This window comes from Cannabis sativa, chromosome 2 (genome assembly GCF_029168945.1).
Source record: "Cannabis sativa cultivar Pink pepper isolate KNU-18-1 chromosome 2, ASM2916894v1, whole genome shotgun sequence".
In the NCBI taxonomy this organism is placed as follows: Eukaryota; Viridiplantae; Streptophyta; class Magnoliopsida; order Rosales; family Cannabaceae; genus Cannabis; species Cannabis sativa.
In genome coordinates, this window is record NC_083602.1 from 90,092,303 (window position 1) to 90,164,391 (window position 72,089).

The 72,089-nt window shown below is 34.3% G+C and overlaps 4 protein-coding genes and 1 non-coding gene across 7 annotated transcripts; all 5 read right to left on the reverse strand.

The window, feature by feature from the left end:
• Positions 1-2,530: 2,530 nt before the first annotated feature.
• On the reverse strand, positions 2,531-6,119 carry LOC115719255 (auxin response factor 10). 2 transcript variants are annotated; one of them, XM_030648218.2, is made up of 5 exons: positions 5,765-6,119; positions 4,139-5,330; positions 3,025-3,911; positions 2,863-2,934; positions 2,531-2,776 (listed from the first exon to the last, which is right to left on the reverse strand). In XM_030648218.2, the coding sequence occupies exons 2-5, from the start codon at positions 5,255-5,257 to the stop codon at positions 2,695-2,697; spliced, it is 2,160 nt and encodes a 719-aa protein (XP_030504078.2). In that variant the 5' UTR covers positions 5,258-5,330; positions 5,765-6,119; the 3' UTR covers positions 2,531-2,694. The 2 variants fall into 2 exon arrangements, with proteins under 2 accessions (XP_030504078.2, XP_030504079.2); XM_030648219.2 differs by having other exon boundaries at positions 5,559-6,119.
• A 10,216-nt stretch (positions 6,120-16,335) lies between these two features.
• On the reverse strand, positions 16,336-18,565 carry LOC115721042 (GATA transcription factor 11). Its single transcript, XM_030650273.2, has 3 exons — positions 18,344-18,565; positions 17,756-18,019; positions 16,336-17,228 (listed from the first exon to the last, which is right to left on the reverse strand). The coding sequence occupies exons 2-3, from the start codon at positions 17,993-17,995 to the stop codon at positions 16,491-16,493; spliced, it is 978 nt and encodes a 325-aa protein (XP_030506133.2). The 5' UTR covers positions 17,996-18,019; positions 18,344-18,565; the 3' UTR covers positions 16,336-16,490.
• Positions 18,566-24,372: 5,807 nt separating this feature from the next.
• LOC115719666 (protein-tyrosine sulfotransferase) lies at positions 24,373-29,170 on the reverse strand. Its single transcript, XM_030648788.2, has 13 exons — positions 28,844-29,170; positions 28,329-28,392; positions 27,850-28,027; positions 27,690-27,761; positions 27,218-27,506; positions 26,868-27,008; positions 26,482-26,586; positions 26,158-26,305; positions 26,023-26,075; positions 25,868-25,936; positions 25,635-25,754; positions 25,135-25,269; positions 24,373-24,706 (listed from the first exon to the last, which is right to left on the reverse strand). Exons 2-13 carry the CDS (start codon positions 28,375-28,377, stop codon positions 24,566-24,568), a joined length of 1,500 nt encoding a protein of 499 aa, XP_030504648.2. The 5' UTR covers positions 28,378-28,392; positions 28,844-29,170; the 3' UTR covers positions 24,373-24,565.
• A 3,228-nt stretch (positions 29,171-32,398) lies between these two features.
• LOC115719467 (protein ENHANCED DISEASE RESISTANCE 2-like) lies at positions 32,399-40,428 on the reverse strand. 2 transcript variants are annotated; one of them, XM_030648529.2, is made up of 21 exons: positions 39,972-40,428; positions 39,114-39,188; positions 38,940-38,993; positions 38,802-38,867; positions 38,658-38,719; positions 38,317-38,444; positions 38,177-38,223; positions 37,972-38,069; positions 37,388-37,483; positions 37,216-37,280; positions 37,053-37,124; positions 36,770-36,916; positions 36,361-36,668; positions 35,871-35,934; positions 35,598-35,779; positions 35,380-35,481; positions 35,211-35,261; positions 34,984-35,127; positions 33,827-33,922; positions 32,928-33,029; positions 32,399-32,844 (listed from the first exon to the last, which is right to left on the reverse strand). In XM_030648529.2, exons 1-21 carry the CDS (start codon positions 40,122-40,124, stop codon positions 32,752-32,754), a joined length of 2,205 nt encoding a protein of 734 aa, XP_030504389.2. In that variant the 5' UTR covers positions 40,125-40,428; the 3' UTR covers positions 32,399-32,751. The 2 variants fall into 2 exon arrangements, with proteins under 2 accessions (XP_030504389.2, XP_030504388.2); XM_030648528.2 differs by having other exon boundaries at positions 39,096-39,188; positions 39,972-40,400.
• A 17,964-nt stretch (positions 40,429-58,392) lies between these two features.
• On the reverse strand, positions 58,393-58,499 carry LOC115721493 (small nucleolar RNA R71). The gene has a single exon (XR_004012512.2). It is a non-coding gene; the product is annotated as a small nucleolar RNA R71 (small nucleolar RNA).
• Between the last annotated feature and the right edge of the window lie 13,590 nt (positions 58,500-72,089).

Consider the following 72,089-nt stretch of genomic DNA (forward strand, 5'->3'; position numbering starts at 1 on the left):
GCAAAATATAGAATGTATTCTGCTGTACGGCAGGTGGGTCTCAGAGTACGTAATAATGTGTGTGAATTTATTTATGAGTCGCAGTGTACGTAATAATGGATCTCAGGGTACGTTACCATTTTTTAACCCTAATTACCCCTAGATCAACCCCAACCCTCAGATCCAATAACTACTCCATCTAACGGCTGTCGTACATCACAGAATACATTCCGTGAAAGTACACTAACGGGACAAAATCGTGTCCATATATTAGTATATATCTTTCATAATTTTGTTTATGATAGTTCATAATCGAGGTTTGGGTTCGGGTACGGATCAAGGTTTGAGTCTTAGGTTTGGATCCAAGTCTCGAGTTCTGGGTCGGGTTCGGGTCCAGGTACTGGATCGAATTCCGAGTTTGAGTGGGTTTTAGGTTTGGTTCGACCCAGTCCGTGCCGTGTCCATCCGAATTCGAGTCTCTAGATCCAAGTCGGAGAATGGGATTGACCCTAAATCCTCTGTAAATATTATAATACAAGCTAATACAAATTATTTGTTATATATTAAATAATACAACTTATATTGTATTAAAAATTTTGGTCGTAATAATTCATACAATATACATTGTTTTATCTAAATATAATGTTATTTATTATTTAATACAATACTGCCTTTATACAATGTACCAAACGAGTCAATATTATATTTGATTTTTTTTATTCTTCTCCATACACATAAAAAATGGTTGTTTACACTTTGATTTGGACTAAAAATTTAAAAAATATATAAATGCTATGATTATACTAAACAATATCATAAAAAGAAAATATTAAAGTATCTCGAAGACATTCCCAATTAGATGATGGGAACAAAGAGAATTTATGTATATTAAGGAAGACAATAGAAAGAACAAAAAGAACCCAAATAAGAAGACCTAACCTAACACTCAACTAGTCAAAATAATTACTACCCTTTCAATTTCAACCACCAAAAAAATAAATAAAGACCAAAGTTAACAAGGTGTGGCCAACAATAACAAACAAAAACAGTAATTAGACCCTTCTAGAGATTCTTTCAATTACAAATTTAAAAAGAATACAAATATTAATTTGTTGTTTTCCTTTTTCTTTTTCAAAAATTGAGCTCTAACTCATTAATGTGTCTTTTTACCTTTACTTTTCCCAAAATTTGCAAAATAAAAAGCTTGTTTTCTTATTTACTAATCCCAAAAAAACACTCAGCTAGCTTTCAATTTCAGGAGAAGAAAAATAATGCAAAATTTCAAATTTAGATATGATAGTTAACATTGTAATTACTTAAAATATTTTATAAATTTTTTTAAAAATTTAAATAATTTAAACATGCTACGAAAACATTATTCAATAATCTTTTACAATTCTTATATCATTTTTATGTGATACCTATGTAAAATATATAATTTGAACATTGTTTTTTATATTGTAAATTATTAAGTAACTTACAGCATAAATAATTATGGCTAAATCTTAATTGTAGATAAATATTTAAATTTAATTTTTAACTATAATAATATTTAAATTACATTTTTAGAACTTTCGTAAATACTGTTAAGTGTTAAAACAGTGGCCGCATAACACACCCCGATTGATCCAGGTTATTAAATTTTTATTTTTTTTAGAAATTCATTTAAATATACCATATAAGAAAATAACAAATGAATAATAATTTTACACTTAACGGTGAAGTATTAAGTTTTAAAAATATAATTTAAATACTTACTTACAACCATTAAATACTAACCCCCCTAAATTACTCTAATTCATAAAGATGTCTTAAATATAGAGATGAAAATTTATACCGCGGGGATGGGTAACCGCGGGGACCCGCCCCTAATGGGATGGGAATTCCCCATCTTAGTGGTTAATGGGGCGGTGGTGGGGGACAATTTCAATACCCGAAGCGGGGATGGGGCGGGAATAATACTATCCGCACCATATCCGACCCCGATATAGATATATATAATTTTTTTTTGCTTTTTTTTCAAACTTTGACACATATTTAGTTTTTATTTTCTATTAGGTTATACTTTTTTTAAGTAGGTTTATTTTTTATCTTCTATGAATTATGAATGCATAATAAATATTTGTGAGAATATTAGTTTAACTTATTTTTTTCAATTATTTTAAATTAATTTGTTTTTTCATTTTACCTTAATGGATATCCGATGGGTTCCCCATAACCGATGGGTATTCCCCTACCCCGAATCCGTTGGTTATTAGACGGGGATGGGGCGGGAATGGGAGTATAAATAGGTAACGGGGATGGGGGCGGGGATTGCATTCCCCGTACATTAACCGACCAATTTCCATCTCTACTTAAATATTGTACAATATCATATAAAAAATTAAATATCAAAAAACAAGAAAAAAGTGCATAAGTGTATTTTTCATAAAGGAGTGAAAAACACCCATAAATAGTGGTATGTAGTTCAAAAATCCTAAGAGCAAATATAAAAATTAAATAGAACATAGTAAGTACTAATAATCCATTTCAAACATGTACATAAAAGCCATGATAGAAAATCAAGTAGATTGAGTCATCATCATGAATAGAAAATGGAGTTCAATATCCTATTCTCTCCTTACAAAATAATAAATAGCTAAAAATAGACATCCAAAAACACTTGTTCAGTCTTAGTAAGTAATCATTAAACAAAGATCAGTACATGAATGGAAATCAAGCAAATATGCTCAAAGGACCTGTCTTGTTTGATGACCCGAGTCCATTTTCCGCATTTCGCATTCCTGTAATCCATGTCCTGTGACGAAAAACACGAACCCGAAATCAGTTTTTACCCAATTGACAAAAGGAATGCATCAAATATTTTGTTCATTTAGGCCTTACCTTCCCACATTTTTGTTGCTCGAATCTTCTGCTGCTATAATTGTCAGCCTTTTCGCTGTCTTCATAAAATCACTGCAAGAAAACACAAAATCGTTACACTTTACGAAAAAAATGAAGCCCCCCGAATGCAAACAAGGTATCATTTCGTAGTTTTGCTCTCACCTAAAAGGTTCTTCTCCAGTTTGTTTAAGAGTACCGGTAGCATCATGGTAAAAAACTCGGGTGAGCATCTCAGATCTTTCAATTTCGAACATGTTAGCCAGCTTTCTGTACAGCTCCTCGTAGGAACCGAGAGCAGAAAGGTCTAGAGTCCGTCCAACATCTTCAGACTCCATAAACACCTTACAATGACCGGTATCCATACCAAATTCGGTAGCTTGGTGACCTTGATGCCATGAAAACCCGACATTGTTAGATGATTTTTCTGATGAACTATTGGAGAGAAACTTTGCTTTGTCTGAATGGGAATCGGCTGAAATTTGCTGTTCGGTGAGTATTCGTTGACCAAAGAGAACAAACTGATGTCTCTTTACACTATCAGATTTCTCAGCATTTGGACTAGAATTTCCCATTGTGAGTAAGCAAGATAAGCTTTCGCTGTTGTTGTTGTTGGTGGTGGTGGGAGTGGTGTCAGAGCGGACTCTTTTGAGTCCAGCGCTCGAAATTCCAGAGTGTTGATTCAACTGCTGGTGGAAACTGGAAGACAACAGCCCGGGTTGGGGTTGCAGCTTGTTGTTATTGCTGTTAAGTTGGAGATCCGATAAAGATAGTCCAAATAGAGCATGCCTGGCTCCCTGTATGCCTGCAGGTGTGTTATCGGGAAGAAAACACATGGGGCTGCTGGGCCCTAAGGGGTTACCTAAAAATGAAGACACTGGGAAATGTCCATCAAAAGTAAAGTCGGGGTGTTGCGTTGTAGGGAATCGCAACTTCTTTCTCGGTGGTGAAAAGGATGACATGTGGATGATTGGCATGTTAGCTACCGATTCAATCAACCATGGACTAACACATTTCACATTCTGAAGCAAATCTGGTTCATCCCATGTCACCTGCAATGCAATTACTAATTCAAAACACATACAAAACCGAAACGGGGGCAAAATTTCATTTGCAAATTTTACAATTCCATGTTCTTAGTTTAGCAAATTTCCACTCAAATGATACCAATAATCTCAATCACTCCAACATGTTTAAGCTAATCCTATGCCTAATAACATGTCATACAAAACATAAATTTGACTGAAATCTTAGTGTTGAGGACATAAGAAATCAGTACCTGAAGAAGCCGCCAAGGGGAATTAGGCCAGCGGATAGGGTCAGCAACTTTAACAGAAGCTATAGTTCCCATAAACCAGCTAATTCGAGACGAATCCTCGGTTTCAAACGCCATCTTAAACCTCATTCCCGAGCTCCATTGAATCCTCATAGCGGCTTTAACCGAAGAGGCCTTAACACAGAACTCAGGAGTGCTAACACGAGGGTAATAAATAATCTCGAATGGCTCGCCATTGGCAGCACGAGCAGCAGCTTCAACAACAGCTTCAGGCCTTACTCTTCTAGTCCCTCTGAAATTCCCACCAGCAGTAGGACCAGAATTGCCACCACAACCCGAGTTTCGCCCCATTTTGTTCTCATCTTCCCTCATGAAAACCGAAAAACCACCAGCATAAGATGAACCATTGTTCCATCCAGAAGTGGTGTCTGATCCATTACCACCACCAATGCCTCTCTTAGCTCTCCTAATCCCAACACAAATGTCACCAGTTTTAGTCCTGAGAAACACAATCGAATCGCCAGCAACTAACTTCTTCTGGTTCACAAAATTACTCCAACCTGTTGTTAACAAATGTCTACGAGGAGTACCTCTAAAGATATGCCTAAATTTCCACATCTCACCATGAACATCCTTAGCTATAACAGTCTGAACAGGTGGATCAGCAGTGTAATCTAAACCAGGAAAAATTGTCTCAGCACAATACCTAGGAACAGAAAACCCACCACCATTATTGGCATCAGATTGAGTTAATGTCTTAGCAAAAGAAGTGGGCTTTTCATGATGATTTTCAGAACCATTATCATCAGAACCCGAAGCAACAACAACTACTTCATCATCTTCTTCTTCTCTAAAATCGTTAATTCCTAAAGGCACTAATCTCATCTTAGCAAAAACCTCATCACTTTCTGGGTCTGCCATGAATTTCAGAGCTGAAACTCTGCAGAGAACGAATGGAGGGATTCTGATCGAAACAGCGGAGAAATCGACATGGGTCTGGGAGTGTTCGGCGTGGCCTTGTGGAAAGTAGAAGACTTTAGAGTTCACTGGTGGTATATTGACCATTCCACCGGCACAGGCCTGCCATAGCTGAGGATCCAAGCTTTTCTCAAGGTCTTTCATTTGGGGCTTTTTTACTATTATTACTATCAATAATAATGGCGGAAATAACGGCGTTACTGAGGATGTTTTCAAGCTGTAATAATAAATAGGAACAAGAGAAGTAAGGTTTCCATTATTGATCAAAATCAAAGGTTTTGATTGATACTCAAACTCAACTCAATTTAATGCTCAACAAAACATAAAGAAGAAAAAGATCAAAACTTTAATCACCACACACAATTAAAAGCATTAATTCTTAAATTTCTCACACAATTTTTTCTTAAAAAAAATGAAGAAAACAAATAAAATAAAAGTTGCTTACTTTTCAGAATCCGAAAAGAAAAATCTTTCCTTTACATTAAAAAATAAAAAGAAGAAAAACCCTTTCTTTGTCTTCCTGATTCAGACCCAGATTCAAAAACTTGAAACCCAAAAACCAGATTCGAAGAAAAACCCCAGAAATGGAGAGAACCCCAATAACCAAAAAAACCCAAGTACGAAAAATCAAACGGATGAACTGAACCGTACCCGAAAAGGATGATGCTGATGATCAATTGTGTTTTTGGTTTGAAGGGTTAATCAAGAGAGAGGTTTTTTCATGCAGAAGAAGGAAGAAGAAGAAGAAGAGAGAGAGAGAGAGAAAGGGTTTCAGTTGGTATCAGATAGTGGCTGGTTGTGGTTCCATGAGTAAGCTCCAAAAGTTAAAACAACAACACAAGCTTTCACTTTCATAATCAGAGGTATCTTCTTTCTCTCTCTTCTCTTTCTCTGTCTTACTGAACTTTTTGTTCTTATCTTTTTCTCTTTCTCTTTTACAATTCAGATCTCAATTAATTAATCTGTTTTCACTTTTCTCTCTTTTTGTTAAAAATGCTTTTTTTAAGGAGTGTTTTGAGGGCTTATGTGTTTTTCTTTTTAACTTTTATAGGCCTTTTTTATCTTACACTACAACAACATTTCATTGTTAGAAAAAAAAAATAATAAATTATATTATATTACACTTGGAAAGAATATTCATTCCTGAATATTGTATAATATAACAAAATTTTCAATTTTTTAAAAAATATATGAAACAAATTATTTAATAGATTATTGTTTGTTTTACATACATTGCCAAAATGGTTAGTAAAATTGTTTGGCTGGTCGATAAGTTTAATTTTTCACTATAAAAATAAAGTTATAGTGTGGAATTTCTATTAGTACATGGTCAACTAGTCTTAATTAATTCATTATTTATGTGTTATTTTTTTATTAGTATATTTAAGTTAATTTTTAAATAAAAATTAAAAATTTAATAACATAAATTAATCAAGGATTGTCATATAATTATTGACTTGATACTTAACAGTGAGGTACGTATAGAAGTTTCGAAAATATAACTTAATTATTTTTACTGTTAAAAATTAAATTTTTATCAAGTAGGAGTTAAATTTAGGTATTTATGTCGTAAATTACTTTAAAAAATACCATGTTTAAATAAAAATTTGTATTATATTAATTGTTATGACTATAAACTTAACACAATATGAATTTTTTTTTATTATTTTTTATTTTAGGTGAAGGAGATTCGAATTTAGGACATTCTCTTTGTGATGAGAAGTGTGAGCACTAGGCTATGCTTATGACTACAAATTTTAACAAAATATAAATCATATTATTTAATTAATATACAACAAATTATCAGTATTAGCTTGTATTCTAATATTTAGAGAGGGTCTTGGGGCCAAGGTCCGAGCTATGCCATATCTAAGGTTCGGGACTAGGTCGAGTCTGAGGTTCGAGGTCCAAAACGGGGTCGAGTTTGGGGTCTGGGTCCAAGGCGGGGTTTGTTGCAAAGCTGGGGTGTAAGTCTGGAACTGGAATTCGGGTCGAGTTTTAGTAAAGATAGTATAATTTTATACAACCTATTAATATAAGTTAATACTAAATATAATATTGTATTAAATGTAAATATTATACAATGCAATACAACATGATGTACTAAACGAGTCTTATATGTTTTGAGATAGTTCTTTATCTAATTTTTTTTTTCTTTTTCTATAATTATATAATGTCATACCAATCTTATTTAGGACTACTAGTAAATACAATACAACATGAATTTTGTTTAGAACTACTACTAATGCATTCTTTTATATTTTTCGACATTTATGTAGTTTTAATTTTTGTTTTTTTTATAGATTAATGTTAAAAAGCACGAGTGGTGCCGAATATTTTTTATGTGATATCTCTAAAAGATGATAGTCAGTCACTACTGGTGTCTAATAACAATTATCCTTTTTATATGATAACGTACATTGTAATTATCTAAGATATCATGTAAATTTTTTTAAAAAAATTCAAAATTACTTAATATGCTGGAAAAAAAATATCAAATAATATGTTACACTCGTGCCCCTTTTTTATACATGTGTGAAATGAATAGTTAAATTCCATTTTTTTTTTTATTTTAATTTATTGTAAAAATTTAAGACTTTACCCAATGTATAAATAAAATATTATATTAAATAATTAGGATATACACATGTAAAAATAAAATGTGTAGTGTAGTGTAGTGGTAGTGATTGTTTTTACTGACATCCTTCCTTACTTGGGTCAATGATTCGAAACCCACCACAACTCTTCTCGAAAGGGATTAAAGGCTTGGCCATCATGAAGGCTAACTTAGTTGTGGGTGGTGTGATCTGTCTGATGAAAACGCTGAAGTATTATCAATGATCCAATCAATGCACGGATATGCACCACATAATTCTCTTATAGTTGATAATATACATAGAGTAATTTGTGGTATAAATATCTAAGTTTATTTTTTTGCGATAATAATACTTAAATTATATTTCTAAAATTTCTGTAGATACTTAACCGTTAAATGTCTAGTCATTATTCACGTATTATTTTCTTATTGTTATATTTAAACTATTTATTTAAAAAAAAATTAATAGCCTAAACTAATTAAAAATTACTATATAATAATTTACTTAATAATTAATAATTATAAAAAATTATAATTTAAACATTATTACTACAAAAAGTTAAACTTAAACATTTATTAATAACTAAAAATTAAAATGAAAAATTTATGAGTTCACACAGTTGAGTAGGCAATAATAGTTTAGTATTGTTGTGAGTTCATGTGAGTGAGACGATATAATAGAATCTATAATAATAATAATAATATCGTATGGCGATATATTGAAGAAGAATGTGAGACGATAAATTGTAGTACGTACGTAGGTGTTTGTTTTTGGACATTTTGGTAAATTACACTTAAAACAGCTCTGAAACCGGAGCAGTATACATACAAACAGACAAACCTTAACCCTTTTTCTTAGAGTGAGTTAAAAAAGCTGACGTGGTTCTTAGGGGGCCGACAATCATTGGTCCGTGTCTAACACGCGCTATATTAAGGAAGTGTGGTTGAGAAGCACGGACGGACGGACGGACAAGTGGAACACAACAACACAGCATTATGGGCCGCTCTGACATTTAAGGCTTTTTCAAGGGTTTTATTGTTACATGTTAAATACATCTTTTTTAACCATAAAATTATCAAAGAATAAATAGTATTCAAAAATGGAGATTTTTTTTTTTACTCTAATATATATATAGACACATAATATCTTTTAATGTTTTAACAACACCATTACCACTTTTATAATTTAGACAATTTGTAGAATTTATAAAATTAATTGTGTTATAAATTTACAATTGCTCAAACCATTCTAAGTATTTTTATTTTATTTTTTAGGCAAAATTGATAAATTTCTAACTTTCACCTTATCTCGAATGCAGAGCATTAACATGAGTAACGATAGGGGTGTTCACGGATTGGTTTGGTCCCGATTTTGTAAAATATGGCTACGTAGGATAATTTTTTAGTGACTTGTCAATGCCACGTAGGCAAAATTAAGATTTAACGAGGCTAGACAGACGACACCTTAAAAATGTAAACGAAACAGTACTTTAGAGAGTTTTCCTACTAAAATATGAGATTGGATGATTTTTTGTAAGTAAATTAATAGTTAGAGGGATTTCACCGCAAAAAGATATATATATATATATAATTACCTAAAACTAATTAGGGAAAAAAACAAAAAAATACAAAAAAGGAAAAAAAAATACAAAAATACTTTGGGCCGGCCCATTAAACATTTATACAGTCCACATACAAATATTTACAAAAATACCACATGCACTAAGCCTTCAGCTGTACAGAGCGAACCATAAAGATGAAAATACGCGCTCGTTTCAAAACTGCAAAACAACCAAAATGAAACCAAAACGAGAAAAATACAACTATTAATTCAATTGATCTGATTCAAATAAAACTGATGAAAAAGCACAATGACCACAACTATATTAAATTGAATTAAGTGTTGTGGCTTTTCAAGTTGATTTACAGTTGCATCATTATTTTATATTAGTTTAATTCAATTGTTTGCAAGAATTTATTTTGGAAATAAGAAAAGGAGAAAACACTTTGAGAAATAGTTAGTTTCTGAAATAAATTTAAACGTTTCTTAATAGTTTCATTTTAGTTTTATTATAGTTTATTAACAGCAATAAATATAAATTGTAAATAAACAAGTATACAAACTATAATAAAACTATAAAAAAACTAAAAACAAACTGACAAGCAGAAACAACTCTACGAATATAAACTACAAACATCTAAATCGAATTGTTACTTAAAAAAGAACAGCAAACAACTATACCTAATAATATTCCCAAAACACATCATACATAAACATATTAAACTATTAAAAAACTAGAAAAAAAAAAAACTAAAACCCACTGATTAGAGACACTAAAACAAAAACAAATGTTTCAAAATATCTAAAAAAAACTAGAAACACAAACAGAACATAAAACACACCAAAAATGAAACGAAACTAATAAGAAACAAACTAAAATGCCAAACCCAAGAACAAAATAAAATTGATTAAAGAAAATTAAAGTCCTAAAAATCCAAAGAAAACCAAACGAAATTTTAAAATGAAAAACCTAAAATATCACAAACCAGAAAAAACCAAAACGATGAAATGGAAATACAAGAAAATGTTTAAACTGGGGGGAAACGAAAATGAAACCGAAAACAAACCTCGGTTCGAACAGCAACACCAACATTATTGTTTTTACCATAAACATCTTCAGCCATTTTTTCTTGCACACGGACCTTTGTTTTCTTCTTAGGAGGAGCTCTCCCACGCTTCGTTAATGGAGGAGCAAAATCATTTTGAATTTTTTTTTTGAACAGGAGAAGGAGATGAAGAAGAACGGGTCACATCCATTTTATATAAAGATTGAGAAACAAAAAGAAAGAGAGAAAAATGTTATGGGATGGTTTAGAGGGAGTTGAAAAAATTTTGAAGAACAAAAATGAGAGGGAAAATGGTTGAGGAATCGTGATTGAGGGATGGTTTAGAGAAAATGTTATGGGATGGTTTAGAGAAAATGTTATTATTTGTTATTTCAAAAAAAAAAAAAATGAAATGAAATAAAAAAATCAAAGGAAAACAAAAGAAAAAGAGAGAGGGAAGTGATTGAGGGATGCATGATGGTTGATAGGTGAGTTGACGTGACTGGTGCATAGATGTGATGTGTATGTGGTATATGTGTAATAAAATATTGAGAAAAGGTAAAAAAGTTGATTTGACCGTGTGTAGGTTTATATGTAATAAAGTGTATAATTTGTATTTTTGGTGTAAATGTTTCTTAATTATGACTATAACATTCAAAAGTAGATATCTATGTTGTTAAAATTAAAAGTGAAGTATTTAATTTTAACATATGAAATTACAAAATTTATGTCACAATATTTCTATATATATTTATATTGTAAGAAAAAATTACTTTTAGTAACAACATAATTTTTTTGTGACTAAATATATTTTTTCATTTATTATAATTAAAAACACATTTTGTTACGATAAATTATAATTTTTGTAATAAATATCTTTAATTACAGATATTTTAGTCATATGAATTATAATTTATAATTAATTATAATTTTTTTATTTTTAGACACAAATTTTATTATAATTAAAAATAATTTTTTTTGTAGTAATATATATAGATCCTCTCCCATGGTTTTGGTCAATAAATAAAATTTTAAATTATTATGTTGTATATATGCATCTAATGAATTCCAACAACTAGCTACTAATTTAGAGTTATATGACTTGTCAACATCCATTATTTATGCAGGTTCTACTAATGGACAATGTTATATATGGAATCATTCTCCATTGACATTATTGACAAATCTCTCTCTCACTTTATTATTCCAAGAGTTGTCTCCATTGAAGAAGTGGTTCACTCTTTCAATCAAGACCAATAATGAAACACTACACTTTTGATTCTTTAAATGAAATGGTATTAGTGTTGGAGTTGTTCTACAAGGTTCTGCATGAGTTTTAATACATACAATTATGTCTTCTCATAGCAATAACATATTAAAAATTGTATTGAGATTGAAGAAGACTGCTAAAGCTAGGGCAGGCTTGGGCGGGTTTGGCCGACCCTGAGTTGTATTGAGTTTTAGAAAAAATAAATATTTTTCGACTTTTATTATAAAAATAGATGATATTTTTTAAACAATATATTTTAAAATAAATTTGTCTTCATTTGGATGCCAGGGTTGGGTGGATCTTAGACGTAGGCTTAGCTTGTCTTAGCTTAAGACCAGGATTGATTCTGAAATTTAGTGGACCATAAGAAAAAAATAAATTTTGGTCCCATATTTAGAAAGAAATGTAGTATTTTTAAAATCAGTAAAAAAATATGTGTATTTTTTTAAAAAAAATCTTTTCAAGTTCCTAGACTGGGTGGGCCCTAAACACAGGCCTAACCCGCCTATGTCCAAAATTGGGCCTGCATAGGGCCCATCCAGCCATGAGCCCACAAAAAACTATTTTTAGTTTTTGAAAATACTATATGACTTAATAATTTTTACTTTTTCCTAAGACCTATCTAATTTTAAAGTCGGTATAAACTAAAACGCTTGTTGTTTTATATCTCCTTGATTCACAACAACATGAAGTATTTCGTTGTCGTATTATTTTTCCCAATAATTTTCATTTTATTTTTTTGAAATAATAAAATCTATAGTTTCTTATGTATTTTAATTAGAGGAGGTTGTAATATAATTATCTTTGTAGTTCACGATTTCAATAATTATTATAACAATTTCTCTTAAATTCAATTAAGTACTCTAGCTATAGGTTATATTTAAGTTTAATGAGAACACATGTTTAATTTCAAACACTATTGTGTATTTAGCAAAAACATAAGTATTTAATTTCCTTTATTAATTTGAAATTGTCATTTTTTAAAAAAAATTATTTTGTGATATAATATCTACATTAATTTGGTTGTTTCATATATTGATTGTAATAGTCAGTAGTTCCGTAATCTATAAGGGAAAAAATATCGAGTAAGTTGTGCAATCTTATATCGCTTAAAGAAGGTCAAGTGGGATGAGTTTGAGATTGTATAAGTATGAGACTACATAGATGAATTGATATTGATACTGCTTATATCAATAAGGTGCATCTTGTTTTCTGGTAGCCCAGCATGAAAGAACTCCACAATGGGTGACCTCCTGGGAAGTTTTTTTAAAAAGCATGCGAGTGAGGACAAAGTAAACACTCGTGTTGGCTTGTAAGATCAAACGTCATAAGGGTCCAATAAAGACTTGAAGCGAGAACGTTAAGTAAATTGTGGTAATATATAAATAACATATTATCATATGATGTGAAATTAAATAGAATGTAAAAATTAAATGTTGTTTTTAATCACTTTGGATTAATTTATTCATGTTTTATTTTTAAAAAAATAAATAAAAAAATGTAGTTCATTAAAAATTGGGTAGGGACAATACAAAAATGTAAACAATATTATATATAATATATGATTGGTATTACGTCTTTGTCTTAAGCTGTGGCACCATTCACAGTATTATTAATTAATTAAGATTATAAATTAATTAACTACTTATTATTGTAGAAGATAAATATAATATTAACGTTAATTATTATTATTATCTGTAATAAAGCGATAGTTATTTCTTAGAAAGTCCACGTCCGTACTCATGATCATACTATGTAGTAGTAGCTATCAATAATAATAATACTAAATTACTAATTAACAACAAAAATTAGTACAAAATTATATTTTTTTTAAATAAATAAATAAAATTATAAAGGGGTATTCATATTGAAGATTTCACATAGTGGTATTTAATGGGGCATTCATATTGAAGATTTCAATTATGGAAAACAACATAGATTGGAGTTTATATTGTGTTTTCAATAGTTTTCTATCATATGAGTTTTTTGGTACTTAAGAAATGAAAGCTACCTTAAAAGTGTCATTTTCGCAATAGAAATTGGTTCCTAATTAAAGAAATTAGGTAACTGCTTGAATTGATTGAATCCCGACATTACATTAAGATGAGTAGATTGAGAGTCTCAGAGACACTAAATCGATTTTACCTAATTTAAGGAGTTTCACAATAATATTGTTAATTGGTTTTACCTAATACTCCTTATCATGTACTATCCTATTTTCTAAACACATTTTTTTTTTTTACATTTTAAGATAGTTTAGTGTTGTGGGAAAAAATGAAGTTGTAATTTTGGTGTTGTAGAAAAGATGAAGTAGATAGGATTAGGTTAAAGTACTCCAACATATATCTTTGGGAGCAAAAGTTAAGAAAGAGATTAAATTAGAAGATTGAATATGTCACTCATTTTGTTAAATTAATCTCCACTTGATCACTTTTAATGCACATTTGATGTTATATAAACTATAAATACTATACATCTTATTTTATTGTTATAGAAAGTCATACAGTCAAATTGTTATTTTGTCCGAAAAGCATAAACAACTAATTCATGAAATACAGAAATAATAAACACCCAAACATCTGAATAACAAATTTTCAAAGAACTTCTAATAACGATTTAAATTTTTATAGTAGAAAACTTTCATAGCGAAATCAATCATAATCATAGTTGCTTAAGACTAAAAGTCTTAGTAAGAGGTTCCAATATAATGTGATTATGATCAAAGTCACCCAATTTGCTTGAAAGACTTTTTTCCCTTTCATTGCAAATAGTAATAATAATAATGATAATAATAATGCACTAGTTTTAGGTTTATTTTAGATGGAATAATCATAGTTGTATTGTACGGACAAACTCTAATGAACAACAATAAAATTGTCCATAGTAAGGAAGTTGGGCTACAGAACGCATTGGGGAAGAGGCCCATGGAAGTTTGGGCTTGGGCTTAGACTTCGTCGGGTTTGGGCTTGGGCTTTCCAATCACTGGTTATAATAGTGCGGTGGGCTACCTTGGTCTACTAGTAGGCCAAGAAGATTGAACTAGTCCAATCCAACCATGAATTTTGAGGAAAACAAGATAAATAAAAGGAATTATTTCACAAATACACAAATAAAAATACACTAATTTTAAATATTTTTTATGATTTATTTATAAAAAGTATAGTATTTTAATATATTTTTATATTATACTCTTGTTAGTTTGTTGTTATTTGTATATAATAGAACATCTATCCAATAATACACTTGGGACTAAGTAAATTATATTCTAATTGAGAGGTTATAACTAAATAGAGTTACACTAAAAAAAAAAAAAATTAAAAACAAAAAAATATCAACGTAATAATAATTACAATAAATAATCATTTATACTATATCATAATAGAAATATTTTAGAGTAAATATAATATTCATACATGTATTATAATTTAAAATAAAATTATTAATTTTACATAAATAAATTTATATAATACATGTATATATTTTATTAATATGTAATTACAATTTAGAGGTACACTTTGGTAATACGGGACTTACAAAATGTATAACTAATTACAATTTAGAGGTTATTCTTATTTATAACTGGCTCAAATTAGGACTTGATCTTTTATAACACATTAGAGGTTATTCTTGAGTAGAGTATTCTTAAATAGAGATTCTACTGTATTATTTAAATGCTATTTTTCTGTTATTTTTACGTAATTTTCTTATTGTTGTTATAAAATACTGTAAAAAATGTAAAAAAAAATATTTAAATGTAAAAAAATAAAAAATTTACAAAAAATAATAATTTATGTAATTATCCCTAAATAAAATGTACAACTCCGAAAATAAAAAAAAAATTGTTTGAATGTTTTTAATCTAATCATGTAAATTTCTCTTAATGCCATGTTGATTTTTTAGATCCAAATCTAAATTAAATTGCTTATTATAAAGGATTGAGATTTGAGCATGTTCTATGTTCAAAAGTCAATAAACAAAGTTATTCTCTTCTTGTCCTTTTAAAACAAAGTATTTCTTTTTAATAACATATTTATAATACATAAATCCTACAATTTTATACTAACAAAAAAAAAAATAATAAAAAAAAATGTAAATCAAATTAATCATATTAATTTAATATAATTTGGAAAGAAAGAAGGGAAAAAAAATAATTGAATTGGGAAAATATTGTAGTGATGGTGGGATGAATATTGTAATGTGGTGCACATGCAGTGACCCATATATTTATATATATATATGTATATATATATGTGTATTTATATTAATTTGTATAAGCATCATGCATGGGAGAAAGATGTGTTATTAATGAAGAGACTAATTTTCACGTTTGGCTTTTTCTTCAACATTCTAATAATCAGATCTGATTTGCTTGTCTATGAACTCTTTTATTTAATATTTTTTAATTTTGACAAGATCAATTTTTATTTTTTTTAGAAAAAAGCCAAAATACAGTCTGTGTGTTCATGGAGAAAGAAGATTAGTATATATAACAATTATATATTTATATACAATATTTCATATTAGGCCAAAGCCAACATCCAATCTTATGTCTTTTTCTATTATTATTTCATTGAATTAATTATATAATACAATCATAAATCCAATCAAAATCAAATGTGAGTTTTTAATACTAAACATAAACAATTTGAATGATATTTTTAAGATGTATTTGAGAATTTTTTATGATTTTAATTGCAATTTTTTTTTTCTTATTATTTAATTTTGTTGAAAAGGAAGTAACAAAATTGCTAAGTAAGAAGGCAAATAAAACCTAGCTTTCCCATTAATTAATTAATAAACTACAACTAGAAAAAAAAAAATTAAGAAAATAATTATGAAACAAACCAAAAGCAGAGACTAACAAGAAATATCCTACAAATAAAAAGACTGTTCTTTTAATATAATCAATCAAATACATGTCTAACTGAATTGCTTGGTTGAGAACCATAATTATGCTCAACACTAGTACCACCACCCTTGTTTCTCATCTCTATAACCTTCTTATGCGAGTTGGAATGAACCGAAGGGATGAAAGTAGGGCTCGCTGCAGGGCGGTACTCTGGGAAGAGGCGGCCAGACCTATACCGAACACCACAAGCGTTGCAAAGGGTTTTCGGTCCAGATGGTCCTTCCCTCCATTGTGGGGTACTTGTAACTTGACAATGTGTGCATCTCTTTGTTGTTGTTGTTGTTGTTGTGTTCGGTTCCTTCAGCTTGTTGTTTCGCGTCTCTCCTCCTCCTTTCCTGACCGGTTTTTTCACACAAGGTTTAAACATTTTTCCATCATCAACAGTCCCTGAATCTGATTCGGGATAAACACTTGCAAATGAAGAGCAAGTTGGTGGAAAAAATGATAGAGAGCGAAGTCTATCGAGATTTGAGAAGCGTTGACGTTTGCTTCTAGCTCGCCTCTTTGGAGCTATAAATTTCTTGTCAACATGCCTTTGGTTTTCAGTAAAATAAGCATTGGTGCTCTCAAGGGTTGAAACTGGACTGGATGAGTTAAAAAGCCGAACGCTTTTGACATCGGTAGAGTCATGGCTGAGGAGTTTGCTTCCAGCATTAGAAGACTTAATAGTACTCTCAGTCTCAGCAGCAGAAGAAGCAGTTGGGAGCTGCTTTAGTCTACAAGATTTCTCATACTGAAGAAGAACATAGCATAGAAAAATACCAAAACAAAACAATTCAAACATGTTAAGGATGATGATTATGCAACTATATTATAAAATTATAAACTGTCTCAGTCAACATTAATTAAAATTAAGCATTTGGGTACTTTTTACACATATTCAACAGCTACATCTTAATCAAACTATTAATTTAAATCAAAACCAACAAACCAACAAACAAACAAAACATCATCTTTCATTACTTCATCAAAAATTTATACATGGTATAATATAAAATTCACCACCACCACAAACAAAACAAACTTTTATTTTAAAAAAATGAACCAAATTAGTTTCCATCATCATCCACCCTGAGTACACGAACTGTTAATCGAACTACGAACTAACAAAGATCATAATTCATTCATTTTATTCTTTCAATACTTTTCAGTAAGACTTGAGCATAATCTAAATCAAATGGTACTACTACTAACTAATAGTGTGATAAGAAACTAATAAGTGTTGTAATGAAATAATGAAAGAATGAAAAGAAAACTGACCGAAGTAGGCAGAATTTTATTTGGTTTAGAAGTATCATTTGGGAAGACTCCAACTCCAACTGGAAAACTCAAACAATAATCTAATGGAAGATCAGGCAATGGAATATTATTCCAATCATCTTTACCAATATCCACTTCAACATCTTCTAATGGAAAATTAAGCATATCAAAAAGGTCAATATCCTTAGCTCCATCAAAATCCTTAGGGTGTTCTTCATCACAATCCAACTTCTTAACCATCTCAATTAATAATAATAATATAATCTGCAAAATTAAAACAAAAACAAAACAAACATAATATTCAACCATTAAAAAAAAAATACTCAATTCATATAAAATTCAAACTTAAACATTTCATATCACTAAGATAAAAACCTTTTTCTTTTTCATAAATAATTAAAACAAAATCCCCAAAATATCATACAAACAAACGAAACTACAGAACAAAAAATCATTTTTTTTTTCATACAACGAAAACAATGGCGTCATTTTCCTACAACACTACTCATTCTCGCTAGAACAAAACCGAAAAAAATAAATAAATAAATAAATAAAATAAATTATAAGGTGAAAGAGAGAGAAGCGAACCAAAGATGAAGAATGGCGGAGAAAGTAACAATGGAGCGGAATTCAGAAGAAGAGCAGCATTGGGATGAGGAGAGATCGGAGGTTGAAGATTGAGGATTGAAGATTGAAGATGGGAAATTGGTGTGTGATTGTCTGAAATATTGAATTGTGGATTATTAGGTTTTCATTCTTACATAAAAACATTAATTTTGTTACTCTACATAATACCTCACTATATTTTACTGTGAACCTCTCTTCTTATCACCGTTCATTTGTAATAATAATAATAATAATAATAATACTCTTCTTCTTATTTATTTGATGCAAGATAATTTATAAATAATTTTGAGTAATTTATGGTGTTTATATTAAATTTAGTAGTTACCAAGTTTTGATTAATATTGTGTTTGGTGTGATTAAATTTATATATATATAAAAAAATTATGTGATTAAATATTGAGCTTAGTGTGATTAAATTTATATATATAAAAGAATTATGTGTGTTTTGTTCCACATTGTTTGTGTATTTATATGTAAGTGATTTGTAAGATTTATATTAGCATGAAAATTTGATAAGTATTGGGTGTGATTAAATTTATAAAGAAAAATATATTTGTGAAAATTTTAATGAAATATATATATATTTATTTATTTATATTTGGATATGCATGATTGAAATCATTACTTGTAATAATTTAGAGTGATTTCTTTTTAGATAAGCGAGATTGTAGGAATAATGAGTCTAATCAATATTTTTTTTGTTAAAAAAATTATGATTTAGTGTTGTTATTTTTCACTTTTTTTACAAAAAATATATAAAATTTTAGTGTAAAATATTTATACATTTGTTTTCTTATTTCTTTAAAGATACATAATGTAGTACGTATTTTAGTAATTTCACGTAACGTAGTACGTATATTGATATTTTTACGTAATATATTATATCAAATACTATAACGTAAGTATTTTGGTATTTTTTACGTGGTATTATAACAAATACTACAAAGTAGTACGTATTTTGGTACTTAATTAATGAGAGAATCTTGATACTATAAAGATTAAAATTTGAATTTTAGTCTTATATTAACTTTTAAACTCCTCCTAATTTAGTAGGAAGATTATTTTTATTATTTATAACGAAAAGTTAATTTTAATACTTTTGAGAGTTTGATACTAAAAGATTAAGATTTGAATCCTAGTCTAATCTTAATTTTTAAACTCTTTCCAATTTAGCAGATATTCTTATTTATAACGGGATACTAATTTTAATACTATCGAGAGTCTTATCTTAATTTTCAAACTCTTTCCGATTTAGTAGAAAAAACTTATTATTATTTTATAACGTAAAATTAATTTTAATACTTTTAAGGGAGCCACCGTACTACAAGATCAAGATTCGAATCTCAATCTCATCTTAATTTTCAAACTCCTCCCAATTAAGTAGCTTTACATAAAGATTATTTATATTAATCATAACGAAAAATTAATTTTAATACTCTAATTGTAATAACAAATTACTTTTATCTATATAAATTCAACGTGTCACAATAAAATAATATATATAATTTTTCATATACAAAAATTGATATTCATCCTTACCAATCTTTCAAAATAGATAAATAAATGATATTAGCATATCAAAGTTACTATAAAGATATAATAAGCGAAGATTTAGAGATTCTCGAATAGGTTAACCTTTTAATTTTTTACTGAATTTATGAACAGTCAAGAGATAATTTGGCGAATCCAAACATCTTAGCAGTCAGAGGAAAATAAAGCAAAAGTAATTTATATAGTAAGAATGGCAAACAAAATATAAGCAACCTAAAACGTAAAAATAGAGTTGTGTGAGAATCATGCAACTATGCGAAGCAGCGTAGTGCTGCATCTTCCACTGGCAATAGTCTAGTAGCCAAAAGCATCACTAGCTTGTATTATTTATTTATTTTTGAATAAAAGAGAGAAAAAAATAACTTTTTGTTTTCTATCTTTTGGTTTTAAAAAACAAGTTAGTTAGAGCACTCATAGAGAACTAAAATAGATAATAGCTGAAAAAAATTAGCTAAGAGGTAAAAGTTAGTAATGTTTGATGAGATATTATAACTTAAAATTTTAGCACATAAATAATGTTTAACTGCATAGAAAGAATCACTATTATTAGCTATAAATATTATATTATTTTTTTAAATCTTTCTGGAATGTATGTGTGTATTATTATTATATTTATTTTTAAATAAAAAATAAAATATATTAAAATTATAATTTTTAAATGATGCAGAGAAAATATAGAAAAATTAATATATTGTATAATGCAAATGTAAGGTAAAATAAATAAAGTGAAGTTTTAATAAAGTATTATAAAAAATAGAATAGAGAAGTGATGTGAGTACACTCTTAGTCATTTGGATTTCTAATAACCACAAAATTAAGTAGAATTGAAAATATAAATATTCACAAATCCATGTAAAAAAAAAGTGAACATGTTATTTATAAATGAAATATCACTACAATTTTTTTTTTACTTTTAGTCACAATAAAATTTGTGATTAAAAGTAAAAAAATTGTGACTAATTATAAATTATCATTTCTATGTTGTGACTACAATGTCTGTGACTAAAAGTATTAGTCATAAAAATTATAATTTTTTGTAACTAAATATATTTTTAGTCACAATATTTGTTTGACAACTTTTATTTATATACCATATTTCAATAAAAGTAATTTTTCATTATAACTAAAAATTATATTTAATTACAAAACATTTATGTTCAATTTATCAATAAAAAATTGTTACTAAATATAACTATTTTTTGTAAAGGTAATACAACTTTTCAAATAATAACATTTAAAATAAACATATAATATAGATAAATTGGTCAAACTTGTTTGAAGTCAACAAATGCAACACAAGGTAACATGTACACGTATGAGAAGAAGCATTAGTTTAGTACTTAGATCTTCTAATAGGGACAGATCTGGATACTAATAAAAATAGTTACACACCAATTTCATAAAGATAATACAAATATTTTTTTGGCATAATAATTTCCATATTATAATATAATCCAAATTAAGCTTCAATGGAATTGAGTTTGAAGTTCATACAAAAATATAAAATAAAGGAAAAATATACAATACAACTTTATTTATAGAATTTTTTAGTCTATTTTTTTATTTTATATGTTATTTATTCTTAAGATTACTGATAAATTTTTTAGAAAAAATTGAATTTTTTTTAAACACTGATAATAAATTTTAATATAATCAATATCTCTTTTATATTTTAAGTGTTTTGCATTATTAGGAGTTTTTTCTGAAAATACAAAATATTTAAATTTTACTTTTGATATTGTAAATTATTTAGAATTTTATAAAATTTTACGAGTAATTTTAAATTAGGGTAAATACTATTTTGGACCCTCTGTTTTACAAAAGTTATTAATTGGACACTGTGTTTTGTTAAATAATGGACCCTGTATTTTACTAAAATAGTACATATAGGACCCTGAATTGATTTTTTGTCAAAATAAAGTTTAATTATAATCCGATCTAAAAATGCTATGACAAAACTGTTTACATTTATTGTATCTATTCGTATTAAGCATTGTCTTCAAGTTGGTTGTATTAAAAAAAAAGTTGTCAAAAATTAAGCTTAGTGTCTTATTTTTACTATTTTATAATATACAGGGTCCATTTTGTCATTTAACAAAACACAGGGTCCAATATGTAACTTTTGTAAAACACAGGGTCTAAAATAGTATTTACCCTTTAAATTATTATAAAACAGGTGTACCATAAAATTACCTATATAAACATAAATAAAATATTGTTTAAAAAGAAATTGACAAAAAAAGAGAGAGGTATTATTGATTTTCACTGAATGTCTTGTGTTATATTTATCCAAAATAAAAAGTACAATATGTAATATGTGTTCATTGATGGGACCCCTATGCACATGGTGAATATAATGGCAACAAACAAATTTCCACTTCTATAGTCTTTTCAATCCCTCAAAAATATCTTAATATAAGTGGTGTGTCACCTCTAACTACTTAACCATTTATTTTTAATAGTACATATTAAATTAAATTATAATAAATATATATTTAGAGTACTTAAATTCTTACACTTTAAAAATATATTTTTTATAAAAATTTACATAAAAATTCATATAGAAACTAATAAAATAATTTAAATTACAAATAAAATTCACATAACAACCCACACAATAACTAACAGAATAACTTAAACGGTCCACATAAAAACTACCAGAGTAACCTAAACAATAATTTTGAAAAAAAAAAATTAAAAATAATAAATATAAAATAATTCCTCTAAATTTAATTTTGATTAATAAAATTTTATAAATATGATTAAATTACAAATACTTAATTACATATAAATTAAAATAAAAAAAGTAGATTAGTCCTATTAATAAAATTTTGTATACTAAATTTCAGTCTTAGTTAAACTACAGAATATCAAATTAGCATTATTAAAAGTAAGCTAATTAAAATTTTTGTAACTGTGACATATACTAAATCATGCTTTTAAATTTTTTTAGGCTGTTGAAAATTCCTCTTAATTATTGAGATTGTTGAATTCAAGAATTTTTATCCAATTCTATTCAGTTTTACTAACAACGACTATTCATGTACTAAACTATGTCCCTAAAGTTTTAATATCTACCAAATTGTGATTCTTAAACTTTGACAATTAATATGAACTAAATCGTACCCCCTAATAACCTGAAAAGTTTAAGAGATATGATTTGAAGCAAAAATTCCAAATAGCTTATAGCCCAAAAAGTACAAAGAACTAAGTATTTGGATTAAAAACTAAATACTAAATGAGATCCCATTTACTTATTAAAATAAGTAAAATTCAAAATTAAATTATACAAATAACGATACTATAAAACTGGTCAAGTGGTGTTTGGACTTTGGAGTGGTGCCATTTAGTAATTCTTCTCTATTTGGTTTCTCTTATTACCCGACAAGAGCTCACCATTATGACTTTATTTTACGCTGCTTCACACCCCACCACATTAGCTACTACACATTTTCAATCCATAATTTAGTACCAAATTCTGTTTTAGAGTTTTCCCATATCCAAAATAATATCAATTCTCCACTCAAAACAAACAACCTTAGCTATGGGAAAGAACCATTCTTTCATTCCACAAAGAGTGTTTTGTTGTTTGTTTCGAGAACTCATTCTCGAGCAACAATACAAGAGTGTTCGCGGTGCGAGTGGTACGGATTGTAGTCATTTTTTCAAACTAAACTGCATATGCAATTTTTGTAATTTCTCAAGCCGCAACTACACTGCGACATCTTAAAACCGCAAAAATCACACTGTGAAAATATAGTGTGGTGCGGTGCAATTTAAGCGATTTACACTATCATAATTATCAAACATTACAATGAAAAATTAAAACTTATACTAATAAAGCTTTAACAATACAAAGCAATTTTTTTTTATTAAAATTTTAACATCATAACATGTATAATAATTATTAAGTTATTATATTATATTTTTTCTAAAAAAATAAAGTAATATACCCATATATTATATATATTTGTTTTTATATGAAAAAAAGAATAAAAATCATACTGTAAAAATTAGTCACTTTGTAATATATAGTGCAGTGCAGTTTAAACTGTAATTATTAAATTCAAAATTACAAACTGCACCGCACCGCACTACGCGGTTTGACTAAAATACAAACCGTAACTGCACCACAAAAGATTTTAACTCGCATTTTTTATGCGGTATGGTGCAATGCAGACGGTTTAATGAACACCCCTAACACAAACTCATGTAAAAAATCCGACAATTCAAGTGGGGCGCCCCGCATTTTTCTCTTCCACGAAGGGTGTCCTTGTCGAGTAACTTTATTGTCTAGGATCAAAATGTATTCTAGTGTGTTGGAACATCAAATGTGGCACTAGAAAATCTCACTTCTCAACATTTTTCCAATGAATAGGGCTATGTCACATGCCTAAGAAACTGCCAAAAATTCCACCCATGTGGAAATTATAAGTCCCTAAATTGAAATTGAGCTTTTTTAACTTTAAGAGCAAGAGAGACAAGACACAAGATGAGAGTTGACCACCAAAAATCCATAGTCATATAAACTATGCATGGGATACAAAAATGTGTGGGGGGTACTTTTTCTTTCATCTGTTTCCTAATTTTTCTTTTGAAAAAAGGTAAATAGTAATTACAATTCACGATTAATCATATCTTGAGTTTCAACGTTCTTCGTCGAGCATTTACAAGTATAAAGATGATAAGAAGTGAGACAACAACTGTGCCTATCGAAAGGAGCTTCCAACCCGAGATGTCATATGAATTGATGAACAAGGTTTCTAATCCCTCCTGCAAATTTAGATATAACAAATACAAATTTAATGAAACAACTTAAGCATATGATGCTTCTTTGAAGCAATTATCAAGATGTACACAAAATAGGAAGAAGCTTAAAACTACCAGTGTCCTCTTATTAGACCGAAAAAGAAATGATTTTGAGTGCAGCAACATGCTTGAGTGTTAAAAATAGAATATTGCTAGCACTACCCGAAGTGTCATATTGGTAAAATTAAGTATCGGGTCTCACATGATTTTATTTAATACCCATTATAGAATATCATTAGTCATTTGCAAGGCGCTACCTCATAAAAGTTCTGATTTATAATATGCCAGTAGTGTCTTCAGAGACCAATATGAATATAACACAACACATTTCGCTTAAGAAAATTATAAGCACCATAAAAAACAAGTCAAAATAAATTGAGGTGGAGACTTACTATTCCAACAAAATTCTGCATTGTGCGTTTGTGCTGCTTTGCGAAAAGGCCTTGGGCATATTTGTAGAGTTCCATATCAAGGTGGTTAAGTGATCTTATCTGTCGAAGGACCTCATCAGAGATGTGTTGGCGCGCCTGTAGAATTTTTTGAAGTTTAGAAAATAAGGCAGGAGTATGCATGGAAAACACTTGCTGTTTAATTATTACTAAGGTGCTCCAATCATGACCGTTGAATCTTTCTTCATCTAAAGGTGCGATTTCGGTGTAAGTTTAGTGTATAAATTTGCTCATTGAACTTATCCCTATATATATATTATAATGAATGTCTAAGTATAAGCAAATAATATGGGCTAAACTGAACATGCACACGTAAACCACATGCAAACCGAAAATCTATAACACAGAACTCAGCATTGCTACCAGCAATGCCATTCTTATAATACCATATATCAAACCAACAACAGAATATCGTCTAACATTTAGAGTAGCATTTAAAATACCTCTTTGGTGAAGTTTGCTGGTGAGATTCTCTTCAAAGAAGAAGTGCGTCGTTGTGTTTGGGATTTGCGTAAACTAGATATGCACACCTCATAAGAATCCATGAGTTCTCCCACAGTCATCTAGAGTGGAGTTAGATAGGGTCAAAGCTATAATTTTGAAATGTGAAGGACCAGATCACATTGGATTATTATGTCTATGTGAAAAGAGGTTAGAATCATATAAAGTGGCTTACATTTTCATTTACAGCTTCATCATTTTCAGGTGAACCAATTTCACTTCTATTTTGATTTGAAGTGCTGTTCTGTCATACAGGCAAAAAGGCAGTGAGAGGGAGTTGTAGAGATATTACCCAATTTTCATTTACAATGAGAAAAGTTTATCGATTACCTGATCAATATTATCATTATCGGGCTTGGAATCCGAAGTCAAAGAGCTCCTTTCTGTAGAGGTATAAACTCATTCAATCAAAGTTCGAATGAAGACAAACTCGAGATCTGTGATTAAAGTGGTCACTATACCAACCTGATTTCTTGTCAGCAGTTATTTTTGATTTTGGGTTTGACGCTCTGAGCTGGGAAATCACTTGCGAACCGACTACATTTGCAAACATGGTTGCAGATTCTCTGTGTTCTTCAGTAAGACCAACGTACAACATATCATCTAATCTTCTCTGCAGATTTTAGCAAATTTGAAGATGAGAAAAGAGAATATATAACCGAAAAAATTTCATTACTTAACAATTAATCAGCTGTCTGTCTAACATTAAGACTACTTTTTATTAACAGGTACTTGATGGTAGATAATTCACTACAAAAGTTCTGTGCCAAATACATTAATTTATATCACCTTTGCTACTTGAAGCACATGATGACCGAGAACCTTGTACTTTTGCACGCAATGGCGGACAAAATGTGATTCCGGAGTATAGGAGTTGTTTGTCAAACCTGCAACCTTTAAGATAAGAGGTCAGGTAGTTGAGCTTCAATGAACACCAGACAGGTAAAAGAATTTTAACAAATGTCAGAAAAACAGTGAGTTTTAATTGAAAGCTTCTATGAAATACTTACATGTTATATTGCCCAAATATACTTTTTTATTATTAAGGTACCGAATGTATCGTCAAATATTCAATATGATTCCACAAGATTAGAAATAAAAAGCAAGGTGAAATACCAAATTGCCCATGTTTTTTTTATTTACCAAATAATTATAAAGGCATTGTGACTATCTACCTGAAATGTTGCTCCATTGTGAACTATGTCATGAGCAATAGGATCATGAATGTACTCTTGCAATGGCATAGCGATTCGCGACATGTCATATGGATCACTGCTCATGATGTTGTTTAAGCCCTTATGCTTCCTAGTATCTCTCTGTTCATTTATACACACACACATACATACATCAGTATATCCAAGCTGAGGGTAAGAATGCTGAATCTCAAGAAATATAATAGCGAAAAAAATCTAAGAAAGATATGACATCCACTGGTAGTTGCACAACAAGAATTCGTTTTCATAGTACTAAACTAACCCCAAAAGCTAAGTAAAGCAAGTACGAAGGAAAAACAAAGAGAACATACACGAGCAAAAAGGTCTTCCCTCATCCACGGAACCAGATATTTCCAGGGCCAGATATCCAGTGTGCTTACACCAGTTGTTTTAGCACGCAATCGTTTAGCCATTTGTGTTGCAGAAGTTAAATTAGGATGCACCAAGAACCTAGCTGCTACTTCTATTGAAAATTCGTAAGTACTAAAGACACGGTCAACTGGATCCCTGAGTATTGTCACTACCGACGTGCTCTGCTTTGGAAGTTTAGATATCATGCTGTAGTCATCATGAGTAACCAGCAACCTACATTTGCGCTTTCTGCAAATGAAGAAAATTACTATGAAGTACAATTCCAAATAGAAAGTTAAGCAACATAGTCGAGTAAAGATAGTTATATAAAAGCCAAAATCGTCATTTTGGGATCAACAAGATAAACAATGCTGACAATACTCTATCAATGTTTAGCATTAATGCAGAGAGAGCGAGCGAGCGAGCTGTTACCTTGGATCAAATCGCAGCTTATCATAAGATCGGGGGCATTCCAAAGAGTTAGGATACAACTTTCTCAAAAAACTGCATCAAAATATTATAGTCAGCTGCATATCTTAGTACATGTATCAGCGCAGATTGTTCTAATTGTATAACGAAAATATGGAAATACCAGTGAAAATATGTCCGTCCTCCTGTTCTGGGGATGTGCAGGAAGAACAGCAAATCCTTTAATGTGTGTTTGTCTTCTTCAACTTCTTCTTCAAGAGAAGAAGAAGCCCATTTCTGAACAACTCTTTCACAATGCCCGAAATCATCCTTAAGAGAAGAGGCACTTGCTAATACACAAACTAAGGAAAGAGGGAGTGTTATTGATCCTAATAATCAGTACAAAAAGTTAAGAGAAACAACAACAAAAATAAATGAATCATGTCAGCTTGATGTTCATCTCAAACAGTTTAGCTAGTTTATTTGAAAATAGTAAAATTGCAAGCATAAATCAGAAGAGCAACAAAAGGGTGTACAAAATGCATCTTTATTACAAAGTTTCTTCACATAAAACCAGAGTTGTTCTTCACACATATCACTAGGATTTAGAAACATAAACAAAGCAATAAAAATGGGAAATTTAATAAAAGATAAAAGCATTACCCAATCCAACAAAGAACAACAGCAAGGAGAATTTGTGAGCAGGATCCATAGACTTTATTCCTCACTGACATAATAGAATATGGATGTTGTTAAGACTACAAACCAAAATGTATATATACTATAATATTTATATATATATGTAGAGAGAGAGAGAGAGAGAGAGAGAGAGAGAGAGAGAGAGAGAGAGAGAGAGAGAGAGAGAGAGAGAGACTTATTTGAAGAAGAAGGGAAAGAAAAAACTTAAATAATGAGAAGAAGCTACACCACCACACTTGACACTTCAATCATAAGAAACAAAAATCCCAAAAACAAAATTAAACTTTAATTGTTAGCAAAGATAAAAAAAAGCATTTACAGGAGTATCAAACCATCAAAATCCAACGTCTTCAATGGTAAATTCCAGAAAGAACTTCCCTTTAAAAAAAATTAACACTTTCCATCCAAACAAACAAGCTTACGAAGTTACAACAACCATGAACCAGAAAATAAAATAGAGAGAGATGAAAGAGACGAACCAGCAAAAAAGAAATGAAATTGATTGGAATTATGGAGATCTCGCGGTCCTAAATTGGGTTTTGGTCGCCAGGATCAATGAGAGTGAGAGAAAGAGAAAGACTCAACCTTTGAGAGAGTGGTGTGGAGATCTTCGAATGGGAGAGTGGGAAATGGGGCTTAAATATCCAATCCCAGCTCTCCCTCCCAAAAAAAAAAAAAAAAAAAAAAAAAATCTGAAACAATGAATAGAGAGATTGGATTAGAGAAGAAAGAAGAGCCCCCTAATTGAATTGAGCCCCCAAACAAGAAAGGTGTGAAATTGGATTATGGGAGATAATAGAAAGTTTAAGGTGAAATGATTATGATTAATATTATTCCTGGCAAGAAAACGACAGAGTACCTTCGAAAACGATGTCGTTTTTCAACTGTAAGTAAAGGTAGGTAGGTCGTGTGGAGGTGGCGGGTAAAGAATAAAGAAAATAGCAATTTGCGGCACAATCCTCTTATGTTTTAATTTTTATATATTTAACTTTCTTATTTTTTTTAGTAGCAAAATTCTCTTAAATTTATTTTTCTTTGTAAATTTCACATGCTAATTAAATATTACCGTTAAATATCAACTGAATGACCACTGTGTACACCTGTGTATATGTAACAGTAAAATCTCAAAGTCGATAGAGTAGTAATCCAGTTAGTATTTAACGGTAATATCTAATTGACACCTTAAATTTACAAAGAAAAATAAACTTAAATGGGTTTTACCACAAAAAAAATAAATAAAAATAAGTGGGTTAAGTGTAAGGAGGTTTCGCCGCAAATTCCTCTAAAAAAAATGCTAGAAGGCACAATTAGCACTCTCTTAGTATTATATCACTATTGATGTAATTAAATATTAAATATCATATAATTTATAATATGTTTACTATATAGTATTTGGAATCAGAATAAATTAATAGAGAAATGTAACAGAATAAATAAAAAATAATCGAAATCAATATTTGTTATATGTTATTTACTAATTTAGAAATAAAATAAGAATAATTTATCAAGAAACGTAATCGGAATGCTTAAATTGACTAAATAGCCTTTTGAGTTAAACTATAATATATAATAGTTATTTTGTAAAACATATTATAAAGGATAAAATTATCATTATATATTTAATATTAAAAAATAAAATAAAAATTATTACTCTTGACATTCTTTAATCAAGTTCTCTATTTTCTAACTTTAGTAAAGTAAGTAAATAAAATGTAAGAGAATGACTATTTTATTATTGATTTTCAATAATTATTAGTAAATATGTTATTAATATATTAACTTTTAGAGAATATGTTAAATTACTACTTACAAGTAATTGTACAACTTAATAATTACACAGTTAATTTTAAATGTATCTTAAATAATATTAGTAGTAACACAATACTATTACAAAATATATTGAGCTTTATATATTTTAATTTAACCATTCAAAAAGTATTAGTATTAAATACTACTAACACCTAATAATAATGTTTTAGTTATAATTGAAGAGTAAAGATATACATGAAAGTTTTTGTTTAAACTATATATTTATCTTAATTAGGACTCACTAATATTTTGATGCATATTTTACATAATATTAAATGATTTTTTGGTTTCTAAATCACTCCACCAATAGGGGTAAAATAGTAAGAAATAGTGTGTAGTACTTGGGAATTTGGTCTTGCATTTTACAAAGCTACTTTTCGTCTCAAGACACAACAACCCAAATTTGTAAAATAGAAATAAACAATTGACTTGACTTCTGTCTTTTTAGTCTTCATTGAGATTGTCTACATATATATTGAGGTTTATTTTCTTTAAGTAAGATTAAGTTTATTTTATAAGCGTTGTTTAGTGGTAGAAATTTTTTTATTGACATTCCCTTTTCTTTATTTAGGTCAAGTATTCGAATTTATCATAGCCTCTTTTCATGAGAAACTAGCTTGTTATAACGGGATCATTTTTAATGGGTCAAGAACTCTCTCAGGATGCATACCGATGATCCAATTAAAATAGAATAACCTATAAAATCTCTATAACTAGTACGTAGTCTCCAAAATTATTAAAATTACCAAAAAAAATAGAAAATAAATCTATTCCACGTAATTATTTTTTAGTTTTATATATATAAAGATTAAGTTTATTTTTAAAGTAATGGTGTAATTCTTAAGTCTAATCTCATAAGTATCCAGTATTATTAGTGATTAGTGGGTAATTAAAATATGCATTCCATGCTTCTTAAAGTTTATAAAATCTTTTTGATAAACATCAAACATCATTCAATATCTACTTCAATATCTTTTTCACAAACATATTCCTCATATTTTGATTTAATAATTATTATAAAAAATCACTAATTATTTGTAAAATATTATATAGTTGTATTAGATAAGAATGATGTTACTGTTATTAAATATCGATATTAAATTACAATAATAACATTATAACATCTAAATCTCTTTCACTACAATACTCATATTAAAATAGTTTCGATTCATATTGTGAGAAAATTGATATGCAAATTTAGAGTACTCAAAATTGGTAAGTGTATCAAAAGTAAGAGATCAAGAGGGGAGGGACCAGAGCTTGGGAATGACAATGGTGAATGTGACTTTGAAAAACCATGCAAATTCTCATAAACCCAAATCACATTTTTAGCCCTACACTACACTTTCTATCACCTATTATAAAATGTTCTTGCTTTGGTGGGACACAGTTCACTCTTCTTCTTCTTCTTCTTTTTCTTATTTTAATGTATTTTGTTTTCTTGTTCCACTAAGCACAAACACTTAAATTATTGTTATCTTTTTGATAGAAGAATCATTTGTGTACAATATTTATACAACAAAACATTAGGGATTAGGCAAGTACTTTAAAATAAAATATATCAAGCTTAAAAAAACTTATAATATACCACAGCATTCATATAAATTTAAACTATCAAGTGTTAGGTGTAAGAGTTTTACTTGATGAATTATACATTTGATTTTACATTTTTAATCTCGAGAACCTAAACCCTAGCAAACACATTCTTATTAGTATACTATTATCAATTTATTTTGAGAATAGTTAAATACTAGTGGTATTTAATACAACTTGTAATATCACCATTCATTATTAAGATAATTTAACAGTGTTAAAAGTAGAGAGGTTTCTTTTATCTAAAATTTTTTATTATCTATTTTAAAAGCATACTTAAACGTACACAAGTCGCAATATTAATGTTACGACTAACATAAAAAGAAATACTCTTAAAAAAACTAAACAATAAGACTTAATAAAAAAATAACCCAAATTTCAGTGTATCATTCTCACACATTTTAATTTAATAAATCTAAAAACACCACTAGTATTGGAGACCAATGATTATTTAATATGGGATGAGTGGCAAACATTACACAAGTGTAAAGCTCTTTCTACCACTTTCTCTCCAATTCATTTCATTTGTTCCCATATTGGACACACTCACCCCAACTGCCTCTCCACTCACTGTTTCATAACATTTACTATTAATTTATGTCACAAAAACCCATTTGAGTTATATATATAAATTTGGAAAAAAGGTAAAAACACTAGTGGAATTTGAAAAATGTAATCTTTACAAAGGTTGAACTTGATTATGCTACATATCACAAACCCAATGATATTTATCTACACAGCCACTGTAAATTGCTTCCAATTTTCAATATATGAATAAAAGAATGACCAATGACCAATATGCTCATCCTCATTATATATGATGTCAATCTATATTTATATATGTAAATGTGATGACATACCCCTAAAAGGTTTAGGGGTGAGTCTCATGTATTGGGAGATAAATTCACTCTTTCAATGGGTAATGATGAATTGGGATGAATATATCATTATCTATTTTCTTCTCCATTCAAGTTTTGGGATACTGTCATTGAGTCACTAGAATTGCTTTCGATGCATCGAGATGATTAAGGCGACAGGTTCCCAGAAGATACTCAGGGAGCTCCTCCGTTGTGTTAGCCTGAGAAAGGACGATTCATCGACATTATTACATCAACATTTCATATTGTCATGGTGAAAAAAAAAGGTTGAAGATTGTTCTACCTGTACAAGAAATGCCATCTCAATAACTAGATTGTTTAGGTACCCAAGAACAAGACTAACTACACCCCTGGCAACCGTCGATGACCCAATATCGATCCCGAGCTGGATGTAGCCATATGGTTTAGGATTAGCAACATGGATAAAAAAACCACAATAATGTTTCACAACTCAATTTTATCTCTATTATTGGTAGCGAAATTTTCTTATAGTTCATACTCCCAGGGCCGATCCTAAAATTTAGTAGACTATAAAAAAAAATATATATTTTTGAGCTTTTATTGTGAAAAAAATGCTGTATTTTTTAACATCAGTAACAAAAAAACTGTGTAATTTTACAAGGGGGATTTTTTTTGAGGCTGGACTAGGTGGGCCCTAGGCACAAGCTTAGCCCGCCTAAGTCCAGGATCGGGCCTAATACTCCCTTATGTAAGGAAACTTAAACAAATTAAAAGTCTTCGTCGAATTTGGCTGTTATCTGCCAAATTCATCTGGCCAAATGTACACATTGCCAGACCAATAAAATTATTTGCACCAATAAAAATATGCCACATGTACACGTGTCAGAACGAGCTGGCAGATATCAATCAAATTGGATGAAAATTTGCTTATGTTTCCTCACATAGGGGAGCATTGCCAAAAAAAAAAAAGAATTAAGTATACCAAAATGAAAACATAAAGGGATTCAACCGCCAATTACTATAATATTTATAGACTTAAAGCACATGTGTTTCCTTTAGTCAATTAAGGACAACACAATGCTCAAAACTAAGTTTACTTAAATCCATATATCAATTTAATGCTTGTTGATGATTGTACAATGTATAAAGCAATGGAAAAGTATGTGAGCTATTATGAAATTTCATAATGATGGAAAAAGGGTTATCTTTTTCAGTACATACCTCCAAGTAGTTTTTCCCATGAAAATAGTTCATTTCAAGAGCTTGACCAATGAGACATGCTTTCTTTCCCACACTTTGCTTAACAATCCATGAACCCTGAAAAGTGACAAAAAATCGAGTTTCATTATCATGCGCGTAGCATGACAAGCAGTTTCAAACTTGTTACCACGCAACTTGCATGACGAGACATAGTTTGCATACCGAGATTTTACAAATAAGAAACTGATAAAATCACACTTGACGGTTTTGTTTTGAAAAGGAAACTTAACGATTTCAAAGACGAAAATCTAAAAAGCAACTTCTCAGTTCTTAAAAATGATCAATTCCTGACTGAAATTTCTATAAAGAACTTAATTTATTTTATGTTTTATGCTTTTCTACATTTGACCAATGCATATAATGGAGTGTAAATGTGTTCGGCCTGATCAGTTGCTAATAAACAAATATTAATTTCCTTCTAAAACAAGAATGGTTCACCCGAAAACTACTAAAAACGATGTATATTTTCTATTCGGTAAACCTACACATCATTATTGTGGTAATTGAGTGTATAATTGTTTCCAAAGAGACAAGTATCTGATAGAATCATCTTAAGGTAGAAATATTCTATCAGATATTCCCAAATAAACACCACTAATGAATTTCTCAAGTGATCTTTATTCTGAAAAACAGTGAAAAAGTTACAATAGCTTTCGAGAGGCTGGTCTCTCCAAATTCTTAATCTTTCGAGAGGATTGGTCTCTCCACAAAGAGTCTACTCTTAGTCTTATCTAACTCCAAGCTAATCTAAATGAGGTTGCTCCCTCGAAAGACTTAGGCCACTTAAAATTACAATTGGTCTAATTGAATTAAAACACTAAGAAAACTCTATGTACATAAGAGACTAAATATATCATTTATGTGATATACAAGATAAGATAAGTCTTAGGCTTATCAATATCTCTATGTGTGTGCATGTATGTGAGATAGAGAGGTCCAAATATTGTTAATTTCTTTTTCAAAAATAAAATCTTAACTCATCTTATTTGTATATTTAACAAGAAATGGGAACACAAAATCACAGGCAGCTCACAAGCATGATAATTTCATCAAACTCAGAATTTTCACTCTAATAATCTCGAACTCGATTGACCACAATAAGCATTAGATGTACCAACCTTCGATATATACGGTATGAGCTTAAACCTCGAATTTCTATATGCATCATCCCCCTTGACAAAACTCTCTAGCAACGGTGAATCTTCTAACGGAGTATTCATCATATAGTAAAGCGCTAGGCTATAAGTTGTCGAGCCCGGGACCTATGTAAACGAAATAAATTGTGAACATCACTATAATGGAAGAAAATCTTCAAACTACAAACACAAAAGGAACATGATATTACCTGTATGTTGACAATGAAGAAGAATTCGGATCCACCTTGTGCTGCATATTTCTACAGAAGAAAAATTGTAAAAGTTAAATGATTATCGCGCTGATGAAATCCGTGAAACAATTACTACATGCTATGAATTATATCAACAATAATCTTAAAACTTGCAACTATAAAAAACCTGAACAATGCTTTCGGGACGCCCTCCTAGATCGTCTTCACGCTTGTCAGATCTTAACCAATCAGCAGCAACCATTTGCATTAAGGTGCCCTTCGCCTTAACCTAAAAGTAATGTTATCATTTTCTATCAACACACATTGTGTTCACATTAAACGAAAATTATCTTGAGACTGCTTGGCTTGATAGATTAGTTCCAATTAAACAATTTCGATTCTTACCTTCTGACGGTCTTCCAAATAACTCTTTCCCCGAATTAGGAAAGTAGAGGGATCTGTTGTTGCCCAGCTGCAAGGCAAATTACAAGTTGGATCTTTCGGAAGAGTTGAGCCATAACAGCAGGGAATACTGTTACTGTCTTCCATTGTCATATCTTGTAAGTCTACATAGCCCCTCTTCTGAACTGTAGCATGTGATAGCAATGAAAAATATTATATTGATGAACAATTTATTTGCCAATGAATGCTAATACCGAAATAGACACAGAAACGAACCGGCAAGATCATGCAATTTTTTCACAAAACCAGCAGCGGTTGATAACTTTGGGTGGCGTGCATCCTGAAAATCACAATGTCATCAAAGCTCAACGAGAAAAACATAAGAGAAACCGATAGAAATCATGCCCAGCACAAATATGTCATGGAAAAAATACTGCCCAGAGGCAATCTGGCCGAACTAAAGCTACATTAAATCCCGAACACATTAGAGCCTCATCGAAATTTAATAATCAATTATAAGTTTAGTCCACAAATAATCATTTGAAATCATGTATTCATACACATAATATTATCATGTGAAACCAATTTCAACATCACTAGAACCACAATCATGTCATTTCGGACTTTTTTCTTAGAAGACTCGGTTCAACTCATGCAAGTTTATGGATTGATGATCCCCTTATATGGCCATTCAAGATCCTTCAAATGAAAATCTAAACCCCCTTTCTAATAATGGTAGTGAAAGAGTATATGTAGCTGCTATTACCTGCGAATTTGTCTCTGGAACGAAATCAGGCACCCAATCATTTTCTGACTGATCATAATCCGAAGGTTCTGGAACATCAAAGAATTCATCAGCAGCATCATTCAGGCTAACAAGGCTAGCATGTTCTGATGGTGCTTTATCTACTTCTTCGGCTATATTTCCCTTATTGCTTCCATCTCTAGTCGTTGTTTGAACATCAAATCTGTTCTCCATCTCATTATGACACGACCCGTTATTCATTGTCAACTCTCCAGATGAAAATTCAGATGAAGAATATCCTTGCTTAGCTTTAAATAATTCCCGCAATGCTATAATTTGAAAAAAATAAACAAACAAACAAACAACATAAGATATGGGACGTTTGCAGTTACATTGGCGTGTAAAATTCTTTAATAGCTGAAAACTTTACCGGCAACTCTCCCGAGCATTTGGATTGTTATGGATCTAGCTGAAGAGCTACGAATATACGATTTCCAGAATTTCCAATCAATAGCAAGCATGTGTTTTACAACTGATTGTTTCCCTTGATTCACCGGCGATATAACATATCCTCCACCTAAAGAAAGTGTTAGGCACGAAATTATGTCAATACAATAACACTTCGAATACAAACAACAATTATCAAAACAAAAATTTGTGAGAAATATTATATAATTATAATTTATAGTTTCAACTTCTAAAGCGTACATTACTTTTAAGGCAGGCACGAACGTAGCCTTTCTGAGGCGGACATTTCTTGTGATATACGGAATGATAGAGAATAACTGTGACAAGAATAATCAAAATATGTAAAATTTATGTATCGATACAATAAGATTGATCAAAACGCGAATACTTCCTCAAACATGATATTACCGTATGTTCCATCCTCTTCCCTTCTCCAATAACGCCGCAATAATAGATCTCTCCGTTGCATTCCCCTGCAAAATTTGAGAAAGTAATGAATAACGAGAAGAGATACACTTGCTAAAGGAGATAAAACTTAGAAAATTAGATCATGTACAATAAACTGTGGGACGGGACTGACCATGGTAACCAATCACTATACAACTGCTTGTGAATAATATCGGTATGGCCATCAAGGTGTTCAACCACACTGCCCTTGTGGAAACAGAAATCCCACCTACAAGTCAATATGAAAACTTAACTTTTGGCAAGAAACGAATTTGCAACTCATATATGAATAAGATTGAAGCATTAATAAACAAAAAATTGGACCTCAAATCCCTCCTTCCTCGCATTGCAACCCGATTTACCAACAGATTTTATCAATTTTCTTAATAGTTCTGGTTTCTAAATTTAATAGTGCAGTGCCCTTTTCACTCTTAAATTTAGCAACATACTAGTTAGACATTAAATACGAAATTGCTTCTATAGGAACCTTATTTCTTCAGTTAGATTAGGAACTTTGGATACATACATAAATAGCTGAAAGAAATATAGTACTAAATATCTGTGGACAAAGCAATGTACAATATATAAATCAAAGTCATACAATTTTCAATCTCTGTTTAGGTACCATGTTCCTCGGTATTTTATCTTCAAAACTCATGGTTCATTTTAGACAATTTAATCACATCAAAGAGACATAAGTGTGCTCATCAAACTTACTGTGATCTTGAGGGACCAAGAGACATAAGTGTTTGAAAGATGGCTTCTGACGTTCCATCAACAACACCCACCGCCATTATAGCAGGATGATCGTCCCACTGCTCAAGAGAAGAACATGGATAATAAAAAGGTCTTTTAGAACCCAATGAATGGGGAATAAACATTTATTTATATTCAAGACAAAAATACCAAGTTATCAACCAACCTTTCCATGAGAGTCTCTATCCTTTGCTTCTTTAAACAATCGTAAACCTGAAAACGAAAAAATGACAAGAAGTTCATAAACCTGCATAAACCATTGATTTTCGACAAAGCTTCAACTACCCCACAGAAGCTCATTCTCACCATTTTGACATCCGAAAATTGTCCATGGAGAAGGCGCGATAACATCTGATGTCATAGGATCTGTATGTGTAGAACAAATAGTCCAATCTATCGCATTAATAGGACTAGTCTTGCTCGGTCCACCCAATCTATGTGCAGAAAAATGTTGTTTTTAGTTATTTATCGCAAAAGAACTATAAAATTTACTATGCACTGGGTAATAACACATCAACTTCACCGAGAATAATGTTAATAAAAACATATCGGGCACAAAGGGAGATCTAGAAGATTGGCGAAATAAGAAAAAGGAATAGTGAGTTACAGGTGTGTTAAACAAGAATAGTGGACAAGAAGCTATACACCTAAATGATTGCCATCTTCTCTTTGAACAGTTCAAAACATCATCAACTAGTTCTGGACCACCCTGCATATAAGTTTCATTGTTAAGCATTAGTGATAAGCTTAATCAAATTTCCTATAAACTAACAAAACTGATAGGTATAAACCTTTAAAGCTGCTTCTTGAAATGAATGAATCCACCGTGCTGCTTCTTCGGGACAACTTGCTCCCAACTATGAAATAAAGTACTCAAAATATTAACAAAACTTATTGTCAAGCTAACACACTTTTTCTCAAACATGTACCTTAAGTTGGTCGTTGTGATTGGAGGTATTGTACAAAGTGAATATGAAGAAGACCTGAAAGTTGTATTAAGAATTGGTTCTTAATAAGAAACTAGTGATACTAACTAAATTAGGAAGCTTAAGCAAACAGATGATACATCACCAGTAAAGAAATACATTATATGAAGTCCATACTTTTCGATGAATGCTTTCCCGACCATTGTCCATGACGCGAATGCAAGAATCAATAATAGCACTTTTAACAGGTTCCTGAAGATATAAAACATATTATAAGTTTGTAAACCAAAAACATTGTATGTCAAAAAGATAGAGTGAAAAATATACTACATAAAGGCTACACCTTAATTCAAAGTACATATAAATCAAGATACTAATTGAGCTTCTAAAGTCTCTTCATGCCATAACTTCACTACTCCATACATTGATTTTGAAAGAAAAATTGTAATAAAGTGCAAGATCTTCCTCAAGAAATAGTAAGAGCTTTTCAGTACAATTAAGTATTGGGTCCCAAATGATTTAATATAACAACTTTTATAAAATATCGCTAACCATTCTTAAAGTGTCATCTTATAGTGGCGTTAGACACCACTGATGCCTAATAGTAATGCTCTATAGTTGGATAAATACTTCCAAACACCTCAAATGATAACATATGGATAACTCTCACATAATAATGCCTATTCTATGTACATAGTAACATTAGCTAAATACACCATATTTCATAAACATGGAAAAACAATGACAAACAACACAAATACCACAAATGTAAAACTATTTAAATTTAAACAAGCTTGGCCTTAGTTTAATCCCAAACTTGATCTTCCATTAAAATTGAACTGAAATAATAAATAGAATCTTCAAACACACAACACAATAATGACATCTTCAGTTCTATTATCCTACAATACCATTTTCAAATTCAACACCATAAATACAATCACACACAAGCTTAGAATCCAAAAATTCCAACGAGCTGAATAAACAACATCAACTAATCCAAACAAAACTCAATGAATTGAAGCAAAGACAAACCTCATCATTTGAAGAAGGAACTGACTTAAAACTCCTGAGATGGTGATCTTCAAGAACAAAATACCGTTTCCTTGAGTACTGCAACCCAAACCGATTGGACCTAATGAGATACAACCAACCCTCCATTCTTCCATCAATTTGAGAAGAACCCATTTCGAAAAATCCCAACTTTTTTAACAAATCAAAGACTAAAAATTCGAATTAAATATTGTACATATATATAAATGTATAATACTAAAAATCCATGCAAAAAATACAGAAAAATGGTTCCTTTTCTGGGTAAAGCTGAGCTTTTTACAGAAAACTGATTCCGAAGAAGATGAAGACGGTGAATCTCTGAAACCTGTTAAGGAATACAGAGAATCACTGCTTTCGTTCTCGGAAATATTGAATTGTTAATATATATATATTTTTTTTCTCTCTGTTATTTAAAAAGAAAAAATGAAGAAGGAATAGTTGCTTATAAGAGACAAAGATTGCCTGGCAATACAATGCATGTGAAATTACTAATTTGCCCCTGTCTTGCTTTAACTCAATCACTTTATTTTTTGCCCTTTTTTTCTTTTTCATGGCAGACAAATTCTTGATTGGCTCCCACTTTTTCCCTTTTTCTTCTTCTCTCTCTCTTTTATTTTATTTAATTTTTTAATTAAGATGTGGAGTGTATGTTGATGGATTTATTAATTGATGAGTATTATATTAGGTTAGTGTTTAATATTATTTAAATAAAAAGTAATTTTGGAGTAAATATTTGATTGATTTTTAGTTACAAATTAATACTTAAGTTTAATTTTTTATAGTGATAACTTTTAAAACTTCTGTAAGTATTTAAAGATTAAGTTTTAAGTGAATAGTCATATGACAGTTTTAGATTGATTTAAATTATTAAATTTTTATTTTTATTTAAAAATTAATATTAATATATCGATAAAAAGATAACGTGTGAATAAGGAAATGATCATTGATTTAACATTTAATGGTTAAGTACTTATGGAATTTTTGAAAATATAACTTATATATTATTACTGTCAAAGATTAAATATGAGTAGATATCTGCAACCAAGAGTTAATTAAACTTAAGTATTTATGCCACAAATTACTCTTAAATAAATGATGTTTTATGAATAATTAGTGGTTTTTTAATGAGTATTGCTAAATGTGTCTAGTATTAATGTGAGGTGACGCTCTATAAATAATAAGCGATTTTTTATAACATGTATTAAAATAAAATAAGCGGGATTAAAATTGAATATTAAATTTTATTAACAATGATATTACACTTATAAAGATACTAGACATTATGTGTGTCCTTTAGTATTTTTTTTAATAATAATTATTAAATTAAAATATACGAAATTTTTGTACAATCTTATAAGTGGAAGTGAGAAAAATATATGAAATCAAACAATTAATTATGTTGATAATGATAAAATGGTTTATGGTAATTTTGAACTCTAATTGTCCAAATAATTAATTAAGTTAATTTTTCATCATTGGATTGAATGAGGCTAATTATAATAGTCAAAAACATTGATGGAATGTTTTATCCGACAAATGGATTGATTGAATGATTTATTATATAGGTACTTTACTTAATGAGATCTTGAATTTTTATTATTATTATTATTTAAAAAAAAAATAATTAGATCTTGAATTATTGTTACATCCAAAATGCTTGTTGTTATAGAGAATATTATTAAGTAATTATTTTCTTAAATGGGGTTGAAATTTATTAACTTATAGCCATGTGTGTCAATTGAATTACCATATTCAAAAAAAGAAAGAAAGAAAAAGAAAAAGAATTAAGACTTGTGTTAAGTCATTTTTCAACACAATAATAAAGTATAGGTCAATTCATTGTATAGATTGTAAATTGCACGTATTAATTTTTGTCTTATTATAAGAAAAAAATAATAATAATTCATTTTCATAACATGGCACTTGCATTGAATCCATATTATTATTTTAATATTTTACTAAGTGACAAAGAAAATTAAATAATGCAACTCTCACTATCTCTAATCTCTATCTTCCTAAATAAATAAATAAATAAAATTATTGGAATGACTTGTTTAATTGAAGATCGTATATATTGCTAGAAAAATGATAAACTGCAATTTTAATTTTTTTTATAGCTTTCACTATAATTAACTCCTTTTTTATTTGAGTTCACATAATTTATATAAATTAATTGTAGAATATGTTATTTTGTTCACCACATATAATTTGCTCATTTATTAATTTTATTAATTACAACATAATTTGCAGTAGCTCATTTATACTATTAATTATTTGTAGTAAAATGCCATTATTAGACATGAGGACTCAATCATATATAAACAGAACATGAACTAATAAATCAAAGGTTAAAAATAGACTAACACACAAAATTTTTAGTGGTTCTACCTGTTAGGCCCCGTTCTTCCATTTTGTTGGGCGCTAACTCACCTTAATTTTGACATTAATATGATATTATTCGCTTTGCGCTTAAGCATTCATGATTTTATTTTTAGGCACCTTTCTCAAAAAACCTCATACTAATGGAGTAGGTATAACACTTATATTCAAGACAACTCTTGCCTATTATTCCAATGTAATACTTGAGTTGATACCCCAACAATCCTCCCCTCAAATCAAGGATCACATACTCGTGGCCTCCCTTCCAACGAAACCACCTTATACCGCCGCTATAACCAATGGAACTCGGTGCCTGGCTATCACCTTTGTCAGGAATGACTTTCAACAGAGGTCCTATCACCGATCTCTATCTTGTACCGCCGTAATCATCAACGAGACACGTCACCTCAATATCAGGTAGACTTTCGAAACAAGGCACCATATAGAACTTTAATTGCGAGGTCATCACATTTAGGGCTTCCCCCACACATCACAAATGCAGTTTACTATCTCAGCGTTCCTAAACTTTTAGCTCTGATACCACTTGTTGGGCCTCGTTCTTCCACCTAGTCGGGCTGCTACCTCACATTGACTCCCACATTAGTATTATATTGTTTGCTTTGAGCTTAAGCCCTCACAATTTTATTATTGGAAATCTTCATACTAATGACGTAAGTAGAACAGTTATATCTAAGATAATTACTGCCTATTCTTCTAATGTGGGACTTGAGTTGATACCCCAACACTACCGTAGGTTTTTCAACCTTTGGAAACAACCTTCGAAGCCACACAAACTTTGATAATCTTTATTCAATCCCTATAAAACCAATACAAAGTTTGTCCAAAAACTTTACAATCAAAAGACAGTTCTTAGAGCTCAAAAACACTCAGACATCTCATAATATCTCTATATTTTCTAATAATGGGATTACATTAGTTAAGACAAGCCTTATATAGGTTTTGGTACAAACACTAATCAACCAACTTAATTGTCTTCTTATTTGAGTGTTGCTAGCTACTAATAAAGTACCAAGTAAGTTGATCACAACACCACATTATTAAAACTATATTATTATTATTATTATTATTATTATTATTATTAGGGACATTTACTGCATAACTACTTAATGGATTTATAATAGGTAGGAATTTATTAAATTCTTTTTAACGACAAAACTATCTAATTTTGTTGTAATTTTATCCAATATATCTTTCTCAACACATTTTGTTTTTAAATTTGTTTGTACATATATAAGAACACGATTAATACCCGTCGTTTAATCCTTATTAATAAATATGTATTAATTGTATCCTTAATTAGATGTGTGCGGAAAAACTCAAAAATATGAAATGAACGGGATGAAATTGAACAAAATTAAATAAAATTACACTTTTAGTAATATTAGATAGTTTTGTCACTAAAAAAATTAAAAAAAAAAAAAAATTACATGTTACAAACTAGTTATGTCTCATAACCACTTGGGGCTAGCTCAAGTAGCCATAGGTGGGTGTGTGAGTGTTGGAGGTCCTGGGTTCGAGTCCCAGGTAAAACATGATGTAATATATAAACGCTTGAATCAAAAAACTAGTTATGTCTCAAATCTCTCTTCCTTTTTTCTTATTATTATTATTATTATTATTATTATTATTATTATTATTATTATTATTATTATTATGAGTAATTTATAGTATAAATACTTAAGTTTAACTTTCTGTTGTAGATAAATACTTAAATTTTATTTTTGACGTTAATTATACCTAACTTATATTTCTAAAACTAAGTGTCAAGTCAATGCCATGTGGTAGTTCCTAATTGGTTTAGGTCATTAAATTTTTATTTTTATTTAAAAATTAATTTAAATATACCCAAAAAATAACACGTGGATAATGACTTTACACTACGTTTAGATACCTACAAAAGCTTTAAAAATATAAATTAAGTATTATTACCATAAAAATTAAATTTAGTTATTTATTTATAAGTGAGAGTTAAACTTATTTGTTTATTTCATAAATTACTCTACTATTATTAAATATTTTTATTGTTATTGACCTAGAGAAGGGCTATTTTTGTAAAAACAATGATTGGTAAGAACATGTGGAAACTAGTGAAGATTTTGAGTGGTGCAGTTGTTATCCAATAGATTAAAATTAAAATAAAGAATATATTATCTTATTTACTTTATATATATAAATAATAAAAAATAAGTAGCAAAATGACAAGCACTCAAATATTTTATAGAAAAATTATCTGTTTATTTTATAATAATTAGTTATTTACTATTATTCGTGATTTTCAGACAGATTTTATTTTTATTTTAATTTAAGTTATAAATTATTAATATATATTTTTTATTATTATTTAAATTTTTGTTTCTTAAACTATAAACTATTCACAAAGCTATAAATATGTGTGTATTTGTACTGTTTTGGACCAATTCATATTTTGAAAAGTTTATAAAAATATAAGTTGTGTTGTGCTAAATCATAAAAATACATGAGTTGTGTCGTGCTATCAATTTTATAGAATATGTTACTCACACTGATTCAATTTTAAATGAATCAGTTAATTTTCTTATATGAACTTAATAATCCGTGCTTCATATGTTTATTACAATCAACGAGCTAATTACTATACTATATGTGTTTTTTTCTATATAGTTTTAATAATTTTTATGTAATTTTTCAACAATAATTATACAATCATATTAAAAAAATTATATAAGTAATATTTACTATCATTTTAATTTATATATAATTGAGAAATTTATTATTATTATTATTATTATCATTGTTATTATTATCGAGCTCTTTTTAATATATTGTCATGCTTTGGAGTTAGTTTATTCGTGTTTACTTATCGCGCTTGTGAGTTCTTTTGTGTTCCATTATACTTTTAGATTATTCTATTTGTGCTTATGTGTCGCACCTTTAGACTTGTAGTGTCATGTTTAAACCCAAATTTTTTGTATCATACGTCACATGTCAATTTGCAAATCAGTATCGTGTCTTGTCCAATAAATGGTTAGCGATTTTATATATAATCGTTATTAAGATGAAATAAGTGGGACCCGATATTGAATTGCACTAATAACAATATTAGAGTCTCCAACCATGCTCTCTAAACACACTCCTTAGTTAAAATAGGGAGTGAAACTTGAAAAAATAGCTCCAACCATGCAAAAAAATGACTCTATAATACAAATTGGATAGAGAACTCTCTAAATGTAGGAAATTTCCTACTTTTTTGCTAAACTTTTTTTAATAATATTTTAATCAAAAATAATATTACTTTTTCATTATTTTATAAGATTAAATTATATTGACAAATTTAAATTATAAAATATTATTAAAATAATCAAATACTAACTATAGTAGAATGCATGGTTAGAACAACAATAATAAAAAGGTAAATTAGAATGTTTACTCCCTAAACTTTGACATGTACCAAATCATGCCCCTAAATTATTCTATCTGTTAAAAATTTTTCTTGAACTATTGAGATTGTTGGATTTAAGGATTTTTGTCCAATTTCATTCAATTATGCTATTCAGACTTTGATATCTACCAAATCATGCTCCCTAAACTTTAATTAATTCATGTTAGACTTTATTTACTAAAATTGGACAAAAGTCTTTAAATCTAACAATCTCAATAATATATGAGGAATTTTTAATGATCTTAAAAATTTAGAGGGCATAATTTGGTACATGTCAAAATTCGAAAAACAAAATCCTAATTAGCTTAATAAAAATGGCTTTCTATTTAAACTTCTTAGCTATTTTAGCTAAAATAAAATAAAAAGTATATCATTAGAAATGCTCTTATACCTTACAAGAGTACTAAACACTATTAGTTTCCTAAAATATTTCTCTTTTGAAAAATATAAACTCTAAATTATCATTTAATAAATACAAGAGTCAATGACATAAAGTTATAAACTCCAAGAATTAATTAATTTTTATTTCTCTCTTCATAGAATTGGAATTATTACCTTACTGATTTGATTTCCCATATATATTATATATAATAAATAAAACAATGAAGAACATGCAAGTATAAAATCACTATTATTGTTATAATGGTGGAGTGGTTGCTTAATTTGAATTAATTAATTAATTAATATGACTAGGTTTATTTATGCATGCTTTCACATGGAATGGCATGCAATTGTTAAAATAAATTAAAGTTTTTGCTACAAAAAATAATGGCTCTTAATCATCCAAGGGGTCAGTGCTCTTATTCAACTTTCATAAAATTAATAATTAGTACATTTTCAGTATTTTTTGAGAAATTAAATTAATAAAATTAAACATCAAAAAAAAAATATATCATTAATCAAACTACTTGTAACGTCCCCGCTTCAAGCCTCCATTGGGCCCTTACACCCACGGAATGAATGACTCTTATACACGAGTACGTCACTGCATTTCCTTCATGGGCCGGCAGTGACCCTGCGAGACCAACACAAGTGTTTCCAGCGTGCTTTGTCCTCACTCACACGCTTCCTGGGAAGACTTCCCAGGAGGTCACCCATCCTTGAAATTGCTCCCAAGCCAAGCACGCTTAACTGTGGAGTTCTTTCGTGATGGGTGACCTCCTGGGAAGTCTTCCCAGGAAGCGTGTGAGTGAGGACAAAGCACGCTGGAAACACTTGTGTTGGTCTGTAGGGCCGGGCCGTCGTCCATGAAGCAGCTAGAGAGACGTACTCGTGTATAAGAGCCATTCATTCCGTGGGTGTAAGGACCCAATGGAGGCTTGAAGCGGGGACGTTACAAATGGTATCAGAGCCACAGTTACATTGATCTTGAATTCACGCGACATACACACCATCGCTGCAAAGGATCAACTTGTCATCAAGTATGTATGCCTTATATATGTTATGTCTTATATATTAAATTTGGTTTAGTCTTTATCTTTTGATTTTCCTTTAGTTAGCTAGAAGTTTAGGGTATGGTTAATCGAAACAATTAACTGATTCTTCGGAGTTAGAATTTTAGTATAACTCAAACAATTTTCTTATTAGTGTATTTTTTTTATGAGTGAAGATTATTTATTTATTTATTTATTTTACATGGTGAATTGTTGCTTGATGATTTACGTTTTTTTTAAGTTTATATAATTTAGTGTATAGATATTTCCTTTTTCAGCGAGATACATCTTTCGTTATTATTCTTACCGCTACCATCTCCTTTCTTTTGAAGAACAAGTTAAGGGATTTGATGGAAAACGGTGAACCCAGAAGATCAACCCGGTTGAATGAAAGAGCGGCTGTAAGAGACCGAGCTAGAGGTCGGGGGCGAGGAGGTGCTCACGGTCGAGGTCGCGGTCGAGGCAGGGGAAACCAGCATGTCCCTGCCGAGGCGGTGATCCAGGAGAATCAAAATGCCCCTGTAAATGGACAACAACCAGGTCAAGGTGGGGGCAACCACGAAGTCCCTGCTGGGGTAGTTGGTCAAGAACACCAAAACGCCCCTGTAGTGGTGCCACCACAACAAGAAGATTTGGCGCAAGAAGTTGCTCGTCTCAAGGAAGAAATTAGGAAGCGAGATGAAGAGGCTCACAACCGTCAGGAACAACCCAATCAAGGACAACATCAATTTTTGCCGGTGCAATACATGCCTGTGCCGGAGGGTCGATGGGAACCAATATATGAAAGGTTCCGCAAGCAACACCCACTAAATTTTGAAGGGGGCTCAAATCCAATGGAAGCTGAAGAATGGTTAAGAATAGTGGAAGGTATTGGTGAGTACATGCGGCTCGGTAACGGAGATAGTGTAGCTTGTGCTGCTAGTTTATTGAAAAAGGATGCCCGCATCTGGTGGGATGTTATTAAACAAACACGGGATGTGGCCGCAATGACCTGGGCTGACTTTGTACAAGTTTTTAACAAAAAATACTACAGTGAAGCAATACGCTCAGCTAGAGTTAATGAGTTCACGAACCTGAGGCAGGGTAAGTCTACAGTTACAGAGTATGCTCGCCAATTTGACAGATTAGCAAAGTTTGCCACAGATCTGGTTCCTACTGAGTTTCTGAGGATTCATCGTTTTACTGAAGGGCTCGACTCCCGAATAAGTCGGGACATAGCGATGTCAGGAGTAAGGGCAACCACGTATGCTGAGGTACTGGAAAAAGCCCTAGAAGCTGAGTTGTGTGAAAGTCGTATACAGAAAGACAATACGAAGGTGGGAGGCCGAGAAAGGCCAGTAACGGAGGTGGTGATAACAAAAGAAAACTGCCAAGTAACCAACACAACGAAGCCGACAAGAGAAACAAGATAGGGTCCAATAACTACAAAGGGAAGAAGCCATATGTGGAGTACCCCCTATGCCCAACATGTGGTCGTAAGCATCCGGGAGAATGTCGACTGAAAGGCAAGACTTGTTACAAGTGTGGGCAACCAGGCCACTATAAGAAGGACTGTCCACAAAAGGGTGATCAACTCAAGGATGACAAACTTGTCCCGGCTCGAGTATTTGCACTAACCGAGGGGGAGGCCGAGACTAGTAACAACGTGGTTGCGGTCGATTTCTATCTCTGGAAAACTATGTACTGTTTTATTTGATTCTGGAGCTACGCACTCATTTATTGCTTTAAAGATGATAGATAAGTTAGAACTACCGTATGTAAACTTTAGTTATAAGTTCATGACGGAGTTGCCCTCGGGCGAGGTTATGATATCATCTAGAGGAGTGCGGGATGCGCCAATAAGGATTGCAGACAAGGAACTTAGTGGAGATCTGATAGAGCTGGAGATGAGGGATTACGATCTTATCTTGGGTATGGATTGGCTATCACGACATGAAGCAGCCAGAGTGACGTACTCGTGTATAAGAGCCATTCATTCCGTGGGTGTAAGGGCCCAATGGAGGCTTGAAGCGGGGACGTTACACTACTTTTTCTCAAAAAAAAAAAAAAAAAACAATCAAACTATTAAAATTTAAATGAATGTCTTTCAAAAAAAAAAAAAAGGGTGAAAATTGTCTGAATATCGTATCAATAGTGTAATTAAAAATTAAATTGATGTGTAATTTAAGAACACACAAGAATATATATCCCTTGTTCAAAAAAAAAAAAAAAAGAACACACATGAATTATTATAAATACAAAAACAAAAGGAGATTATTATTTTTATAATGTATTATTAAAATATTATAGGCAAGTTAATATAACCATATATGTATATATAATTCACACTTATCTTATTGTCTTATTAACTTTTCCAATGTATAATAAAACATGAATTATGTAACAACTTATAATTTCTTCAAATATTTATAATGCATGTAGCCAAGTTAATTTGAAATACTGACTCTTGCCCCTAAAGAAAGAGAACTTAAAATGCCCCCTTGTTTTTTTTTTTTTTTAATTTTTTTTTATTTTCCTTATCTTAGATTTTAAAAAAAAAATTACAATGTATTTTCAACTAGTGCTATAATTAAATGCATGTCAAATTTTTTGACACAAAACAAAATTGGTACGAACCTGAAAAGTATGACTAGTGCACAACTCAACACACAAAAAGAAAAAATATATAGATTCAAACACGATAAAATAAAATGTTGCAAACTGGCATGACTGTGACAGTCAGTAGTCCCGTGATCCGTAAGGGGAAACACCGGGTAAGCTGTACAATCCCACACCGCCTTGGGAAAGGTCAAGTGGGATGATTCTGAGACTGTGTAGGTATGGGACTATACAGTTGAAGAGAGCTTAAATGGATTGATTGGTACTACCTATATCAACAAGGTGCATCTTGTTTTCCGGTAGCCCATCTCGAAAGAACTCCACAGTTAAGCGTGCTTGACTTGGAGCAATTTCAAGGATGGGTGACCTCCTGGGAAGTTTTCCCAGGATGCGTGTGAGTGAGGACAAAGCACGCTGAGAACACTTGTGTTGGTTTGTAGGGTCAGTCATCAATCCATGAAGCAGCTAGAGTGACGTACTCGTGTATAAGAACCTGTTGCTCCTAAAATCGCCCAATATACGTGGACCAGTCAGGAAGGGACACGTGGATCAAATTACTTGAGAGAGAACTGCTAAGTCCTTGTATGACACCAGGAAGCGTTAATCAAATGGGTCCCGGAAGATGCATCCGGAGTACAAGGTACTCCCGGAAGCGAGCATAGCTCAAAGGCACTCCGGGATGTGTCAGGTCTCTCCCGAGACATCAAGTCGCATTTAATGCTGCATGGGAGGAAGCGTGTTGGAATTTTGTACACGCAATAAAGTCTGACGGCACATCCCCCAAACGGCAGCGCTACAGTAATGATCATTTAAGTCTAGCGACGGCTACTCTGCGAAGAGTCACGTCAATCATAAGACAAAAAGGACATTCTCCATAAAAACCCTACAGCACCTAGGGATTTGACCATGCATCACCCATGGTATATTCATCGGAAATGCCCAACTTTATGGATACTTACAGACACATGTGTAAGTACAATTCTAGGGATTGCCCCTCTAAAACACTATAAATACCCCCTCAAAGCTCATTTAATGGGGTCGGAGAATCTTGGCTGCTTAAGAGCAAACAGAGAAAAAACTCACCAAGAACATTCTTTGTATTAAAGAGAGAAATATTCTCCCAAGTGTAAGATCTGTATTAAAGACATCCATAAATATCAGTGGCTCGTGGACTAAGGCTCATTAACGCCCCAACCACGTAAAAAGTCTTCATCTCGCTTTCTTATAGCTCACTATTATATTCGTATTTTATTAGTTGCCGAAAACCTCGGTCAACATTTTGGTGCTTTCATTGAGAGCTGAGGAAAGCTGCTTCGCAACAAGCATTTAACTTCACAACAATGGTGGAGACAAGAGCTACACGTCACCCTCGCCCTCTAGAAGACGCTCAAGATCCCAACGAAGAGGATGTAGCTTCAAGGGCAGCAGAGGAGTCCGAGGAAGAAATTCCAGATGAGAACCATGAGGAACACCTCGACGAATACGCTTACGATGATGGAAGCTACCGAGAGCTGGTGCTCCTCAGACAAAAAGCCATCGATCACGAAGCTGAGATCGAAGCTCAGAAAGTGCAAAATCAAAAAATGCACGAGGTGATGCTAGCCATGCAAAAAGCCATGGAGGCCGCTGGCATTCACGTGCATCCCAAGGCAATGGCCGCTGGACTCGATGGGGAGCCAGCTACGTCGTCGCCCAATTCCCAGCAACAAAGGCCCAGGGAACCTAGCCCTATAAGGCACCCTGCTGAGGAAAACCAAACGAAAAACCCTACTTCTGCCCCTGGTCGGAAGAAAAAGGCGCAGGATCCGCGCAAGGTCCGCTCAGATTTCCCTAAAGGGAAAGGTCCGCAGAGGGGCAAGCCCCGAAGAGGGAGTCTTGGCCCTCAGGATCGAGGGGACCGAAAGAGCGTTTCCGTGCACCAGAACCGGGGGTAGAGGAAGAGGAGGACGAAATGTCCACCCGTTGATTTGAGAAATCAAATCAATGGGAATCAAGGTGACCTCCGGGATCACCTTGATCAAAAGATACGGACCCGAAGTCTCCTCGGGTACTGTAAACGAAGGGATTATGGCAGAGCTTGCCAGCCTTCGAAAAGATATTGCCCGAGTCTCCCGAAGGCAGAAGGGAGATGACTCCGACTCGGACAGTGAGGACCGGGAGCCCTGCGCCAAGCATATCCTGGAGGCGGAGCTCCCTAAAAACTTCAAAATGCCCGAAATGGCGGCATATACTGGGAACTCCGACCCCAGCGATCACCTGTCACGATTCAATCGAGTCATGACAGTCATGCGGGTCAGCAATGACGCCAAGTGCCTATGCTTCCCCCTCACTCTGAGCGGCTCGGCGGAGGAGTGGTTCAAGAAACTAGAACCAGGATCGGTGGGATGTTGGAACAAACTCCAAACCAACTTCCGGAGGCAATTTGTCGCCGCCAGGAAGGTAAATTTGGAAGTTAGTGCCTTGACTAACATCAAGCAACTACCCACCGAGACTTTGAAAAATTACATCAAGAGGTTCCGAGAGGAAGCCTCGAGGACCAAGAAGGTTGACGACGGACAACAGCTTGCGCTTCTCCAAGCAGGAATCCGTACTGGGACTCCCTTCTGGAACGAATTACAGCAAGAAGGCGCTGCTAGCCTTCAGGACTTCCAGAAGCGAGTCCAAAAATATATTAACCTCGAAGAAGCCCAGATTGTGGCTTACGGAGGCTATTATCCAACCGGGATGGCAGGATACATGCAGGAGTATCGCCCTCGGGTACTGTCCCGACCGCGACCCCTCCGGTTAGTGGCATACAGTTTTCTGCCACTCCCGGGTACAACCAAGGGCAAGTTCTGCCCCCGGCATCCTCCCATTACGGCAATCCGTCCGGGGTGAATGGACGGGCTCCTTCACAGGCTGCCCCAACCGCTAGCTTAACAGGCCCCACTCAAGGGTCTAGAAGCAAGAGGTCCTCCAAGGGCGACACCGAACGGGAGAGAAGCGCCAAAAGAAGGGGTACACACCCCAATACACCCGATACACAGAGCTCACGGACTCTCAGGAACGTGTCTATTTTGCCACAAGGCAGAATACGCATTACCGGAGACCCCAGCCTTTGTACAGGGACAGCTCTCGGAGAGATCCGAGCAAAAGGTGCGAATATCACAATGACATCGGTCACAGCACCAACGAGTGTAAAAATCTCAAGGATGAGATTGAGAATCTGATCCGGTTGGGCCACCTCTATGAGTGGATCAAAAATAGGTTACCCCACCTTAACCCGGGGCAGGTGGCCGGGGGCATGCCTTCGGGGACACCAGGGGGTACGGCGGAGTATTGCCTCCGTTTGCTCCCGCAGGTGACACCCAGCATATACCCGGACTACCGCCTCGGCCTAATGGACGGGTAGCCATGATCTCCGGAGGACCCCATATCGGAGGAAACACTCGGAAGGAGCGAAAGAGATATGCCGAGGCCGCAAGGCACAGTGAAGTGTGGGAGGTCACTCAACTCCCAGCTCAAAGGCCTCGGCTAATGGACCAACCCATAACGTTCACGGAAGAAGACGCCAAGACGGTGCGTTTTCCTCATCACGACCGTAGTCATAGAGACCCCCAGTGCAAATAAAGTGGTGGCCAGGGTCCTGATTGATAATGGAAGTTCCGTGAACTTGCTCTTCAAAGAGGCCTTCACTGCGATAGGATTGACCGACCGGGACCTCTCTCCTAGCGGATCGCAGCTCACAGGGTTTAACGGGACAACTCTAATCCCGATGGGAAAAGTCAGGCTCCCAGTTACCCTGTGCCCGGACACTCCACAGAGCACGTTTAAGTACTGCACCTTCGTGGTGGTAGACTGTCCAACAGCCTACAACGCAATCTTAGGCCGACCGGCCCTCGTCGACTTCGGTGCAATAACTTCTATCCGACACCTATGCCTAAAATTTCCTACCCAGGAAGCCGGAGTCGGAACGGTGAGGGGAAACCAGGGAGAGGCCAGGCAATGTTACAACGTTGCCACCCATTTGCCAGTGCTCATGGTCCGGGGGCCCCCTGAAGTAGAGAAGGCTGAAGAAGACGAGTTGGATCCTCGTATAGGATCCGAAAGGGTCGTAGAACCAATGGAGGACGTCGAAGAGATACCAGTGTGCGACGACGACTCCACCAAAGTACTCCGGATAGGGAGAGGCCTAGATCCGGAGGAAAAGGATAAAATAATAAAAACACTGAAGAGCGCCATTGATGTTTTTGCGTGGCGCCAAGAGGACATGACCGGCATCAGCCCTCATGTCATCACCCATGTCCTCAACGTCAATCCGGACATGCCCCCTATACAACAAAAGAGACGCCCGCTCGACTCGGCGAAAGCCGAGGCCTTAGAGAAAGAGGTGGATAAACTTTTGTCCAACAGCATGATCCGCGACGTATACTATCCGGAATGGCTGGCCAATCCGGTCCTGGTGCCCAAGCCGAACGGAACTTGGCGGGTTTGCATAGATTTCACAGATCTAAACAAAGCCTGCCCAAAGGACTGCTTTCCGCTGCCCAGGATTGACCAGATGGTGGACGCCACCTCCGGATTCAAACTGTTATCTTTCATGGATGCCTATGCGGGGTACAATCAAATAAAGATGCATACGGCAGACCAGGAGTGCACTAGCTTCAGGACCGATAGGGGGGTATACTGTTATCTAGTCATGCCTTTCGGATTTGAAAAAGCAGGAAAGCGACCTATCAAAGAATGGTTAACCGGATGTTTAAAGGCCTCCTGGGACGAAACATGGAAGTATATGTAGACGACATGCTCGTCAAATCCAAAGCATGCAATAGCCATGCAGACGACTTAGAAGAATGTTTCGAAGTCGTTCGGAGATACGGCATGAAGCTCAATCCGAAGAAGTGTACCTTCGGAGTCAAGTCGGGAAAATTCCTGGGCTTCATAGTCAGCCAGAGAGGGATTGAGGCGAACCCGGAGAAAATTCAAGCTCTCTTGGACATGCCATCCCCCAGGAAGCATAAGGACGTGCAAAGTTTGACCGGAAAGGTAGCCGCGTTGAGCCGTTTTATCTCACGATCCACGGACAAGTGCATACCCTTCTTCAACATACTGAAGAAATGCCAAAAGTTCGAATGGACGGACGAATGCGAGGAGGCATTCAAAAGGTTAAAAGACCATATGGCAAAACCTCCTATCCTATCAAAGCCCGTCCTTGGAGAAGACTTGTTCCTTTACTTGGCGGTCTCCGAACATGCGGTCAGTGCTGCATTGGTCCGGGAGGAAGAAAAGGTCCAGCATCCCGTGTACTATGTTAGTAAACGCATGATAGGAGCCGAGACGAGGTACCCGGTCATCGAAAAACTGGTATTCTGCCTCCTGATGGCATCACGGAAGTTGAGACCCTACTTCCAAGCCCATCCAATCAGAGTTTTGACCAATCATCCACTCCGGCAAGTCCTCCAGAAACCTGAAGCCTCCGGAAGACTCCTCAAATGGGCAATGGAACTGAGTCAGTTTGACTTGCATTACGTGCCCCGGATTTCTGTAAAAGGCCAAGCCTTGGCAGACTTCATCACCGAATGTAATGAAGCCGAGGCAACAGCCAATACTCCGGAGCCACCCATCCCCACTTGGAGAGTATTCGTGGATGGAGCTTCAAACGAAAACGGTTCGGGAGCCGGAGTAGCTATGATATCACCCACCGGGTTGCGGCTCCAGGCAGCACTCCGATTCAACTTCACAGCTTCGAACAATGAAGCCGAATATGAGGCTCTAATAGCAGGGCTAAGATTGGCTAAAGCTGTAGGAGCCAAGAGGGTGGAAATCTACAGTGATTCCCAGCTGGTCGTAAACCAAGTTTCCGGAGAATACCAAACCCGCGGCGAAAGAATGGCCGCGTACGTAACAATAGTCCGGGAACTGCTCCACGAGTTCACGGACTACAAAATAGAAAGAATCCCCCGAGAAAAGAACGCTCATGCGGACTGTCTGGCTAAGTTAGCCTCGGATAGTGAAATCGAAGAACTGGGGGTAGTACCCGTGGAACGCTTGGCAGAGCCAAGCATCAAAATAAAAGAGACCACACAAACGGTTGGGCAAGAACCCAGCTGGATGGTCCCCATCATAAAATACATAACCACAGGTGAGTTGCCCCAAGAGAGGGCACTGTCTCGAAAGATTCAGTATCAGGCTCATCGTTATGTAATGATGGACCAAATTCTCTACCGGAGAGGACTCAGCATGCCTTATTTAAGGTGTGTATCGGACCCTGAAGCTAGACAAATCATGCTGGAGGTCCACGAAGGGTTCTGTGGAGATCATACGGGAGGACCCAGCCTCTCAAAGAAAATATTGAGGCAGGGATACTTCTGGTGATAACTCTAAGATTTAGAGTTATTATCATATCTTTAAGCTTGAATTTAATGTGAATTGTGGATCAATTAATGTTTATATTGTGTAATTGTGTCTAGTTTGTTGTGTCTTTGTAATAAATGAAAGTGTGTGTGTTAGTAAGTGTTAAATAGACTTATGTTATTGTTTTTATGTGTTTTAAGCAGAAAAAATACAAGAATAGGTATCTGAAAATTTTTGGGACAAAGGGAAAAAGGAGCAGGAAAATGATTATTGCTGACTGGCATTGCTGTAGCATTCATCGCGTAGCAATCTGTCAGCCCAGTAAGTTTATTTTGGCAGAATGTCCAGCTGGCTTTAATGAAAAGAAAAACGAGCTGAGGTGGCGGAATTTGGCTAGTGACTCAACAAACATGTGGAAAATGAAGGACAAGTGGGTGATGATTGGGATTTCCAATTAGGGTAAACTTTGGTACCCTAATTGGGGAGCAAAAAGAAAAAGGGAGAAGGATTAAAAAAGAGGGTGGCTGCACTTGAATGAAGTACGAAATATACAGCAGAGAAAAAGAAAGTTTCTAAGTACTAAGAAGGAAGAAGAGTACAAAGAAGAAGAAGATTGAGAAGAAGGAGAAGAAGGCAACATTCAAAGAAGGATTTGAGCTCAACACTCATCTCTCTTGCTCTCCACTTCGTTTTGTATCATGTTCTTCACTTTAAGCTTTTCTTTAACTTCATGAACAACATACTTTCTGGTTTTGAGTTTCAAATTTCAGCTATGAACTAAACTTGTTTGAGATTTGGGTGGTTATAAACCCTTGTATGGACTAGTGTTTTGATTTTGCAATGATGAAGTAATCTTGGCTTAGTTCAATTAGTTGTGATGAAATGTTGAATGAATGTTAATTTTTGGCCATCTTTAACATTTAGCAAGCTAGATCTTACTTGGAAAAGTAAGACCTAGTTGAACCCTTCTAATTGATGCATGATTTTTACCTTTACTTTTAGGTATTAATTAGTAGTGAAATAGGAATATTTTGCTACCATGTATAACTAAGGATTTGATGCTTTATTGGGCTATTTGTGATCTAAACTGATGTAGGAATGCATTGTGAGGTTATGAATGGTTAGTTGCAAGTTTTGGAAAAAGCTTGCTGGTTTTTGTTGAAATTTGTTAACTCTTGAGGATTCTTTGAGAGTCATTGTTTGGTCATTCTTTGTATCAACTGGGACATACAAGTGGAAATTAATCACCCAAGTCTATTTTCTAAATCTGAAATTACCACCATTTTAATCACTTTTAGTTCCTTATTTTTAGTTTATTTAGTTTAAAAAATTAGTTCTCAAATTTAGAATCAAGGCTACAAAATTTTCTCATGAATTAATGTGTTACTTTATTTTATTTTTATTTGAAATTCTTGGAATTAATTTTAGTTGATTTAACATTATTTAGTAAAAAGTCCCTGTGGAGACGAACTTTGATTACTTATCATTGTATTACTTGTTTGTGATTGTGTACACTTGCGCAATTATAAAGCAATATAATTTTCACAACAAGTTTTTGGCGCCGTTCTTGGGGACTTTTAAGTTCTAAATTTTGTTTTATCAACTAATTGACATTCTAAGAATTTTTGTGCTTTTAATCTTGCTGGTTTTTCTTTGAAATCTCAGGTATCTATAGTGTATGAACCAACAAGAGGACTTTGAACTTGCTCCTATTGATCCCGAGATTGAACGTACATTCCGAAGAAGAAGAAGGGTTCAAAAGGCTAAGGGTCGAGATATCATGGCTGAAAATTTTGATGATGATGGGGTTGCTCCACAAATTGCTAATCCCGTCATGTTGGCAGATGATCGAGCAAGGGCTATAAGGGAGTATGCAGCCCCCATGTTTAATGAGCTCAATCCAGGCATTGTGAGGCCTGAAATACAAGCACCGCACTTTGAGCTCAAGCCAGTGATGTTTCAAATGCTCCAAACCGTGGGGCAATTCAGCGGGATGCCAACTGAAGATCCTCACCTCCATCTCCGTTCATTTTTGGAGGTGAGTGATTCTTTCAAGATCCAAGGAGTGAGTGAAGAGGTGTTAAGGTTGAAGCTATTCCCATTCTCATTACGAGACCGAGCTAGATCATGGCTCAACACTTTGCCGCCTGATTCTGTGACCAATTGGAATGACCTTGCTGAGAAGTTTCTGAGGAAATACTTTCCTCCTACTAGAAATGCAAAATTCAGAAGTGAGATCATGTCTTTTCAGCAACTTGAAGATGAGTCCACAAGTGATGCGTGGGAGAGGTTTAAGGAACTTTTGCGAAAGTGTCCACATCATGGCATTCCACATTGTATTCAGATGGAGACTTTTTATAATGGGTTGAATGCAGCTTCTCGAATGGTGTTAGATGCATCGGCCAATGGTGCTATTTTGTCGAAGTCTTACAATGAAGCATTTGAGATTTTGGAGACCATTGCAAGTAACAACTACCAATGGTCCAACACAAGAGCTCCAACAAGTAGAAAAGTGGCGGGAGTCCTTGAGGTAGATGCAATAACAGCTTTGACAGCTCAAATGGCTTCCATGACGAATGTTTTGAAGAATTTGAGTATTGGGAATGCTAAAAATATTCAACCAGCTGCTACCATTCAAAGTGATGATGTCTCATGTGTGTTTTGTGGAGAAGGGCATGTGTTTGAGAAGTGTCCATCTAATCCGGAGTCCGTTTGTTACATGGGAAATCAGAATTTTAACAGAAACAATGGGGCATTCTCAAACTCTTACAATCAATCTTGGAAGAATCATCCTAATTTTTCTTGGGGGGGTCAAGGAGCAAGCTCAAGTACCGCACCAGCCCAAGGAAGACAAGCATATCCACCGGGTTTTTCACAACAACCCCGACATTCACAACATGCTCAAAATGCCCAACCAAGCTCTTTGGAGAGTCTTATGCGGGATTATATGGCAAAAAATGATGCGGTGATACAAAGTCAAGCTGCCTCTCTTCGAAACTTAGAGTTGCAACTTGGACATTTGGCCAATGAATTGAAAGCTAGGCCGCAAGGTTCTTTGCCTAGTGACACGGAGAATCCAAGGAGGGATGGGAAGGAGCAATGCAAATCCATTCACTTGAGGAGTGGCAAGCATCTGAAAAATTCCGAGGAGGAAATAAAGGGTAGTGGGGAGCCCACTTCAATCCAAAATGACGAAAAGTTGAGTAAAAAAACTGCCCAGAAAATTGCTGATACCAGACCAGTTGATACAGCATCGGGTCAGCAATCTGACAGTCAGCAATCCGCACCAGTATGTACTAAACCACCCCTTCCATTTCCTCAAAGATTTCGGAAACAGCAGCAAGATGGGCAATTCAAGAAGTTTTTAGATGTGTTGAAGCAGCTCCATATCAATATTCCATTGGTGGAAGCATTGGAGCAAATGCCAAATTATGTCAAGTTCTTAAAAGACATTTTGACGAAGAAAAGGAGGTTGGGGGAGTTTGAAACTGTAGCTCTTACCGAAGGATGCAGCGCCATGTTGAAAAGTAAGATTCCACCGAAGTTGAAGGATCCGGGTAGTTTTACAATCCCTTGCTCTATTGGGGGGCGGGATGTTGGAAGAGCCTTATGTGATTTGGGTGCAAGCATCAACCTCATGCCTATGTCGATCTTTAAGAAGTTGGGTATTGGTGAAGCACGTCCTACAACTGTTACATTGCAACTTGCTGACAGGTCCATGGCCCATCCGGAAGGAAAAATAGAAGATGTTCTAGTACAGGTTGACAAGTTCATTTTTCCAGCTGATTTCATCATCCTAGACTATGAAGCTGATCGAGATGTACCTATTATCTTGGGTCGACCATTCCTTGCTACCGGGAGAACTCTGATTGATGTGCAAAATGGGGAGCTCACAATGAGGGTGAATGATCAAAAAGTCACCTTTAATGTGTTCAATGCTATGAGATTTCCGGATGAGATAGAAGAGTGTTCCCGCATAAGTGTAATTGATTCGCTAGTGGCTGAAAAATTTCACAAGGAAGCTTGGAGGGATGAGAAATTTATAAGTTCTTTTGATGAGCTTGAAGACTTGAGTGAAGATGAAGACAACCAAGTTGCTTGGGTGGAGCCATTGCAACCTATTCCTAACTTCAAGAAGCCCTTTGAGTCTTTGGAGTTGAAGGAAAGTAATTTTAAGCCTCCAAAACCCTCCATCCAAGAACCACCGAAGTTGGAGTTGAAACCCTTGCCAAGCCATCTGAAGTATGCCTATTTGGGGGAGAATGACACGCTGCCCGTTATTATAGCATCAAACTTGGTAGTTGAAAATGAAGGTGCTTTGCTAGAGGTGTTGAAAAAGCATAAGAGAGCAATCGGGTGGACTATGGCGGACATAAGGGGTATTAGTCCAACGATTTGCACACACAAGATACTTTTAGAAGCTGGTTGTAGTAATTCTGTTGAGCATCAGCGAAGATTGAATCCTGTCATGAAAGAAGTGGTGCGAAAAGAAGTGATCAAGTGGCTAGATTATGGTATTGTGTACCCAATTTCGGATAGCTCATGGGTTAGTCCTGTTCAATGTGTGCCCAAGAAAGGAGGAGTCACGGTGGTGGCCAATGCAAACAATGAGTTGATTCCTACTCGAACCGTGACTGGTTGGAGGGTGTGTATGGACTACCGGAAGCTAAACAATGCTACTCGGAAGGATCATTTCCCGCTGCCATTTATTGACCAAATGTTGGATCGTTTGGCGGGAAAAGAGTTTTATTGCTTTCTTGACGGATATTCGGGTTACAATCAGATTTCTATAGCACCGGAAGACCAAGAGAAAACCACCTTCACTTGTCCATATGGTACCTTTGCCTTTAGGAGGATGCCATTTGGATTGTGCAATGCTCCCGCAACTTTCCAAAGGTGTATGATGGCTATTTTCTCGGATATGGCTGAAAGTATTTTGGAGATATTCATGGATGACTTCTCTATCTATGGGGATTCATTTGGGGTGTGTTTGGAGAATTTGGAAAGAGTGTTAGCAAGATGTGAAGAAACCAACTTGGTGCTTAATTGGGAGAAATGTCACTTCATGGTTCAAGAGGGTATTGTGTTGGGTCACAAAGTGTCTAGCAAGGGGATAGAAGTTGACAAGGCAAAGCTAGAAGTGATTGAGAAGCTACCAGCCCCTACAACGGTGAAAGGCATTAGAAGCTTCCTTGGACACGCGGGTTTCTATAGGCGCTTCATTAAAGACTTTTCTAAGGTGTCCAAACCCTTGTGTAACTTGCTAGAACAAAATAGACCATTTGAGTTTACCGCTGAATGTAATGAAGCATTTTTGAAGTTGAAGACAGCTCTTGTTACGGCTCCCGTGATTGTAGCACCCGATTGGTCATTGCCCTTTGAACTCATGTGTGATGCAAGTGATTTTGCCGTTGGGGCCGTTCTTGGGCAGCGGAAGAATAAGATCTTTCATTCCATTTATTATGCAAGCAAAACTCTTGTTGATGCCCAAATTAACTACACCACTACTGAGAAAGAGTTGCTAGCGGTGGTTTTTGCCTTTGAGAAATTCAGATCGTATCTTGTGGGAACCAAGGTGGTTGTGTATAATGATCATTCGGCAATCAAGTATTTGATAACCAAGAAAGATTCTAAACCGAGGCTTATTCGTTGGGTTTTGTTGCTACAAGAGTTTGACTTGGAAATTCGAGACAGAAAAGGGACAGAAAACAAAGTGGCGGATCATCTCTCTAGGTTGGAAACTAACAATCACAGCAGCCACTTAGAGGGAGAATTCCAAATTCAAGACTCATTCCCAGATGAGCAACTGCTATTGGTAGAGCAAACACGGGTACCATGGTATGCAGACATTGTTAATTACTTAGTTGGAGGTGCCCATCCACCTGATTTTACCAAGCAGCAGCTCAAAAAGTTCCTTCATGATAGCAAGTTTTATTTTTGGGATGAGCCATACTTGTACAAGCAGTGCCCTGATCGTATTATGCGGAGATGTGTGCCAATGGGTGAAGTTAGAAGCATCTTGGAGCATTGTCATTCAGCTCCTTATGGTGGCCATTTTGGTGGACAACGCACGGCGGCCAAGGTTTTTCAATCTGGGTATTATTGGCCTTCGATTTTTAAAGATGCTCATGCTTTTGTTCAACAATGTGATCGCTGCCAGAGAGTTGGAAATATCTCCGCCAGGAATGAAATGCCTCTTAATTGTATCTTGGAGGTGGAGTTGTTTGACGTGTGGGGTATCGACTTCATGGGACCTTTCCCACAATCCTTTGGGAATCTCTACATTCTAGTGGCGGTGGATTATGTGTCAAAGTGGGTGGAGGCAATTGCTAGTCCCAAGAATGATGCTCGAGTGGTTATGAAGTTCCTTCATAAACATGTTTTTACAAGGTTTGGGACTCCTAGAGCCTTGATAAGTGATGAGGGAACACACTTTGTGAACAAAGTGTTGGCTGCCCTCTTGGCAAAATATAGTGTAAAACACAAAATTGCTACTGCATACCACCCACAGACCAACGGGCAAGCTGAAATATCTAATCGGGAAATTAAAGGCATATTGGAGAAGGTTGTAAATCCCAACAGAAAAGATTGGTCCCAACGCCTTGATGATGCACTTTGGGCGTATAGGACAGCATATAAAACTCCTCTAGGCATGTCTCCATATCGCCTAGTTTATGGGAAAGCATGCCATCTTCCCGTGGAGTTAGAACACAAGGCGTTTTGGGCACTAAAACATCTCAATATGGATATTTCAAAATTTGGAGAAGCAAGAAAGTTACAGCTGAACGAGTTGGATGAATTGCGTTTGTTTTCCTATGAGAATGCTAAATTGTACAAGGAGAAGACAAAGAGATGGCATGATGAGAGAATCAAGGAAAGAGTTTTTGCAAAAGGACAAGAAGTGTTACTTTTTAATTCAAGACTCAAACTCTTTCCGGGAAAATTAAAGTCCCGTTGGTCTGGCCCGTTTACTGTGCAAGAAGTGACTCCTTTTGGTGCGATTACAGTGAAAGATCAACAATCCGGGAGGGAATTTAAAGTGAACGGGCAGCGGCTGAAACACTATTGGAGAGGCGAGGTCAACCGAGAGAAGACCTCAATTTCTTTGAAAGATGCTTGATCATTGTAAATTGGGGTGCCCAAAAAAAAAAAAAAACAAAAAAAATTTGAAAAAGAATGAAAAGAAAAGAAAAAAAAAAAAAAAAAAAATTCGGTGAAAGGCACCCCTTGAAAAAAAAAAAAAGAAAAAAAAAACAAAAAAAAATATATATAAAAGAAAGAAAAAAAAAGAAAAAAAAAAACAAAAAAAAAATTATATCTATATATATATTATAATTAGCTATAAATAAAATTCATGGTGAAATTGATAATTTTCTTTCCTTTGTGCAGAGAGTCAAGTGAAATAGGCTATGGAATGAAGACATTTTGCATTGGGCAAAAATACTAAGTTTGGGGTGTCAGGTTGCTGCTCGGTTGCTATAGCAATAGCTTAGCAAGAAGTGTTTTGGGTTTTAGGCAGATCAAAAGAACTGGGGTTTGCAAAAATAAAGTGAATGGGCTGTCAGAAAAAAAAAACATGGGATTGTCTTGTTGTTCATGATTCAATCATTGGATAGGTCTATTTTTGTTTAGACCAATTATTTGGAATTGTACTTTAGTGTTGAACTGAGTGAGCCCAAGTCATTTTTAGTTGATTCAAGGACCCCATTTCACCTTATTTAACTCAGTTTGGGCCTATTTCCTTGGTCAACTGGGCCCCAGCTCGTTTGACCAGCCCAATACTTTCCTAGCCCTACCACACTCTTCATCATCATCAATTTCATTTCCAATTCAAACTCAGCCGTTTCCTCCATTTGACCAGCAGCTCGACAAAACTTCACACTTCACTCCACCTTCGAACCACGCCGCCACTCAACCCGCTCCATTGAACCTGAGTTTCCACACCATCACCTTCGAACCACCTGAACCAGCACCATCCACCAAATCACCAACCACGCCATCTCCTTCGAACCACACCATCACACCACCAAATCGCATCCCAGCTCCAAGCCCGTAACCTCCACCGTGACCACCTGAACCAGCACCATCATCGATAATCACCCAGTAGCCACCCACGACTTCACCAGAACACACCTCCGAGCATCACGGTCCCTACACATCCACGGATTCAGCAACTTGCACGAACCAGCTCCAATTGCTACTTTCAAGTTCATCTTTGTTCAAGCACTCAACGGATCCACCTGAAGTCAAAGCACCCAGAAACTGCGACTCCACCTCCATTCACTCCTCTCAGAACCACGACCCAGCCGTCCCTTCAGCTACTTCACCGTGAACCAACCTTTGAAGACACCGCTCACAACCAGGCGCAGTCACCTCATATCAGAACCACCAAGTGCAACAACCCAGCAGACTCAACTCTGTCAAGCCAAATTTTTCAGCCAATCCAAGCTAAGTTCTGATTTGGTGATTTCAATTGAAATTTATTTTGGATTAAAGTGCTTAATTAGTGGCTGTGGTTGAACTGCTAGTGTTATAGTCAATGGTGTTTGAGTTTGTCACTATGATTTAAATGTGGTAGCAGTAGTGTGATAATGTTGGTTTGGACGATTTGAATTGGAATTTGGTGGGATTTTTGCACATTGGGCTGAGAAAGATTGGTAAATCTGAGAACAATATTGATTGTGAACTTGGGGTTGTCATTTGGAATTGTTGTTTTTCAGTGTGGTTTTGAATTCGTTACTGTTCCCTACCGTGTTAGACATAGTGCAAGTGTGAACTTTGTTGTAGTGTTGGACAGATTGGGTGCTAAGGTTTGATTGTTGGAAATATTGCAAATTGAACAGCGTAGTGGTGTTGGCTAAAAAAAAAAAAAGGGCAGCAGTGAGTAAAAACAAAAAAAAAAAAAAAAAAAAAAAAATAGAGTGAATTTGGTGTGAGGGCTTTGACTTTTCGTGGGTTGGAGACAGTGAGGTACTTTGTACGAGTTCTTGTTGTGTAAAGGGGCAGCAGTGAGTAAGGCAACAAAGAAGAAAGTCATTGTGTTGGGGTAGTGTGCAAGTGCAAAGAAAAGAAAATGCCCAAGGTTAAGAAGACCGCCAACAAGAATAAAAAGAAGTCACTGCATGAAATTCCTAAGTTTCATTGCCGTAATTTGAGACAAAGTATCATGAGAAGGTGGACAATCGGGAATTTTATATGGAGCGTGGATTAGTAGCCGATATTGAGGACATTGATGAGTTGCCCGAATGGGTCAGTGCAACGATTCATCAGCGAGATTGGGGACTTTTTGTCCAACAAAGAGAGCAAGCGGTCATGGAAGTTGTCAAGGAATTTTATGCTAACTTCCTATCCCAAGAATGGCCCACTGTAGTGGTGGTGCGTGAAGTCCCAGTCTCATTTTCAGCTGCAGCAATCAATGACCTGTTTGGGTTAAGCTCTGTCGAGTGCCAATACTCTGCGCAAAAAGGGCAGGTGAGCGACGAAACTGTGGGTGACATGATGCCGACGCTCGCTAAGCCAGGATCTGAATGGAGTTTGGATAGTTATGGCAATCTTCGATTTCGGCGCACTGATTTGGAGCACGAGTTGAAATGTTGGTATACATTCGTGCAAACTGCTCTCTGCCCTACTTCACATGATTCGACCGTCAGCAGAGACCGCGCCTGGATGCTCTATTGCATTAGAATGGGCTGGGATGTTGACGTCGGGGCTGTCCTTGCCCAAGAGATTGCTGATTGTGCACACAGGGGGAAGGGGAAGTTATTTCTCCCTGCTACCATCACTGCTCTTTGCCGCAAGGCGGGTGTACCCATGTGGAAGGAAGAAGGCGCTCTGAATCCTCGGGGGCCTATAAATTTTGGTCCACCTCGAGCCCCGAAAACAACGCCTACCCCAGCGGCGTCTTCAACCACGGAGCCTCCCGTCGATCGCTTTGATCGCTTTGAGCAAGTGCAACAACAAATGTGTGATCGATTGCACGCGATGTGGGATTATGAGCAGAAGCGTGACGTCGTCATGGAGCGTGCATTCAAGAGGACTACGCCCCGTTTTGATCCCAAGTTCCCGGACTTCCCTCAGCATGTTCTAGACCCGTGGGGAGGTCCATCAGCTTCGAACACCGAGGAGCCCCACGAGGACTCCGAGTAGAGGGAGTTTTTCTCATACCTAAGCTATTTTATATTTTTCTGTTTTGTGTTGTTTGTGTTTAGATTGTATTGTGCTCGTTGTATGTTGTCTTTTGTGTTTGGAACTTTTATTCTATGTTGTTTATGCGTTTGTTTATTTGGCATTGAGAGTTTTTTCGGTTTTTCGGTGGCCTAGTGTTCTGCTCGATGATGATATTTTCCGCCCATTCCATTCTTGTTGCTGCCTACTTTTATTTGTTGCCTTATCATGTTGCATTGTTGGATATTATGGATGTTTCCCTTAGTCTCTCCTAACTAGTTTATACTTGCATTTTTCCACCATGCTTTGCATTTCTCATACGATTATTTCACATGTACTTTTAGCATCTAGAATTGGTTAGTGCATCTCCTTGAGGCGAAATCCTAGCTAGACTTGTCCCTTAGAGATGATTTAGACCATCCTTGGACGTTTGAGCCTTTCTAACCTTCCCTATAAAATGAATTTTTCCCTAGTCACCCAAGTTTGAGCCGTTTAGCCTATTCTTGTTGTGCAACCCTATCATACATATCCCGTCAATCCTAATTTGCATTTCCACATATGTCCTAACTTAATTGCTCACTTGTCAAGAGCCAAGTTTCACATTAAGTTTGGGGTGAGTGCGGTGAGTGTAATTTGTGGCGAGCTAATTCAAGATTATACTTTTAGCCACATTGGGGACAATGTTGGGTTGTAAGTTTGGGGTGGGGGAATTAGCTCACAAGGTATATTAGTATGCATTTTTAATTAAATTTCTCTTGCTATATATATAAGTATATTATAGTACTAAATTCTTTTCTAACATATAAAAAAAAAAAACAAAAAAAAAAAAAAAAACAAATCAGCAAAGAAAAAAAAAAAAAAGAAAAAAAATACATATATTTATATACTTGCAACTAAGTTTGGGGTGTTCCACCCATTTTAGTTTTTTTTTTTTTAAAAAAAAAAAAAGAGAATAAACATAGCAAGAGAAGTGAATTTTAATATACTTGTGAGTATTGAATTAGGGAAGTGAGTCAAGAAAACAATCATTAGGAAGAGGCTCGGTTTTTGATAAGTGAAGTGGTTAGGTGTTGAGCTAGCTTAAATACATCCTTTACCATACCCTAACCCAAGCCTAACATTACAAGCCTAATAAAGTCCTATTGATCAAGGGGATAAGTTTAGACTACATTAGTGGAGAGGAGTGCACTAATCCAACTTATGGAGCTGAAATGAATAAAAGAAAAAAAAAGTTTAAGGTAGTTGGAGAGGAGTGCAAAGTTGAGGTGGGATATACTTGTATAAATTGTTAATTAGGTGACTTTTGGGAAATATTAATGTTATCCAATGACAAAAAAACGTTAAAGGGGCAGCATATAAAGTTATGGCAAGCAATTTCATTTTCCATTCAATTCCATTTTTTCTGAGAGCGTCAATGTTCGCTAGGCCAACTTGATTTTCTATGAAATCTCTCACTTGTCTTGTGTGTGAATCTTTGTGTAAAATGTGTTGTTGTGTTTTACTTTGTTTATTTTTTGTTGTCATTGCTCGAGGACGAGCAAGATTCTAAGTTTGGGGTGTTGATAACTCTAAGATTTAGAGTTATTATCATATCTTTAAGCTTGAATTTAATGTGAATTGTGGATCAATTAATGTTTATATTGTGTAATTGTGTCTAGTTTGTTGTGTCTTTGTAATAAATGAAAGTGTGTGTGTTAGTAAGTGTTAAATAGACTTATGTTATTGTTTTTATGTGTTTTAAGCAGAAAAAATACAAGAATAGGTATCTGAAAATTTTTGGGACAAAGGGAAAAAGGAGCAGGAAAATGATTATTGCTGACTGGCATTGCTGTAGCATTCATCGCGTAGCAATCTGTCAGCCCAGTAAGTTTATTTTGGCAGAATGTCCAGCTGGCTTTAATGAAAAGAAAAACGAGCTGAGGTGGCGGAATTTGGCTAGTGACTCAACAAACATGTGGAAAATGAAGGACAAGTGGGTGATGATTGGGATTTCCAATTAGGGTAAACTTTGGTACCCTAATTGGGGAGCAAAAAGGAAAAGGGGGGATGAATTAAAAAGAGGTGGCTGCACTTTTGAACCAGGACGAAATATACAGCAGAGAAAAAGAAAGTTTCTAAGTACTAAGAAGGAAGAAGAGTACAAAGAAGAAGAAGATTGAGAAGAAGGAGAAGAAGGCAACATTCAAAGAAGGATTTGAGCTCAACACTCATCTCTCTTGCTCTCCACTTCGTTTTGTATCATGTTCTTCACTTTAAGCTTTTCTTTAACTTCATGAACAACATACTTTCTGGTTTTGAGTTTCAAATTTCAGCTATGAACTAAACTTGTTTGAGATTTGGGTGGTTATAAACCCTTGTATGGACTAGTGTTTTGATTTTGCAATGATGAAGTAATCTTGGCTTAGTTCAATTAGTTGTGATGAAATGTTGAATGAATGTTAATTTTTGGCCATCTTTAACATTTAGCAAGCTAGATCTTACTTGGAAAAGTAAGACCTAGTTGAACCCTTCTAATTGATGCATGATTTTTACCTTTACTTTTAGGTATTAATTAGTAGTGAAATAGGAATATTTTGCTACCATGTATAACTAAGGATTTGATGCTTTATTGGGCTATTTGTGATCTAAACTGATGTAGGAATGCATTGTGAGGTTATGAATGGTTAGTTGCAAGTTTTGGAAAAAGCTTGCTGGTTTTTGTTGAAATTTGTTAACTCTGCCAGGATTGCTGAGTCATTGCTGGGTCATTGCTGTATCAACTGGGACATACAAGTGGAAATTAATCACCCAAGTCTATTTTCTAAATCTGAAATTACCACCATTTTAATCACTTTTAGTTCCTTATTTTTAGTTTATTTAGTTTAAAAAATTAGTTCTCAAATTTAGAATCAAGGCTACAAAATTTTCTCATGAATTAATGTGTTACTTTATTTTATTTTTATTTGAAATTCTTGGAATTAATTTTAGTTGATTTAACATTATTTAGTAAAAAGTCCCTGTGGAGACGAACTTTGATTACTTATCATTGTATTACTTGTTTGTGATTGTGTACACTTGCGCAATTATAAAGCAATATAATTTTCACAACAAGTTTTTGGACCCTGAAGCTAGACAAATCATGCTGGAGGTCCACGAAGGGTTCTGTGGAGATCATACGGGAGGACCCAGCCTCTCAAAGAAAATATTGAGGCAGGGATACTTCTGGCCAACAATGAAAAAAGATTGTATAGACTATGTCCAAAAGTGTGACTCGTGCCAAAGGTACGCGAACATACCGAGAGCTCCTCCAAATGAGATCATGCTAGACAAATCATGCTGGAGGTCCACGAAGGGTTCTGTGGAGATCATACGGGAGGACCCAGCCTCTCAAAGAAAATATTGAGGCAGGGATACTTCTGGCCAACAATGAAAAAAGATTGTATAGACTATGTCCAAAAGTGTGACTCGTGCCAAAGGTACGCGAACATACCGAGAGCTCCTCCAAATGAGATCACGCTGATGACAAGCCCCTGGCCCTTCGCGGTCTGGGGCATAGATCTCATCGGGTCTCTACCTACGGGAAGAGGAGGAGTAAAGTATGCAATAGTAGCAGTAGACTACTTCACCAAATGGACAGAGGCTGAGCCTATGAAGACAATAACCGCTAAGAAGGCGTTGGACTTTGTTGTCAAAAACATAGTGTGTCGATACGGCTTACCTCACAAAATAGTCTCAGACAATGGAAAGCAATTTGATTGCGAGGAATTTACTGACTTCTGCAACCGACACGGAGTAGTGAAAAGCTTCTCCGCGGTAGCCCGGCCTCAAACAAACGGCCAGGCGGAGGCAGTCAATAAAATCCTAAAGGTCACCTTGAAAAAGAAGCTGCTGGCTTGTAAAAATAACTGGCCTGAAGAATTGCCAAGGGTATTGTGGGCCTACCGGACGACCCCCAGAACCACAACCGGTCACTCGCCGTTCTCAATGGCATACGGTTGTGAAGCAATGGTCCCGGTGGAAACATTATTCCCATCCCACAGGAGAACGACTTATGATCCGGCCACCAATCAGGCCCTGCTCCAAGAAGCTCTGGATCAAGTCGAAGAACTCCGGGATGAGTCCCAAATACGGATGGCCGCTTATCAAAAGAAGGTGACCAAGTATTTTAACTCCAAGGTTAAAAACAGAAAATTCGCTATCGGTGACATGGTCCTAAGAAGGGTCTTCCCAGCCACCCAAGAACCCGGAGTGGGGGTACTTGGACCAAATTGGGAAGGACCATATGAAATCGAGGACGAAATCGGCTCTGGCACTTACAAACTGAAAAGAATGGACGGAACTACTGTCCCAAGAGCCTGGAATGCCGATCACCTCAGAAAATACTACCAGTAGCGAATTAAACTTAGCTTTTGTTTAAAGGGTTTGTACCGTCCAAATGTATGCCTCCTACATATTAAATAAACCGAGTGCCTTAAAAACAAAGTTTCTATGCCACTCGAGGGGGGTACTAGGGTATACGCACGGACAAACAAAAACAAGCTAAGTAAAATATCTGACCCAAAGGGCGAGGTCAAGCTAAGTAAAACATCCCGACCCCGAAAGGGCAGGTTAAGCTAAGTAAAATATCCTGACCCAAAGGGCAGGTCAAGCTAAGTAAAACATCCTGACCCAAAGGGCAGGTTAAGCTAAGTAAAATATCCTGACCCAAAGGGCAGGTCAAGCTAAGTAAAACATCCTGACCCGAAGGGCAGGTCAAGCTAAGTAAAATATCCTGACCCAAAGGGCAGGTCATAAACATGCGCAAAGAATAAAAGGCGTAAGTATGAAATCCTGAGCCAAAGGACAGGTTGAAATATATGAAGTGTGGAAAAAAGATCGCACATATATATATAAAAAAAATATATTTATATAATAAAATATCCTAACCCGAAGGTTAGGTCATACACATATAAATGGCCCGGGGACAGGCCTTAAATTGTCTCCCCTTTAAATAAAGGCTGCCGCCTGTAAGTAAACTGTTCTAAGGCAGCAGCAAATATGTACAAAGAAAAAAAAGAGTTATGAAAAGAACGGGTATAATCTGGGTCAATAATAGGGCAGCTCAGTCAGCCGTGGCGAAGACGAGGTCCGATCCGGTGCCTCGAAGCTCGGCATCAAGTCTCTTCTTCTTCTCCCGAAATTTGGCAATCATGTCCTCGGGTTTGGGATAGAAAGAAAGCTTGATGCTCTGATCGTTGGTGGCCCAAGCCATGTAGACACCATCATCAAAGCGCTTCGGGCACCGGGCGCAGGAGACGGGAGAAAGGAGCTCGGCCCTCTTGGCCTTCCTAATGGGCCGATCTTTGTAGTCCGAAGCTCCTTCAACTCCGCAGACGGAGCGGCCTTGGATTCAATATCCGACTGGTGAGTCTCCTCTAGAGACTTCACCTTGGCGGCCATTTCGTCCAAAGCCTCCCTGGCCTCCCGAAGGTCCCGCCTGGCCTTCTCGGCAGCCTCAGTTTGAGCCCTCAGCTCCTCCTGATGATGGGCCTCCATCCTGCCTCTCCGCTGGGCCTCGGCCTGGATCATGTCCTCCGCCTGAGCCTCCCTCCGGATAGCCTCCTCCTCCCTGGCCTTGGCCCTCTCTTCCTTAGCCTTGGCGCAGCCTCCGGCGCTCGGCGGCCTCTGGTAGATCGGCCTCTCCGCGGTAAGGTCTTGAAGGACCTTCGACGTCGTTCATGTCCCCAAAATCGGACAGAGCGAAGCCATGGCTTATGATGTTCTTGGAGAGGCGAC

What these genes read in the sequence shown, in the direction of transcription:
- LOC115719255 (XM_030648218.2), bottom strand. Translation starts at nt 5,257, where the DNA reads ATGAAAGACCTTGAGAAAAGCTTGGATCCTCAGCTATGGCAGGCCTGT. An exon ending in CCCCTTGGCGGCTTCTTCAG is followed by an intron (nt 3,912 to 4,138) that starts GTACTGATTTCT and finishes ATTGCATTGCAG; the next exon opens with GTGACATGGGATGAACCAGA. An exon ending in AGCAACAAAAATGTGGGAAG is followed by an intron (nt 2,777 to 2,862) that starts GTAAGGCCTAAA and finishes TTTTCGTCACAG; the next exon opens with GACATGGATTACAGGAATGC.
- LOC115721042 (XM_030650273.2), bottom strand. Translation starts at nt 17,995, where the DNA reads ATGGTTAAGAAGTTGGATTGTGATGAAGAACACCCTAAGGATTTTGAT. An exon ending in ATAAAATTCTGCCTACTTCG is followed by an intron (nt 17,229 to 17,755) that starts GTCAGTTTTCTT and finishes GTTCTTCTTCAG; the next exon opens with TATGAGAAATCTTGTAGACT.
- LOC115719666 (XM_030648788.2), bottom strand. Translation starts at nt 28,377, where the DNA reads ATGGATCCTGCTCACAAATTCTCCTTGCTGTTGTTCTTTGTTGGATTG. An exon ending in GTTGTTCTTTGTTGGATTGG is followed by an intron (nt 28,028 to 28,328) that starts GTAATGCTTTTA and finishes CTCTTTCCTTAG; the next exon opens with TTTGTGTATTAGCAAGTGCC. An exon ending in ATGAAGCTGTAAATGAAAAT is followed by an intron (nt 25,755 to 25,867) that starts GTAAGCCACTTT and finishes ACTCCACTCTAG; the next exon opens with ATGACTGTGGGAGAACTCAT.
- LOC115719467 (XM_030648528.2), bottom strand. Translation starts at nt 40,124, where the DNA reads ATGGGTTCTTCTCAAATTGATGGAAGAATGGAGGGTTGGTTGTATCTC. An exon ending in CTTGGTCCCTCAAGATCACA is followed by an intron (nt 37,484 to 37,971) that starts GTAAGTTTGATG and finishes ATTGACTTGTAG; the next exon opens with GTGGGATTTCTGTTTCCACA. An exon ending in TCATACCGTATATATCGAAG is followed by an intron (nt 33,923 to 34,983) that starts GTTGGTACATCT and finishes GTCACTTTTCAG; the next exon opens with GGTTCATGGATTGTTAAGCA.